Genomic DNA, 72,089 nt, shown 5'->3' on the forward strand with positions numbered 1-72,089 from the left:
CGTAGCACATACAAATAATAGTATTTTATTAATATTAAAGGTCAAGGTTTGCATAAGAGGTGTATTAAATGAAATTTTAGTTATTTGATACTTTTCAGTTTTTCAGTTTTTTAAAAGTAGTTTCATTTTAATTTTTTACGTTTTAGTGTCAGTTAAAAATAATATATAATCAAACTGAATGATAACTCCAAAAAAAGCCGTACACAGAAAACAATTATGTCATCCAGGTAGACAAAAATTTTCATATAAATGTTCATAAAGTGAAAACTACTGGGCTATGTAAATTTTTTATGGGACCAAATGGCATCTATTTCGCATCGAACAAAAGAAGAATGACGTAAGTCAGAGTAATCGGTGTACATACATAAAAATAAAATACCGATCGAATTGATAACCTCCTACTTTTTGAAGTCGGTTAAAAATAAATCTGGGTAATCATGAATAAATTTGGCAGTTGGGAGACGTTGGGTTAGGTTAGGTTAGGTTAGATTAGGTAATCGGTGTACATACATAAAAAAAAATACCGATCGAATTGATAACCTCCTACTTTTTGAAGTCGGTTAAAAATAAATCTGGGTAATCATGAATAAATTTGGCAGTTGGGAGACGTTGGGTTAGGTTAGGTTAGGTTAGATTAGGTAATCGGTGTACATACATAAAAAAAAATACCGATCGAATTGATAACCTCCTACTTTTTGAAGTCGGTTAAAAATAAATCTGGGTAATCATGAATAAATTTGGCAGTTGGGAGACGTTGGGCGTTTTGATTGGTATATTATTTTTCATGCGGCCATTTTCTGGCCAATGAAAAAGACTATTATACACTATACTGTCCCAGTGACATTACAATGTCGCTAAAATCAGTCCGTTTAATTGTAGGAAATGTCACTAGTGAAATTGTAATATCACGGCTTTGACAATATACCTGCGACATAAATAATAAATTGAACTCTGAATTATTTTAACAGGTTAAAAAGTCAAAAAATTAAAAATAATACTATTATTGTAAGCAGTAATATAAATCAGAAATTATCGAAACTTCATTTTAACTTTAAATCTAATACATAAAATTCTCGTGTCACGGTGTACGTAATTGAACTCCTCCGAAACAGCTCGACCGATTTTCGTGAATCTTAGTGTGCATATCGGCTAGGGTGGAGAATCGGACAACGTTTTTGACGTAATTTTATTTTTATTATGATACAGCATAAAATGTACATACAAACCTTAATTTTCACCCGTCTACGATCAACACCTATGTTTGTATCGAGAATTTTATATTATTTTATTCTATCCACAGATACGTAATAGAGTTGCAAGATGGCAATCGAATGAAACGAAAGAAGAAGTTCTGAGAATCGGTCGTCATCCATTTTTATATCCCAAAATTTTTTTTACTACTTTATATGGCAATACAACGTTTGTTGGGTCAGCTAGTCTAAAACTGTATGAAGACAGCTGTTTAAATAACTTTGACTGTTCCCTCCCGAAATACATTTTTATAATATTATTTCTTGTACAACATCAGTAACCACAATAAAACAATAATGTTAATTGTAACTGTATCAAGTTATAAAACGACGTCATTTGAGAGGCTTTCATCTATTGTCTCCCTTTGGTTACAAGTTGTGTAATAAATACTTGAAGCGTGGTTGGCGGGGGCTAAAGGTACGAGTCACTTCGATATTTCCTCTTGCACGTCATTATAACTTGCCCTATTGTGTCGTGACTTCTGAGGGGATGTGGCCGCGGCGAAGATAATGTTGTTTCTGAAGTGAGCCACGGTAACGTGATAATGTAGGTACCTGATTCCGCGTAGTTAGAAATTATACTAAGAAAGTAATTTCTTGTGTAGTATTTATAGTATTAATCTATCACTATTCATTTAATTTTGAGAGTGGCCATGGGTGTGTTGTTTGTATGATATTTTCATAAAATTCTTTTTTTACAAAATATAATAAAGCAGGATGTAATTGAAACGCCATGTCCATTACAATGCAGTGCCGCTCTACTGAGTTTTTCAATAATCTTGAGCAGCATTGCATTGTAATGGGCAGGGCGTATCAATCACCATCAGCTGAACGTCCTGCTTGTGTCGTCCCTTATTTTGATAAAAAATAAAATAATGAATAATGATGGAACCAACAAAATATAATTTATGAATGTTAAGAAATTACACAAATAAAATTTGAAAAACAAAATTTTATGAACGATGCGGGTTCGAACCCACGACCTCCGGCGTTCCGTGCGGGTGCTCTAAACAACTGAGCTAACCGTTCGAGTACCGCCGCGTTATAAAATTCTGTTTGCTTTGTTCAACTCTCAGGTTGTGGCTTCATCTACAGGATCTACTTTACAGTTGATAACCTGCATGTGCAAGTGTATTAATCCTAGAAGTGAGGGTTATCACTTTAAAAACATAACATATTGTTAAGAAATTATCAATGTGAATGTTACATCGAGGTAGGGTGTTGGTTTGTGAGGAGACAGTTGAGATATATTCCGTATCATAGTAAGTTTGGAAGTCAAGTCCCCGCGTTACCGGCCCGGTGGTAACTTATACAATAAACGGGAGATTAGCGTACTCGGCCGCACCCGGATGTGTGTGAGGCTTTACTAGTTCAACCTCTGTTTTAAACTGTTTAATTATAATCCTGAACTCACGGACTAGTAAAAAATAAAGGACTCCGTGTCTTACATAACAATGTAGCACCAAAACAAGCCGATTAACGTGTACATACATAGCCCCACGCACACACTTACGTAGTACGTATGTATGTACACGCCGATAGGTGGCCATTATGAGAATTGTCATCGTCTGTGACAGATCAGTTTGTGTCTCAATAAAATATTTTAAAAATGCCGTCGTGCTTTGTGATAAAGTGTAAAAACAATAATATAAAAGTATTTGTGGATATATGATTATTTAAGGGAGAAAAAATTGTGTAATGGTATACCCCGTAACCGCACCCACACTAGCATAAAGGTGCTTCACTTGCTAATATCACGGTGCGAGTCCTTCTTTTTTTACTAGTCAGTGCCTGAACTATAATCGGTTATTTATTCCTTTACATTTTAAATGATAAAACATATTTTAGAAAAATCCATATTTACACTATAACAGTTTTCACACTTTTTACAACTTTACAATTCTCTGATTTGGTTCTAACTTAAACATATATTGAATTAAATACATTATTTACAATAAATAATATATATTTAATGCAGATAATGTATCTAAACGAACATTAAATGCATTGTGCTATAAAACAATAAAAACATCTACTACTAAACTACCTAATTGGTAGTTTCAACAGCGACAGTTTTTCCAATTATTTTGAAAACTACTTTCCTGGAAATAAATTGGGATAAAGTGAATAAATAATTGTTTTAATTTTAATGACTTTTCTGATATCAATTAACAGTAAAAACATATTTTTATTAAAGTAATACATCAAAACATATACATAAAATACGATAAAAATTTACAGCTATTCATTATAAAGAATGAGTAAAAATAACATTTTCAAAGATTTCCAGAAGATAAATAAATACTTAAATGGATTTGTTGGCTGTGGATGGCTTTTAAGGTTGAACATGTAACAGAAGGTAAGCACGACAAACAACACTACAAACTGATATGAATTGAATATTAAGACGCAGCCTCCTACCGCGGACACATCACTACTCCCCCCTTCCCCCACCACCCTCCACCCTCCACCTCCCCAAACTTACCTACTTCTGCCTAACTTATGATTTAGTGCTTACCTTCGGGGAACATACACACTTGTTTACCAAATTATATCACTGAGTTCTGTGTCCCGTGGTTATTTACTGTCATTCTAATTAAAATGTCGAAAGTCCGCGACCCTCATATTCAAATACAAATATTTTTATTCAAAGTCACTTATTGAACGTCAAAAACTACCACCCATTCATAACATTTTAGTATTAGGAGCTATTGTATGTGTAAGTTTGTTCTTCAAGTGTTCCACTACACTTATTTCTGCCCGTGTCTTCAGTGGCGGATTATGCTTATTGTCGCCCTAGGCCCTGTCTGCCTTTTTTGCCTGCCTTTATGCCGCCCTTCTTGATCAACAAAATTCTATATATTTTGGTTCACAATTGTTATTAAAATATAGCTCTTTATTTTTTACACGACTCATATTGCGAAGCATTAGAGAGTGCTCTTTATTTTATGTAAATATAATTATTAAATAATACAAAAAAAAAATTATTAGACTCTAGCTAGCATAACAAATACTAATAAGCATTTTCTTTTCAAATTGTTTTGTATTACTCCATTTTTAATTTATTTTGTACACTTTATTATGTATCGCTCTTTTGTTTCTGTAATGATTTTGTCCTAGCAAAAGCTTCAACTAAGTCATCGTAATCAATTTTTTGAACTAGTTGAGCTTCAATAGAGAGTAACGCTAAAGCATTAAGTCTATCTTGGCCCATACTTGCGCGTAAATAAAATTAAAGCCTTTTCATGTTGGAAAAAGATCTTTCTCCTGAATAATGTTAGCGGGAATAGTAGATAAAAAAAAATACGCAGAGCAATGTCTACATTCGGATAGACATCTCAAAGATTTCGTGAATGCAATACATTGTATATTTCTTGTGCGGAGCGTACGTTATATGGTTTGGTTATGGATTAACTAATTTATTCGCAAGATTTTTCAATTCAATCGTATCTATGTCAGAAAATTATCAAAAAAATAAAAATTTCGTAAAGTTTCTGATAAGCACTTTTACGTCGGGCCAATTGTACGCTTAAAGTATCTATAATTCGGTAATAGGTGAAAAAAATTTTCGTGACCAGACGAAGGTATTGTTTCATTCACCCGTGACTCATCTGCCTGTTTTTTTTTTCTTGTAACCTGTATCATAACAATAATTAACTTGAACTCCAGACAGTGCTTTTGCTTTTTCTTCATATTCAGAGTATTGTTTGACCCCCATTAATATCTTGAATAATACTAAAGAACCATACCATAAATTCGCATGAGATTATTGAAGCTTGCAGCATTAAAACGATCTAAAATAACATTGCAAACTATGACCAAAATTGCCGTTTCTATTAAAATCTGGAAACCGGTTGACCCTGTAGGTTATCCCTTCAGCTTCCCGCTATTTTCGAGCTCAAAGCTCTCAAAAAATATCCCTCAAAGTTATCGGGCTCTTCAACCTAAAACCAACAACATAATTTTTTCTGTTTTCTGAGCTCCTGGAGCTCAAAATATTTATTTATATAGTATAATTGTAAATTTTAAGCTCTTCCGAGTCGAGGGTATCAGTCGGTTGATTTGTTCATGAGATATCGTACGATAAAAATTTTGTTTTCACACACACTTGGCACGTCATGCTGAAACAACTCAGAATAGGACTCAAAACGTGAAGATCCGATGAGAACAAGATTTTTGAAAATCGATGTGAAAACTATAACTTCCCATTTGCGTTTTGAAATTCTTGGATTTTCAAAGAAAAAGCGGGAAATTAAAAACCAATAAGTTATTTCAAATGCTTTCATTTCATTTCATATATATGTAAGAGTAATCTCATCAAAGATACAAAAGTGTAAAGTTATTTACCCACACCCTTTTCTGCACCCTCAAATTGAAAAGATAATAAAAAAATTAATTATATTATAGTCCATAATTTTTTTTTATAAATTCCATAAAAACAGTGGCAATATAAAAATACATTTTTGGTATATTTATTCGGCTCTTAAATTTTAACGTTCTGAATATTTTGCCGCCCCCCAAATCGTGCCGCCCTAGGCCCGGGCCTCACGGGCCTATGCGTTAATTCATCACTGGTTGTGTTCTGGTTTGGTTGGAGGTCTATAAGACATTTATGACGGGTACAGTTGGTACGTAGATAAATCATATCGTCAATGTTATGGCATTGCTTAACATATACTTATTCCCTAATTTTTTTATATAAGAGGGGGCAAACGGGCAAGAGGCTCACGGGATGGGGAGAGGTGAGGCAACCGCCCATGGACATCCGGCATGTCCGGCATGCCGACATGCGTTGCGGGCCTTTAAGGTGGGAGTATGATTTTTTCTTGAAGTTCCCTAAGTCGTATCTGTTCAGGAAAACCACAGCCGGTAATTGATTCCAGAAAATGGCTGTGCGAGGCAAGTAATTACTAGCTAAACGCGTGGTTGTGGAATGCCAGACGTCAACGTGATGTGGGAATTCGGCCGCTGGAATCAACCCGAACAGCTCCTCTGAGCACTCCCCGTGATAAATCTGGTAGGAGATGCAGAGAGAACCCACATCTCTACGCAATGCCAAAGAATCAAGCCACTTCAAAATTCACGAATCGTCAGGGCTCCAGTAGGTATCCTATAAATGGCTAAATCAATTAGGGTGATGTTGAATATTGCCTCATTGTATGAGTATGTATCATAATTTGTTATCACAGTGACATCTGGAGAGCTGCTAGACATTATTTTTGTTCCTGAATTACTCTATTGCACCAGAAGCAACAAGCTTAAATACCGTAACTCTTCCTCATCTTCTGAATGAGTAGCGTGCCTGTGCACTGTCTTTAAGGAATTTTCTTCCACATACAACCAAGCTACGGAACGATCTTCCAAATGCAGAGTTTTCAGTAAAAAAGTAACATGATTTAAGTTTGCGTGTGTTTAATTTAATGATAACAGATGACAGCTTATTTAGATGTATACAGGGTGGTTTTTTATATGGTAGAAGAGCGGTGAGCGGTGAGAGATGGGCAAGTCGGAGACTACGAGTCTTAGAGAAAATAAATCGACCCGAACGATTAATTAATTACATATCTTTCCAAAGATTGATCCTTATCAGCAACAGAGTCCATTGGTTCAATAATACAGGATGTAGTTTTTTTTGAAAAATAGTTCGGGTCAATCAATCAACTGCTCAGTTAGTTAGAGCACCGGCACGGAACGCCGGAGGTCGTGGTTTCGAGTCCTGCATCGTTCATAAAATTTTGTTTTTCAACTTTTATTTGTGTATTAATCCTAGAAGTAAGGGTTATCACTTTAAAAACATAACATCCTGTATAACTAATGTTCCATGTAGGAGCATAAATTTTATATTTAATTAATTATATGTGTAAAATAATTATAAGACTGTTGTTAAGAGTAGCGGAGGCGGACGTTACCGGCGCGTCATTGAGGTTCGAATATTTTTTGTTTACTGTTTGTTTCTTGTTTGTGGCGAATTATTCATCCCTAAGCCTTTGCTTATCCGACGGATTAACACAATGAGGGAGGTGTTTTCTCTGGCATTTTTCAAGAAACGATATCAGTAACAAAGACTAGGGTAACCATGTGTTCTTAGAGTAATTAAATTTCTTTGTATTTAGATTTAATTTTATGTAAAGATAAAATGCATATTTTTGCCATAAATATTATAACGAAAATAAATTACAATAGAATCTTGTCACTGGACTCTCAAGCACTTAAAGAAGTGAGTCTGAGTGAACAGACTTCTAATGTAGAAAAACTATAATTATTTGTACTAAAATAGAAAAAACAACACAACGTCAAATATTATGAGCTAAAAATACGAGCAAACCTTAAAATAATACAAGTATATTTTGAGTTACTCCAGTATTAAATGACGATAACTTATTATAGTTTTGAAAGTTATGAAGTATTAATTTTAGGCTAATATTTCAATGCCGGATAAGTTGGTATAATCTAAATCTGCACGGCCGTACCATCCTTTTCTCGAAGCATTTCAGGCCATTTTCAACATCCTTTAACTTCGTTGTGGATAAAACTAGAAGCCTAAATTTTCATAATTAAATTTGAATCAGTAGTTTTAAAATTATAATTAGTCAAGTTTTCTTAATTTTGTCACTCATTCACTGACTGACTGACTGACCGATCAGCATAAGTTTAAGGCACTTCTAGAAGACATAGAAACATAAAATTTAGAATACAATAAGTACAAATTGTACAAATAAAGGGAAAACTAAAATATTTTACAATTTCAGTCCAACTGTGATGGCCAGGGTAATCTAATTATTTAAAGGCATGAAAAAGTTTGCGAGTTGGACACAAAATCCAGACACATGGTCACCCTATCCGACTACAAAGTATAAGCAATATTTCAGGCGAGCACAATAAAAGAAGAAGCAATTAGTAATGTTTTGTTTACGAGTTAGGAGTTAGGAGAGCAGCGAGTGACAATATCTCACTGCTAATCGGCGAGACTAATCACCGCAATTGTCGCCGCCATCTAAAGTTTTTGATAAAAACTCTTCAAAAGGCGTTTCATTGTTTTGCTTGACGACAATTTATTGCGAACTCATCGGTATGAATTATTGTTTTTTTTTCTCGTAATCATTAAAATTTTCTTCGTCATTGAATTTAATTCAACTACAATCAAAATATAGACAATAGCGAATCATGTTATATTGAGCTGGAATGGTGTACGTTATAATAATAATATATCTTTATGCCATGGACTAGTAAAAAAGAAGGACTCCGCGCTGTGATATTAGCAAGTGAAGCACCTTTATGCTAGTGTGTGAGCAGTTACAGATACCAGTTACACAATTTTTTCTCCCTTAAATAATCATATATCCACAAATACTTTTATAGTATTGTTTTTACACTTTTTCACAACGCACGATGGCATTATATAATATTTTATTGCGACGCAAACTGATCTGTCACAGACGATGGCAAATCTCATAATGGCGGCCGATCGGCTTGTATTAGTGTAAGTGTGTGCGTGGGGCTATGTCTTTACACATTTACTGGCTTGTTTTGATGCTTCACTGTTATGTAAGGTGACATGGAGTCCTTTTTTTTTACTCGTCCGTGCTTTGTGCTAGTATATATTTAATTATTTTATGATGATACAAAGTGAACATTATCTCTTATGATAGAATACTAGTTCTAATAGTGTTCGGAAATATAACAATTTTAAAATTTATGACGTATCCTTTCGGTCTCACTTGTAACCATAGTATATACTTAATTCAATTCTATAAAAAAGATTTTATTTGTGTATTAATCCTAGAACTGAGTATATCACTTTAAAAACATAACAAATTGTTTAGCAAATACTGGGGTTGACCTGAACCTGTAGCGCTACAACCTGAGAGTTAAACAAAGCATACAAGATTTTATGACGATACGTCACTCGTACGGTTAGCTCAGAGCCCTCGCACGGAACGCGAAAGGTCGTGGGTTCGAGTCCCGCATTGTTTAACAATTATTAGCAAAGTTTAACAGAACATTTAGCACCTCAACGGCACACATTGTTCGAGAATGGCTCGAGTACGCCCACTTGGGTGTACTATTAGTTGCCGCTCTTTGCGACTACTATCTAAATGGAGCGCAGCCGAGACCAATTCTTAATCTAAGATGTAGGTACAAACAGTTCCAAAGTAAATAATAACAACATTTACTAAAAGTTGAGTATCGGCTCGAGACCCGTGCATCACCAGATATAAAGCCATAAATACACGTGGCAGTGAGCCGTCAGGGCGCGCTGCGACAACGATAAATCCATTGCGAATACTTTCAGCTGAAAATATCAAATGTAATGTAAATTTAACTACCTAATATGAGGCGGTGCGACGCTGCGCTCTAAAGCGCTGTTTATTTCCAATTTCAGTGTTGTTTTTATGTTTGTGTCATTGTAGAGAAATAAAAACGTCTGCTAGTGCCGAATTATGAATGGCCTATGAATTTTGATGGCAAAGACTGTGATACGTAGATAGGACACATTAATTTGGAAGTTATTTGTATTAAATACAGGTATCAGTATAAAAAAATTACTTCAAGTGCATTGTTTATTCAAATATATAGAAACTCTCTGCAATTGAGAAAATTATAAACCTGAATGTAAGTTTGTTTGCTACGCTTTCACGCCTAAACCACTGAACGGATTTTGACGAAATTTAGTACAGAGATAGACAAAAGCTTGGGAAAGGACTATCGCGAATAAAATACTTGGCGGCGTTAAAATAGAGGTTGGAAGTTGGTATAAATGTTCGTTACTATCGAAAATGGCACCATGAAACTTTAAAATATTTGTTCTAGCGTTTTTAAAATTTAGACCTGTGTGGGGTGAAAATGGGGGATGAAAGTTCTATTGTTAGTAGCTTATAATAATGTATTTACTACAGCAGTTTGTTGTGCACAATTTGCAAAGTGAGTATATTAAAAAAAATCTGCCCAAAGTAACTATTGGACGCGCACGAAGACGCGGGTAAAAGCTAGCTAAAAATAAATAAATATGTTACGGAGAGTTACATTATTATTTATAAGTACTTTTTGGATGTTAGAAATTTAGGAACACAGGTTACTGCTACGTCTTCAAGAGTAGCTTAAAGCTAGAAGTTTGTAAGTAGGTATTTATTAGCTAATCTTTTTTTATAATAGCTTTCATAATATTGGTGTTGTTCTACATTCCCTGACTGTTTCTCACTATCATCAGTGATTATAATTTCCATAAAATACGTGAGAATAAAAAAAAAATATAAAGTTTACTGCATGATTGAATTTTACTTTGCATATTGTGTCAAATTTAAAATTTTTGTTATCAATTTATAATGGCTCTGCTATTTACGTATTGGCGTTCGTCCACACATATATACCATTATTTTATTATACCTTGATTACAATAATTTATGTTACTTAGTTACACATTCTTGCTTTGAAATAATAACTTTATGTAATACTAACATTTCTCCTCTACGAAGTATTACAGTGTTTATGTGTTTGACTTTCATTATTATTAGGATTATTAGAATCTTGGAATGTGCAAAATTATATTCCAGTTACTATAAAATCACCTCATAGTCACTTTAGAGGCAGAATTGGGCAGGCCACATATCAAGGGCTAATAACGAGAGATGGAGCAGTATAGTAATAAACTGGTATCCATTAGAAGCCAAGAGAAGAAGAGGTAGGCCTGGTACTAGATAGAGAGACGACCTAGTAAATTACGAAGGAGTGCTATGGTCCCACACAGCAAACAATGAGAATGAATGGAAGAAGAAGGGGGAGGCTTTTGCCCAGCAGTGGGATAATATATAAAATGTTGTAAATTAGTTAGTAATAGTTTTTTACCAGTGGGAGGCTTCTTTGCACAGGACGCCGGCTAGAGCACCACAACGGTGCCTATTTCTGCCGTGAAGCAGCAATGTGTAAGCATTATTGTGTTTCGGTCTGAAGGGCGCCGTAACTAGTGAAATTACTGGGCAAATGGGACTTAACATCTTATGTCTCAAGATGAAGAGCGCAATTGTAATGCCCCTCATAATTTTTTGGTTTTTTCAATAATCCTGAGCGTATCAATTAACATCAATACAACGTCCTGCTCGTCTCGTCCCTTATTTTATAAAAATAAAAGTTTTATTATTGTAATAGGCTTCAATAAATAAATATATAAACAGTTATAAGTGTATACAATCAGTGAGGCACCAAACAAAGTAGTTGTTGCACTTCTGCGTGAGTGCTCTATGACCATTGTCTGTTAGGTGGCGGACTGGCGGTGCATAGCAGGCAGTTTGCTTGATATAATGCACGTCGCAGCCGTTATTGCTCCAACCTACTTACTTATAATTGTTACTGCCTCCACTCGGCTTGACCCGCCACCCCGCTACCACCCCCCCCCCCCCTTCTCCCCTTATGTCTTCTAGCATCTTAAGCTTAAAGATACGTTTAACTTTTTATACTTGAAGGTGAACTGTAATAATATTGATACACATTTATAATTTGTAACACGGATCTAAAATTCACCAATAGGATTTGGTTAACAATTCGTGTGTGTTGTAATGTGGAACCTCAGGACTAGTTTCTGAACCTATTAGACAGGTTGTCCAGCTTTAGGAGGAGCACTAGCATGCAATTGATAGAGTTCTGTTTCAGGTTGGCACCATTTGAAAAAAATTGGTCTGATTATGAAAACCTATGATGAATTTACACAACTAGTTGAAATTCACAAATAAAATATGAAACAAAAATTATGAACGACGCGATGTACCAGAGGCTCCTTTGCACAGGATGCCGGCTAGATTATGGGTACCACAACGGCGCCTATTTCTGCCGTGAAGCAGTAATGTGTAAGCATTACTGTATTTCGGTTTGAAGGGTGCCTAGTAAAATTACTGGGCAAATGAGACTTAACATCTTATGTTTCGAGGTGTCGAGCGCAATTCTGGTGCCGCTCAGAATTTTTGGGTTTTTCAAGAATCCTGAGCGGAACTGCATTGTAATGGGCAGGGCGTGTCAGTTACCATCAGCTGAACGTCCTGCTCGTCTCGTTCCTTATTTTCATAAAAAAAAACGCGGGACTCGAACCCGCGAACTCTCGCATTCCATTCGAGCTCTTCCAACTGAGCGAAACATTCGAGTGACGTATCGTTGATAAATCTTCTGTGCCTTGTTCAAGTCTCAGGTTGTAGCTTCATTGAGTCCCGTATCATTCATAAATTTAGTTTGCAAATTTTATTTTTGTAATTAATCTCAGAAGTGAGGATTATCATTTTGGTCACTTGGCTCAGTGGAAGAGCGCTCGCATGGAACGCGAGAGGTGGCGGGTTCGTACCCCCATCGTTCATAAATTATGTTTTCAAATTTAATTTGCACAATATTAAAGTAAATTAGGGATTATTAAGTAAATGTATTTAAGTGAGTAAGTATGTAAGTAAGCTGTATGGTATCAAAGGTTCATAATAATGTCCCGCATCCAGTTTGCACATAACAATGAGTAGTTGGTACTTCAGGACGTTGGTGCAATAATGTGTATTCAGCAAACTCACTGAAAGAAAACTTTATAACCCGTGGAATACTGCGAGTATCTAAGACTATGAATATGATATACTTACTTATAGGTATATGAATATTATATATACATCACATTACATATTATATTGTAAATTGAATGATTTGTAAAACGATGAAAAAGTAAATCTTGATTTAAAGAGTGGCATTGAGTTTCTTGCTATTTCTTCCTATTAGCTCAACCCTTTACGAAGTAGCGGTAGATTGAATTAGATTTTTTTTTATTTTAATTATATTATATATTATAGTATATTATACTTTATATTACACTTTCAACTAAGTATTACTAAACAATATTTAATAATACAATTAATATTTAGTGTATCAATTAAGGAAAAACAAAAATATTTTGCAATTTAGGTTCTGTTATCTAGATATATCAACTGCATAAATAACTTTGTAATCCGCTATAAGATATATAGGATTACAAAGTTATTTATGCAGTTAGTGTTTGTGTGGCAAGCTTACGTGGTACTTTGTAGAGTTACAAGTCTGGGCGGCTTACATCTAATTAATGTCGACTTTGGAAGTAGAAGAAGCACAAGAATTTTAAATTTGTAAATATAACAGACTAAGAAGCCGAATTGTAACATCAAAACCTCCGAGAAAAACCCATAGAGACAGGCAGTGGGGCTTTGAGAAAAACTAAAATATGTTGCTGTTGCTCAAATAATAGTACCGGAAAAATAAAATCTACAAAAAGGAATGAGATGCCATCAAAAACATAACTTGTAAAAAAAACCAAGTGTCGCAACTCAGTTCTTCAATCGTATAAAGTTGTGAGATCCTTGTAATACCAAGTCGGTTAATTTACTTAATCCCAACTTTAGGGTTCTTTAGTCTTAAGTTATTACGAATTAGCTAACCTAGCAACATCTTATAGTGACCATATCAATATCAAATATATTTTATGTTTTAAATAGATTGACTTTTCAATTTCATTTAATATATTAATAATTAATATGTATTACTAATTGTGAGGTGCACTGTGTTTTAATAAAAAAAATATATATTTTGTGTATGTTCTTATGAGTTTTTTTCCTATACAATTACAATTATTATTAACTAAAACTTATAAATAAGCATAATCTGCGTTAATTTTTATGTATACAGTTTAAAGGCTAAATGGTATATTTGATATAAAAAAAGCTTAATTAAATTTGCCATTCTAATCGTCACTGTTCACTCAATATCGGAAGCACATGAACAATCATCAAAATCTGATGATCTGTAAGTCAATATTTATGTTTAAACTTCATGTACCTTTATTGTGTCTTAAAGTCACAGAGAAATCATAATTTTGGCTGAGAGTGTACATATTTTATGAGCTCGTAATTTACTCATCGAATCACGGACTTATAAAAAAATAAGGACTCCGTGTCACCTTACGTATAAAAGTGTAGCACCAAAACAAGCCGATTAACGTGTAAATACATAGCCCCACGCACACACTTACACTACTACAGGCCGATAGGCGGCCATTATGATAATTGTTATCGTCTGCGATAGATCAGTTTGCGTCTCAATAAAATATTTTAAAAATGACGTCGTGCGTTGTGAATAAGTGTAAAAACGTTACTATATATGATTATTTAAGCGAGAAAAAATTGTGTAACTAGTAACCGTCCCCCGTAACCGCACACACACTAGCATAACGGTGCTTCACTTGCTAATATCACAGCGCGGAGTCCTTCTTTTTTTACTCATCCGTGCATCGAATTATAATTCATAGCAGACAAAATCGCAATACGAAATTAAATTTTATAATTTCTATACAAACCTATTTATACATTGCACAAAATTTAGCCCGAGCTTAATTTGATTGCTTCAGCTAATTCTATCAAAGAACCTTTCCTTTAATAGCACACAACAATATAAGTCCCTTAAAAACTAATGTACAGGCTTAAGTCCGCCACAAATACCTCTTTGTGACTCCGAGCAATACAGCGCTTGCTTCAAAACCTGCCCGTATAACAATTTCTTATTTCTTACATCATTCAAACAACTGTGAACCGTATCGCTTGTAGCTAAGGTGTGGTTTACAATGCAATTGCATTTTCTCGAGAAGAAGTAAGACACTGAAGAGATTAAAAAGTTTAGAGTCGGTCGCGCAATGTCATTGTAAGTAGAAAATGAGTAAAATAAGGCAATACATTTTAATTAGGGAAGGGATCTGCCCTTTATTCCTTTAGCGATAACACTCTGCTTCTATTAATTGAATTTCATGTTTAATTAAGTTAAAGCATCCACCGCCACAGATAATCCACGTCTTCGATCTCAATTGTGGCTCCATTTAAATTTACCAGTTTTTGTCTCGGAAATGTTTGATCAGGCAACCCGTGCTTTGCGAATTATGATTGGACTTAGTTAATGTTTATCTTTATTGTATTTTGTATTTATCAAGAATTTGGAAGTTGCTTAGACCAATGGGAGGCTCCTTTGCACAGGATGCCGGCTAGACTATGACTACCGCAATGGCGCCTATTTCTGCCGTGACGCAGTAATGTGTAAGCATTACTGTGTTTCGGTCTGAATGAAAGAAATTACTGGGCAAATGAGACTTAACATCTTAATTTTTGGGTTTTTCAAGAATCCTGAGCGGCACTGCATTGTAATGGGCGGGCGTATCAATTACCATAAGCTGAACGTCCTGCTCGTCTTGTCCCTTATTTTCATTAAAAAAAAAAGACATCTAACACAACAGCATGCTTATTGCTGCTTTTTCTGTGACCTCTGTTATATCCACAGATATTATTAGGTCCGGTTCCGTGCCGGTTCTCTAACCAACTGAGCTAACCGTTCGAGTGAGGTATCGTCATAAAATCTTGTATGCTTTGTTCAACTAGTTGTGGTTTCATCTACAGGATCTACTTTACAGTTGATAACCCCAATATTTATATATTATTATAAAATTTTATTTGTGTATTAATTCTAGAAGTGGGTGTTATCACTTTAAAAACATAACAAATTGTCTTTGGATAATTTAACTGTATACATTAAGCATACTAGCTTATAATATCTGCAACAACGACTTAGTGCTTATTCTATAAGTGTTACATGTAAAATATATTACTGAATATGGAGCAAGGTAAATATAATTACTACTTATACCTAATTACTGTTACCTACTATATAAAATAGATGTGCTTGAGATAAAGTAAAACTTTAATTAAATTTAATAAATGCTTTTCTTAATCCTTGTCTCAACTCAGAGCAGCTCGAATTGTCGGTGATCCAGGGCTCTGTGAACGTCTGGATCAATTGGCGTTGTGTGTAGACGTCGCTTCTCTATGTGACGTGTAAAGCTGTGGAATGAACTAGGAACGACATGGATACCTTCAAGAAAAGCGTTCGCGTACACCTTCCTTAAAGGCCGGCAGCGCTCCTGTGATTCCTCTGGTGTTGCAAGATTATCTTGCAACGGTGGCATTTGTGATCACCTAACACCAGGTGAACTTGGTTTGTCCTTCTTATCCATTAAAAAAAAAGATTCAATAGATTATGATAGATATCATCTCGACCATCTGGGTGTATGGTGGTAAAGCTGTGGAATGAACTAGGAACGACATGGGTACCCACCTTCAAAAAAAGCGATCGCGTACACCTTCCTTTAGAAGCCGGCAGCGCTCCTGTGATTGCTCTGGTGTTGCAAGATTATCTTGCAGCGGTGGTGGTGGTGATCACCTAACACCAGTTGAACTTGGTTTGTCCTTCTTATCCATTAAAAAATTAGAAACAATAGATTATGATATATATATCGGAAATGCGTTCCAAATGAAAGCATTGGAACCCAAATGGCGCGCCAAATAAAATCTCAAGTCGTAATACAAACGGTAAGTAATAATTAGGTTAAATGTGTTGAGATGATCCGCTCTTAAGTGCCTCTCGAGCTCCCGCTATTTAAAACTCCACCTTCTTTAACCGTCGCTTCCACACCGATTTCTACGATCTCGGATTATTTACTTAAAACGGCCCTGCTTTTGATCGTTTTATTTCTTTATTATTATTAAATTAGTTAGTAACTTTTCGAGATACAAAATAATTTGTGTAACCAATCATTTATATACCAACTTAACTATTTAAATGATTGGTTTATTTTTATAATATCTCGAGTTTATACAAGATGTTTGGTGTTTTTTTTTATTTATATATATGGGCATCTAACAAATTACACTCTTTACATGCTTAAACTTAAAATATAATAATAATATGGATAAGAGTTTATTCACTTATAAGCTACCACAGCATTCATAATTTTTACTACGCTTATAGGACAGTAATTTTAACAATTTATAAACTAAAATCTAAAAATATTGTAATATATAACTTAAAATAAAAATGAAAATATGAAAACAAAGTTTCTAACTCACATGTGTAATGAATAAATCAATGTTCTGCGATTTGGCCAGTGAGTTGTATGACCTAGAGAGCCTAGAAAAAGTTGCGTTTTGACCCAGACTAGTTCGAGATTGTGGTACTGCAAACAACGAATTGGCATTTTTTCTTATTAATTTTGGAGGAACGTTTATTTTGAATTTGGATAACAAGTATGGAAAATATATTTTACCGCTATAAATAATGTGTAAAAACAAAAGATCTAACACTATCCTTCTATCCGCCAGTGGGATCACACCGTAATGTTTTAGCCTTTTTTGGTAGCTTGAGTGCTTTTTCGCTAAGAAGTCATTATAAGATACATAAAGAGTCTTTGCACACTCTCAATACGCTTAATAAATATATCATACTGTGGACTCCAAACTACGCTGCACTATTCTAAGATGGACCGTACAAAAGAGTTAAATAGAGTTTGTGTTTCCCTACAGAGCGGTTTTCTAGAATATTGTGCCACGTACAACCAACCAATGGAATTGAATTCTTTACGTGTTTCTAGGACGATACGACATTGGTTCCTTCAAAAAAATCACGTACACCTATTTAAAAGGCCGACAACGGTCCTGTGAATCCTCTGGTATTGAAGATAATGTGGGCGGAGGTGTTCATTTAACATAAAGTGACCCGTAGGCTAGTTTGTCCTCCTTTTCCATAAAAAAATATAAATTTATGTATGTGAGTTCATATTGAAAAAAAAATACAGTTAAACTTATCAAGAAAACATTCTCAAAGAATTTATACAGAGTTGTAAAATATACAGAGACCTTTCTTGTTGACAGTTTGTTTACATTATCATCAAGACAATCCTTGATAGTGAAGACGAAGCATCGACTCAACACAAGTGCAGTGGCATTTAACGAGCGATTGAGGAAGTCATTAAAAATGCAGTTAAAATTTAATTTCAAATGTTATAAATCAGCGCGGGGCTATCAATTGTCAGAAGTGGGACGTGAGCCAGCTGGTGTGTGCGTAGGCACTACGTAGTGCGAGTGACAAATCCTCAAACTTAGATTAAGGATTGGTCTTCACTTCGCTCCAACTAGATACTGCACTACCTAAGAATAATAGCTTTTTTATTGACGACCCATATAGCCGAATGGTTACTAACCCTGACTACTAAGCTCGAGGTCCCGGGTTCGAATCCCGGTAGGTTTAACAGTCAATAACATATTTAAAATTTTGCTATCCTTAATGTAATTACACAAACATAGACTTAGGTATTTTGTATGACGTTATACCATCAATTACAGTAAAACTTACAACGTCAATATAGTCATTGTCATTGTTGATTTCTAGTGTTATAATAATGAAAATCACTATTAAGAGCAAAAAGGCGACGATTTTTGTGAACGTATATTCTAAATCTGGGTATAGAATCCAAGCTATGCAGATGACTTGTGTTGTTGAGTCCCACGGCCGGACTGATCAGAGAGTTGCTTCAATCATGTGAGAAGTACACTGCTAGACATGGGTTAGTGTATAACGTGTCGAAATGTGAATACCTGATCTTTAAGCCTCCTCGTAAGGAAATGCTAAATGAGCCTAGTAGCGCACTCAATGGGACTTTACTCAAACGAATCATCCAATTCATATATCTAGGTTACTTTATCACGGAGGATCATACCAAGTGAATATAGAACGAGAACGAAGAGCCTTAGCTGTAAGGTGTAATGGAAATTGCAGTTTATATAACGTCTTTCACAGCACATCACCGTCTGTCAAAATTGAAAAGGAATACACATAACAGTTTTATTTATTTATTTTAAATTCACATATCAGCAATGTATCCTCGATATACGAGCAAAATTGAATTTTAAACGATTCATGCCAAAGTCTCTTTTTGTATGTATGTCATTTTATTAGGGTTTTATTGTGCCGTTAAGTTAGAAAGTAATGCGCAGTTGATGAGTTACGGATTGTGGGTGGCTGTCTCTACATAACGATCACTTGGCTGTCGTGCATATTTCGTTACAACTATTAACATTTTTATTAATACAAAAACGGGCATGTGTCAATTGCTTGTTTATACAAGTGTGTTTTGATTTATTTTATGTGCGATTCTGGAATGTTCCAGACGCAACGTACGACATCAATATTGTAGAGCTTTAGAATTATCTAAAGCTCTAAATAATAAAGGTATAACTGACATTTATGTAAGCTATTAAGCTTACAACAAATTTGACTTATTATACCAAGAAAAAATGAAAATAAAATGTGTGTAAAAATCATTAAAATTATCTATTCCTCGTGCTATTCTACGTTTTTAGAAAGAACAAATAAAAATGTTGCAAAGGTTCCTTTGAAAATTAATTATTAAATGATGAATACGGCTGTACGGGCTTGAACCCTTTGCCTCTCCTAATAATGCACGAAGAAACCAAAAAAAAAACGGATTTCGCAACCGTCAGAAAATTTTAGGAACCAACTTCAACCCTGTTACTTTTGTGTTACAGTGATGCGCGCATTTTAAAATTTCATTCTCATTATTTTTTCGTAACGTGCCTAAAGAAGTATAACTTCAAAAATATATTGCGGCACTACAATTGCGCTCGACACCTTGAGACATAAGATATTAAGTCTCATTTTCCCAGTAATTTCACTAGCTACGGCGTAGTATTTTTAATATAATCAAAATATATCTCTATATATACATATATATCTCTAACTCAAGAAAAAGAATCAATGAGAAGACTACATAAATACACGGACTAGTAAAAAAAGAAGGACTCCGCGCGTGATATAAGCATGCATATAGCACCGTTGTGCTAGTGTGTGTGCGGTTACGAGGTATACTAGTTACACAATTTTTTCTTCCTTAAATAATTATATGTATATCCACAAATACGTTTATGCTCTTGTTTTTACACTTTTTCACATCGCACGACGGCTGTTTTAAAATATTTTATTGCGACGCAAACTGATCTGTCACAGACTATGACAATTCTCATAATGGCCGCCTATCGGCCTGTAGTAGTGTAAGTGTGTGCGTGGGGCTATGTATTTACACGTTAAAATGGCTTGTTTTGGTGCTACACTGTTATGTAAGTTTTAAGTATTTTTTACTAGTCCGTGCATAAATAGTGAGAAACAGAAAAAATAGTAGGTAGAATATTACATTGAAAATTCAAATACGAATTGTACACAACAAACTTACATTACCCTTAGTAGAAAATATGTATCAGGCTATAGTGTCTGGATCCATAGTTGAGTTACTGGTTTAATATCGGTAACGAGGCTCCGCAAACACAAAGTAACATGTAAATGATCTACAACTATTAAACATACATGGGAGGTAATTGCTACCTCTTGTGTCAATAAACTTCTATTAATGGGATGGAAACAATGAGATATAACTCCAAGCGAAACTGGGGCTTATTACGAAGCGTTAGATACAATAGTTTCATTGATGAGCGACTCATAGGAGTATATAAATTTGAATGTATTGTTTACCTCTCAAACAGCGAGGCTAGCCGAGGCGGCCCCTCAGGTGAAACTAATAACTTTAACCACATGCTACGCAGTATAGCTTCGTTGATTACGAAGAGGGTCTCAGAAATATGTATATATCGCAGGGATATGATAAAAACTGTGATTTGACCAAATCTCGGAAGATTTTAAAATAACAACACGGTTTTATCATTTCTCGAAACAGATCTAGTGATTTGACCAAATGCGAGAGTTAGTTCCGTGAAATAACAAAAAGTATTTTCTTTGGTATTTATAAGGCTTATTTGGTATATCTTAGACAATTTGGTAAGAATTTAGTATCGTGTCACAGGTGGAGGGGGGTGAGAGGGGAAGTGGGAGGGAGGGAAATATCCTCTGTTCCCTGGCTCACTCCCCCATTCCCATGAAAAGGTAACGCACCAGTCTCTTGAAAATCAAATTAATGTAACCTAATCTCAAAACAGATAAAAGTTTCTCTATAGGCCAAGTAGAAGCCCCGAAGAAGTATTTCATACGAATCAATTTTCAGCTTAAATAATATTTAAAATAGTAATAAAACTACTTAACTAATTACAATGTATTTGGATTGTAGCAATTCTACCATCAGCAACATGTATTTTATTACTCTGATTCTACTAGAATGTTCGAGTTATAAATCAGAATTTAATTATTCGTTTAGGTTAAACAATACTGCGAAATGTCAAAATTCGGTGTCAGCCAAGATAGCTTGGTGCGTTTTGTATTATGTAGGTATATTATATATTCTATATATCATCAGAGCAGACTAATTGAGTGCTTATTTATATTTAAATTAACTTGATTGTAATATTTTTAATATTAATTATCGATGGGCTTTTAGAAAGATTATTATTATTGAAAGTTATATGGTTATTTTTGGGTATTTCATGCACAAAATAAATTATAAAAAAAAAACATTTTCGATTACCCACAATGTGACTGGTACTGACTATAAGCAAAACAGTAAGACAACTGAGGCTTTCATCTTATATATAAAATTCTCGTGTCATGGTGTTAAACTTTGAACTCCTCCGAAACGGCTTGACCGATTCTCATGAAATTTTGAGTGCATATTGGGTAGGTCTGAGAATCGGACAACATATATTTTTCATCCCCCTAAATGTTAAGGGTGGTCCACACGAAATTAATTTTTTAAAATTTTTAGGACATTTTTTTTTAAATTTGTTTGATTATGAGTCAACATTAAAAAATACATACTACTTCACATTTTCACCCATCTACGATCAACAGTTACTTTTGTATCGCGATTTTAATATCGGCAATACAACGTTTGCTGGGTCAGCTAGTTATATTATATTATTTTACATTCCTACTGAACTCTGTCTCGTTTTTATCTCTGTTTTGATGTGACGTAGGTTAATCTGCATGAGCAATGATGCATGTAGTTGCAAGATGTTGATCTAGTCACTCGTAGAACAACCCTGAAAGCAGAGAGATATGTTATTTCACAGCCAAATAAATGTTTTCTAATATGAATATTCGCAGTACAACATTGCATCAAATATATAAATCCCAAATAACATTCATTGCATTTACTGCAACAAATTATTTACTGCAAAACCTTGTTAATGTTATCTAAAGGCTTTAAATGTGTATGTGTGTGTAAACTGTTAATTGAAGCATATAAGTAAGCAGTATCAATTGACTAAACTGCCGTCCAACCAACCTTAGGGTTACTTACAATATTCGGAGGTAAAATTAATATTTAGTACATTGACCATTACCTACCCTGCATGAGTTAGCATCTCGCTGACCAAGTTCTGAAATCCTAACAGACGACTGACCGCGTACGCCTTGATTGATAGAAAGACGGCACACAGATTTGTTTTAATGGAAAAGGAGGATACCCGTAAGTGATCACCGCAACCCGCATTCTCTTGCAGCACCAGAGAAATGACAGGAGCGTTGTCGACTTTTAAAGAAGGTGTATGCGGCTTTTTTGAAGGTACCCATATCGTATTGTCCCGGAAACACTGCACAAGGAAGCTCATGCCACAGCGGTATCAGGAAAACAGTTGAAAATCGCACTGTGGAGGAACGCCACTCATCCAGATGGTGGGGATAATATGTAGGTAGATATCTTTTTAAATACAGTAGTTTTTCTATATGGTGACCAAGAATTGTAGCTATATTATTGTACTATTAATTTACAATATAACATAATGTCGTATGGTCTGCTTGTAACATTAATCTACTTTGACGTGTCTCATGATGCTTTGGTACAATATATTTGGCCTTATATCAACAAAAACAATTACACATGGCACAGCCGTTGTTGGAACATTTACAGCCTGTGAGTCAATAATAATATCATAAGACGTCCGCGTCGCGTCGGCATTCATGCCTTGTATTTGTATTAGACAATTACATAAGTTAGTAGTGCCCCCCTGCTCCGCTCGTACGCATAATGTTACTGTTATTGTGCGTGTTACACGTGAATGAGTCGTAGTACACATTGACAAGCGGCAGCGGTATAATGATTTTATTTATTTAATAGGAAGCCCACGTTGTATACAATGGTTTATTTACTCATTAATTACTTAATTAAATTACAAGTGCTTAAAACATTATTAACATATGAAAATGTCCTCGTTTACTTACTATCTAAATTACTTTATAAATTAGTTACCTACCCAAAAATATAAAAAACTTTAAACTCTAAACAATAAAGTTTAAAGTAAATTATATATAAACTAAATTTAAAATACAGCAACTTTTATTAAATATGAAAAAAAACGAATGATATTATTTAATAAAATGATTTTTAATTTTGCGCTTGAAAATCGATACAGAGTTCAAAAATATGTCCAATACTGCTATTTTAAATATGTTGTTATAGGACATTACAATTCTGTTAATAGGAGCGGTCCTACCTAGGTTACTCTTTGTAATTATTGGCATAAAAGTAATTTTATTTTGAAAATGTGACCGTGCATTTTGTCTGTGAACTGCTAACCTTATTCTGTTTAGTGAGTTCGGGCTATCAATAGCTCCATTTACAATTTTATGCAAAAAACAGAGATCTATTGAGTTTCTACGATTGCATAGTGATATGGTTTTATAAAGTTTTAAGAGATCGTTGGCATTATTAATTTATTTAAATATATTAATATAACGTCTCATAATACAAGTGCTGGTATTCGACATTGTTATTAATCTTTATAATAACTTCCAAACCCAATTTAAAATATCCTACTATAGACTGTTAATGAACGTTATGAAGTTATAACAAAAATACTTGGAAATTAATGAGTGTTGGCCACGTAAATTGTTGTTCGATTATAAATGGAAATTAAAAACCTAAAACCTATTTAAATATTTATTATAAGGATCAAAGGATTTGACCATCAAGCTGAATAGAAGTGAAATTTGTTCAAAATAAGAGAGAACAGATTCTGATTTTTCGAATCAAATCAAAATCACTTTATTGATGTAGGTCAAGGTAAAAACTGTGAATGGTCAAACTTATGAATATCAACAGTTCCCTTTTTCTTTTTACATTAACCACCACTTCGGAAATGGTTGAGCTTTAATGAGAAGAAGTGGCAAGATACTCAATGCCTGTGTCTTGTGTACTGTTGTTAAGATAAAATTTTGTAAAACGTATTTTGTTATAACGATAGATGAACTAATACTGTCGTACATACAATCAGATAACTTCATTCTTTTACGTTCCTGGTCTCGCTTGACTCTGTCATAAATTGTATTAGAGATACCATAAGATTGCAAGTGAGGCGCTGTTTTTTATCTATATTTTGCTTTAGCTATTAAACGATAGTATATACATAGTATTATTTTTTTAACTATAGCACCCTATATTTGCTCTAAACGATGGCATGCTACTAGTTTTTATACGTAATAGGTAGGTTTTGATGAGAGCTAGCTTTCTTCTTTAATTAAAAAGATATTTTAAACGGAAATTATATGAAGAAGTACAATACTTCAAAATGCCATTTTTTTTCATTCTTTAAGTATAGAGTGGTATAACTGTATTGTAGATGTGGATTGTATACCTAAAGCTAGAACAATATACTAAAGCGATATTATGTTTATTTTAAGAAGCACCTGTCAAAAAGCTGCTCAAAATAAAAAAATAAAACCGGTTGCACGCCGGGAGTGCCAGCAAAAGTGAAAAGTTGAACATTAAGTACAAGTATTCAGACGATCCAGCCATCAGCACTCAGTATCTGTGGATGCGTGAGAGAGGCGATATTACTTCCTCTCCTACGCCGTGCCCGCGGTCTACTGTCCCTCCATCTTACGAATTTTCGATCAGGTCACGTGTCACTATTTTTACATTATACCCATGTCAGGAAAAGTGATTAAAGGCGCTAAAGATGTTTTCACTTCAAAAAACTTATAGGCATAAAACGCTAAAACTTATCCAATGTGTCCAAACCCTCCCGCTACGAGTGTTGTGTGTTAGTCGGAACACAAGTACGAGCGATTGCTCGTTGAGTGTTGACACACGAACGTCGCGCCGCGTCCTATCCCACACCGTACTCTATATTTTTGTTATGAGACGCAGAACATAAATGCAAACAAACGATGTTGTTCTAGACAGGGTACACAAATAGGTTTTAGGCTTAGGTATTCCATATTTCTAAGTTACGTCTTCCAAATACCTCACCGTTGTACAAACGGAACGGTATATAAATGTATGAGTGTTTATATGTGCGCATATATCCTATAGTAATTTAATTTATTGCCTAATCAAGTTATTATAAATAAAATGCCCTACCCCTTAGGATACCGGGAAGAGATTGCTAATTTGCGATAAGGTCAATTAATTTTTCATATATAACACTGTAGTAATTGCAATATTATTTTTTAGTGATATTATAACAAACTGACGTAGTCAACAACATTCGTTTCCGAATTTTGATAATGATGTTGTTACGAGGCTCAGTCATTTTCTCAAGAATCTGGATAAACCTTTGCCCAATATATGGTACCTTTTAAACAAAATATATGGCTCACTCTTTAGTAACTACTACTAATGTATTAAGCTAAACCATTACGTAGTATATTACCCACGTCATACAGTGCTATTGATTGAAAAGCTTACATAGAGCCTTGAGCATAAATTCGGTCATTTTTACTTGCTAAAATGCATACATTATCGGTTAAATAATGACAAGAACGTCTCTTATAACCTCCAAGGCCTTTTTTTAAATACGCGACATGTTTCTAGCTACTACGAGTAACCTATATTCGTACATTACTGTTAATATTTGAATTCTTTTAACTTCAATGGTTCGTATACGAAAGTTTCCAGACTGGCCATGTGCAATTTTATAATAATCTTTGATTTTATATTGTGACATCGTTTTGTAAATTTTGTGGTAGTACTGTAGTGAATTACTCTCGAGAATTCGATTATTGATGTGGCTTAAAAGACAACACTACCAGAGGCTTCAAGTGGAACTTGTTGATGAAGCTCCATCTCGTAGCTCCGTGTATTACTGGTTTAGTAATATGATACGTGGACGTTTCAAGTATTCTGAGCAGCAATTCAATAGTGCTCGTCACCTTGAGACACAAGATGTTAAGTCTCATTTGCCCAGTAATTTTACTAGCTACGGCGCCCTTCAGACCGAAACATATACATATACATATCTCTGTTTCACGGCAGAAATAGGCGCCGTTGTGATACCAATAATCGAGCCAGCATCCTGTATAAAGGAGCCTGCCAATCCCAGTGTCAAACACAGTCACGGCTAGTGTAACAGCGTGTCACACTGTAGTTATAATACAACCTGAGTAGTTTCCGTCCCCGTCGCCAGCCATATCATCAATAATTCACAATCTCATCACCGCCGCGCCGCTGTGATTGATTTTCATATGAAACCTCAAGACATATTGTTATTGTTTCAGATTTTTCCCACAACTCACGCCGCGGTTAACTCACGGGAAGGGTTCGTACCCTTCAACTTCATATATTTATAATTACATATATCTTTTTGGGGTTCCGTAGCCAAATAGCCGTAGCAAAAAACGGTACCCTTATAGAATCGTCATGTCTGTCTGTCCGTCCGTCCATGTATCACATTTTTCCGAAACTATTCTGAGAACCGCATTAAGATTTTCACACAGATATAAAAAAAAAATTTGGGTGTTCATCCATACGTTTTAAAAATGATATTCAGGCTTTTAAGATATTTTTTTCTAAACTGAATAGTTTGCGCGAGAGACACTTCCAAAGTGGTAAAATGTGTCCCCCTGTAACTTCGAAAATAAGAGAATCATAAAACAAAAAACAAATATATGTATGAAACCAAAAAAAATATATATAATACATAGGAATATATATAAAATTGGATCTCATTTAGATCTAGTAAGAAGTTCTTTTTTAAGTACACTATTATTAAAACATCGAATTAAGTTACAACAACCTACAAGAACTTTTATTTTATTTTACTTGCTGCTACGGAAACCTTAATGGCCGCTTTTTTATTTAATATTGCAATGATCAGCTAGTTGTTAACAAAGGTATTATATTAAAATGTTAATTATTAACCCGCAACTTTAACGGCGTACTCACATGACTGAGTACGTAGTGTTATAAAAAATCGTTGTAAATTGAAACATTAATAACTTTTCCATTATATAAATAAAGATATAGCAATATTTTTTAGATAAGGGCCAAGTATATAAGAAATAAAACTTAGAAAACCTAATTGAAATCTATCCAGTAGTTTTCCGTGATGCGCTCACAAATGAAAACATCTATCATTTTATTTAAATAGATTTAATGGCTGTTCAAGTATTCGTCTATTAAATGTTTTTTTACTTAAAAATTCTCACATAATCCAGTTATTCTTATAAAATCACATCCTGATCTTGACTCGTTAAGGAAAAAAAGGACATGGATGGAAACTTAGAATACTGGGAGATTTTTGCACCATTTCTTCTCTCTCCGAACGCCATTTGATTCCTAAGCAATAGTAGTGGATTAGGCCATTGCTTGAATATTAAATAATTAAAAGCGAATTATTAAAATTAATTATAATACCAGATCTACACCTCTTAGATATATACCATACCTACTTAATACTTATATAGCGAGGAAGCAATAACATACATACAATTATGTCATTTAAGGTGAACGCACACTTAGACGAAGTGTGCGAGGATTCATTAACAGAATTCTAAAATTCGTTTCGTTCGACTAGTTCGGCTCGTATCAATGTGCGTTCACCTTTAAGGTTAAACGAGGTGTGGTTTAGGTAGGATTACGTATTTAATCGCATTTGTGCGAGAGGTGTTGATGACGAGATCGACAAAAAGTAAAAGCCAAAATACATTAAAGGCATCTTTACATTTACCTTGATCAGTAATATCGTTGAGTTAGTAACGTGAAGACAAAGGCGTTGCTAATATTATTTAATATTCACTTGTGCTGCATTTGAACCACGACAAGAGACGATAGATACAATGATATGAACTATATATACGTGTACAATGGCAGTTGATTAATTAAGCCAAGGCTAACTTGTATGGATTCGATCATGAATTTAATAGCGCCTCGTATAGTAACGTTCTAAATAGTAAAGAGAAAAACGAAAGCTTTATCAGGAAAAACTTCATAATTGAATATAAAAGACAGGTTCTGATATTAGTAGAATATTTTAAACTTGCTGCTTATAACAAAGTTAGTTCAATTAATTCTTATGAAAAAGGAGGACAAACGAGCGAACGGGTCATCTGGTGTGAAGTGATCACCGCCGCCCACTTTCTCTTGAAACATCAGAGGGATCACAGGAGTGTTGCTGGCCTTTAGTTGAAAGCGGAATTGGAACGTTTTCACGCTTTTTGAACGTATCCATGTCGTGTCATTCCGGAAGCACCGTACAATGAAGCTCATTCCATAAGTCAGGGACTACGCCTTTTGAATAAGAGTGCCGGAATAAACGCGTCAGCACAGGCGTCAACTCAGGGGCACAAGTTCTAAGCACGATTGGAGAAATGCCATCCGCCCCGCTCGACTTCCTGACGTCCAACGAAAACAGAGCTCGCAGAACAGTTTTCTGTCTGAACTGTACTTCAGACATTGAGCTTTGACACCGTGGGATGGTCGGCGGTGTTTTTCCGTTGTCGTCAAGAGTCGAGTTGGAGGCGAGAAGAGGGCACAGTAGATCGGCTGTCTCTTTTGCCGTATGGGCCATGGTGTCATTCCTCATGTGCAACAGCGGCAGGAACGGCTAGTTGAAGTTACCAAGAGCAGCTTTCGACAACGACCAGAACTTGCGTATTCCAGTCAGGTAACTGGAAAGCTGCCCGCCGATTTTGACAACGTGCTTCGATTTCGCACGGGCGATGTGCCGCTTAAAGAATCTGGAGGCACGGTTATATTTCCTCTTTAGAACTTTGCAGTTCGGATCTTTTGATCCCAGCGCCGCAACCCAAGTTTGATAAGCCTGTTTTTTGCAGTCAGATGCTGCTTTGGCTGACGCATCGAACCAGGACTGTGATCTGCCACCGATCGGTACAACAGAGCTTGGTATAAAAATATCCGTGCCCTGCAGTATCACATCGACTACTGGCGCAGGCACTGGGATCATCCGAAGGGAAACAAAACTTGCCCCAAGGGTAGGATGCAAAAAAGCATATTCATAGTTCATCTTACAGTTTGGTTTTTTCGCTTATAATTTCGCTTTTAATTTATTGTATTTTCTTTTAGCTTTAGAATCCTTTTTATTGTTGTTTGTGTTGTTTTTCTTTTGTTTTGATCTGTAATTTCCTTTAAGAATTTAATTTTTGCCGAAAATACCTCTTTTTTTATGGAATAGAAGGACAAACGAGCGTCGGGGTCACCTGGAGTTAAGTGATCACCGCCGCCTGCAACACAGAGGAATCACATGAGCGTTGCCGGCCTTTAAGGAAGGTGTACGCGCTTTTTTTGAAGGTACCCATGTCGTATTGTCCCGGAAACACCGCAAAAGGAAGCTCATTCCACAGCGTTGTAGTACGCGGAAGAAAGCTCCTTGAAAACCGCACTGTGGAGGACTGCCACATATCCAGATGATGGGGAATCGGAAGCGACGTCTCTACGCAACGCCAAGTGATGCAGCCGTTCGTCTTCGTTGCTGTATATGCTGTAACTTGTTTACCGAGACACACATATTAATTTACGTACTCTGTTTGTTCTCTGTCTTCATATATTGGTATTCTGTGCATGTTAGTCAAGGCTTTTCTTTTAATCGTGTTCATATCCAAGGCACCTTTCTTGCTCTCTCTATTTAATGTTTGAAACGTTCTCTCCAATTTGGTTGCTATTTTTGAAAAAAGCACGTTATCTACCGCAAACTCAAATATTGGTTGGTTATTTCGACATCTTTATTTTCCAATAACTTTTTTCTTCTATAAAAGGTGATGAAGCCTTACTAGATCAAATTCAGGTAATGCTTAAATTATTAATAATAATAAGAACAATATTATAAAGGAATAAACGTGAATTACAAATTCCTCTATAAATAACATTGTGTACTAGCCTAGACTTATCTGGCACATGGTAACTCTAAAACAAACAAATAGGTGATTTTATTTCCTCGAATCTCAGTAAAACTACATTTTTCGTGCCCTGAGACAGTTACAATTACTATTATTGTCGCAGATTCGTTCAATTTTAATCTAAACTTAGCTACAATTGCCTTCTGCCTCTATACGGCCGCGGAATGGAGAGCTCATGCCAACTGCCAAGAGTAAAATAAGTCGGGCCAACTTCATATTAAATCTTAAGACGTATTCTATGTCAAGGATTCTTTCCGTGCGCAATTAAACATATAGTTATGGTGTTTCTACATTATACTGAAAAAATAATACCAGCAGGCCTATAAAGTAACGATTAAGTATTTACTTTGATTAACGCGAGTGTTACACATTCAAATAAAACACTTTTAAAGGATGAAAACGTGTGCAATTGTAACTGTGTTTTTACATTAGATTTCCCCCGGAACACGAGATCTGGAAAGATCTTGAAACGTCGGGTTAGTTAAAATAATAATAAAAATGTAACTTTTACGCAAAAATGTAATGTAAAAACATAGTTACAATTACACGCGTTTTAATCCTCTAAAAGTGTTTTATAAATGTAAGTTTAAGTTTATTTAGATATAAAAAAAAGTGAGATCTCTAGTAGAGTCATACCGAGCTGGGTTAGTTGTGGTGAGCGTCTCAATCGACCAGGCACGTCCAAATTATAAAGTGCAGATTCAAGTGCTGCTGACAGTAGCACGTTTATGACAATGAAATAACTCAACCTATGTCGGATTCCTCTGGTGTGTCATCAGGTGACCCTTATAGTTTGCTCTCTTCCATAAAAAGTGACGAAAAGGTCAAGCCATTCGTGATACGAGGGGTTGAAGGGGTAAACTATATGTTTTTAATTTTCTGTTGCTTAAGAATTAGAAGTTGTGGTAGAATTTTTCATCGTAAACAATTGTATGCAACTCTCTATCTCAGTGTTTCAGGAGTTGAGTCAGGATATCAGCACATTCTGTACAAATATGCACCTGTTTATTAGAAGTTTGGATAAGGGAAAATTTATAGACCCGTTGTTGATATTTTTATCCTAATTTCCAGCCTCATAGTACTTCTGGGCCTGTCAAAAACATTCACATGATCATCAACTTTAGTCAAGGTATATATACAAATATGGAGATCTCAAAGCTGGATGACTGATAATTAGTTTATTTTATAAGACTGCTAAATACATCTTATCCTAATATGTTTTTTGTTTGTCGACTATCTGATAACTGACATTTATGGTTAAAATTTCATAAAATTATAGCATAAAGATCCAACTGATTTTTGTTACCTACAGCTCTTATGGAATACGGAATACTTAAGGATTCATACTGAGTTAAGTGAATATCACCTCCCCTCTCCTCAAACACCAGGGAGATTACAAGGTTGTTGTCGGCTATTTTTTTAATTCCAAATAACCTAGTAACCTACTGTCTGTGTGTACGAAGTTTATAAAGTCCTAGCAGTTACAACTTCGTACCTACATATATAGATTTACCAAACTTAAGTATGTAGACTTCTTCTTAATATTTGTGCCTAATGGTTATGATGTATGTATAATGTTGTGTAGTAGGTATTATGAGTATGAAATAACTTGTACATGTTTTTTTTTTAATAATACATTCTCTTTTGAGATAATAATCTTTCAGGATAGACGCAGACACTATCTTAGTCAAAATTCTCTAAAATCTCTTAATGATTCTTGCTAAATCATAATAAAATATGAATCGATGGGCAAACATGAAGTGGCGCGGCGCCCTAAGCCATTGAGATATTCTGGCGCGAGACGGGTTACCTCTACGATCTCGCTACACTTGGCACTCGCGACCAACGCATCAACAATGAAAAGGTTTTATGATGCTTTAAGTTTAAACAGCTTTTTATTTCACAATTGCTAATGGCTTTTTGTTGTGTTCCTGCTTTATTTACTTTGAATTTTAATTGGGATTTCGGATTACTTTAGGGGCTTATGTAAATTGCGTAACTTTTTGTTATGGTCGCTGAATCATTACTTAGTGTCTTGTAACAAATATTATCCCTTGTTCTTTTGTCATAGCTGACACTACATTTGGTAATTATAAAATGGATATCTTGGGCGTAGTATTAGTTCTAGTACTTAACCAGTGGGAGGCTCCTTTGCACCGGATGTCGGCTAGATTATGAGTACCACAACGGCGTCTATTTCTGCCGTGAAGCAGTAATGTGTAAGCATTACTGTGTTTCGGTCTGAAGGGCGCCGTAGCTAGTGAAATTACTGGGAAGATGAGACTTGACATCTTATGTCTCAAGTTGACGAGCGCAGTTGTAGTGCCGCTCAGAATTTTTGGGCTTTTCAATAATCTTGAGCGGCACATTGTAATGAACAGGGCGTATCAATTTCGATCAGATGAATGTCATGCTCATTTCGTCCCTTTCATCTCGCTCATTTCATAAAAAAAAGAACGTGAGTCTTTTTTGTTTGTCACTCTTTGATGTCACAAATACTCAAACTACATCATGAAATTTTCGATATACGTTATCAGGGGCACAGAAATGGATATAAGGAAATGTTTAATGATTCGAATTTATTGCAGAAGCGAGCAGTATTATATCATTGCTGTAATCATAATAAGAGTATGACGTATGCATTGTATTTCACGTCCATGACCCTATTATACCCGTAACGTAGACTAAAACAGATACATCCAGTGCGTCTTTACAATTTAAGAAAAGAAATCAGTTTTCACCCTTGAAGAACCATCATCATCACCAGCCTGAAGACGTCCACTGTTGGATAAAGGCCTCCGCCAAAGATCTTCACGACGATCGGTCCTGAGCTGCCCTCATCCAACGTATTACGGCGACCTTGACCAGATCGTCGGTCCATCCTGTGGAATGGGGGGGGGGCGAGTACAAAGAGTTGTTGAACCAAAACTAGAATAATATCGAATTTGAAATTTAAAAAATTAGAATATCGAAACAAAATTGCTATCGTCTAAAAAAATACCCAAAATTTAATTATTTACACTCACAAATTTACACTTTTTGGACCTACTGCGAAAGTCCACCTAGACGAAGTTGCAGACTGCAACTAGTTATGAATATGTTAATGATTGCGTGTGTCCTTTATGCGTTCCTAAACAGTCCAGTTATAAAATTTTGCAGATAAGAATAATATTGTTAATGATTTAATGCACTTTGTCATAATTAAACCCCACAAGGAGCTGTCACTTTAACTTTAATAAACTTCAACTGAACTACGTCAAATCTGGCACATCTATAAAATAACACGGATTTTTTTTAATGTAAGCATGCCACAAGATTTCGCTGCGAAATGTCAACTTATTAAATTTGAATATATTACATAAATTACGTGTCACGTTATTTCTCCGCGATGGACTCCTAAACTAATAAACGGATTTTAATGGGGATTTCTTCATGGAGTGCAGTTTAATCCAGCTTGAGAGATAGGATAGTTTTTATTTCGATTTGGGACCCATAATTAATTGTGAGAGAATTTAGTGACGCACGGTTTGACAGTTCCACTGTGAAACAATGTCATTATAACAACAGGGAGAATTTTTTACGAAATAATTCTTGATCTTTTGAAATATTATTGGCAAATTCCCCTAAATTAGTTTTTTCTTACTATCTACAGAACAACGTCTGTCGGGTCAGCTAGTATAAATATATAATGAAAATGGTCTTTGTTTGAGGCTCTGTCACGCTTAAACCACTGATCGTGTCGACATGAAATTATCACCATTCGATGCGAAATTTATCCTTTTTTTTTATTGTATACTTTATTTCCTTTTAAAATTCGCCCAGTGAAGCGGGCTGGAACGGCTAGTATCGTATAAGAATGAGATCGGGTGAGGAATAGCCGAATTAGCTTGTCCATAACATTAATATATTTAATTAAATTATTCTAATTAATTGGTGGGAATACTTAATAACAATTATGGATAGTAGTATGCTACTATCAAGTGATTCCTGTCGGTCACCACTATCACAGTTCGCAGTTAATACCAATAAAGGTTAATGTGGGAGAGAGGGCTCAACTAAATATCTGTGCGTAACATTACACAGCCCTTAGGGGCCTGCGAATACCTTGATACAAGTTTATGTGGAAACTGTTGTGGGGCCACGAGAATCACACGACCTGGTCGACTTTATTATGTTTTAGATTTTTAATAAGTGTAACATTTTTTTTATGGACGAGGAAGACAAATGAAAATTCGGGTCACCTGATGTTAATAGATCACCTCCGCCCACATTGTCTTGCAACACCAGAGGAATCACAGGAGCTTTCGTCGGCCTTTTAGATACGTGCTTTTTTTTTGAAGGTATATCTCTTGTTGTCCTGAAAGTAAGCCTCTCGCTATAATTCTAGTTAGCTCAAGAAGAAGTAGTAGAAGGTACAGAAATGGTAATATTATATATATATATATATATATATATATATTTATTCATTGGAATACCAACTACGGTTAAACTTGATATTTGCTTAGTGATTATTATGATTCTTTATAATCTAGAATATTGATTAATTAAAGGAGCTCACAGCATTTCACAACTGGTATTTTCAATGGGCAAATTTAGAAACAACATAAATGGAAGTAAAAGTAGTAGGGATTCGCCGGTTCTGGCTCACAGCAGTAGTGGGGATGAGCCTGTTCTGCCTCCCCGGTTCTGGCTCACTTGTTCGTGATGCCTACTAAAAAAAAAAAAAAAAGAAGTTTGGTGTCAAACTGGGGGTTTTGATGTATTTCCGAGCGATTGCGCTGATCCGTTTTTCGATATCTCTTATAGTTTCAAAGTTAGCTTTTTAAGTTAAACAGATCCATACTCATTACTAATCAGTGGTAATTAACCTAATGATTGGTGAGCGCCTCAATGTTAATTCTATGAATGTGATAGATGTAATTAGTAAATTACCTCTCACATTCGTTACTAAGATTAAAACGACAGTTTTGTGCTGTGTGTCTTATTTATGTTAAAAGATTATAAAAATAAAGTATATAATAAAAAATCGTTGCAGATTGTATCATTTTCAAAATATTTTATGAAATCATTCAAAATCTTCTTATTAAACTCAAAGTATAGATACATTAAACAGTACTCGCTAAATATACTGCGTCAAATAAATTCTTTACTCTTGTAGTATTGTAGAAATACATTCTGCAATTGCTTTGTAAAAACCTCGGCTGGAATCCCTAAGCTGGACGATCATATGAATCGAAGTATTGTCCCATATCATGTTCATCAATGTGTATTGTAACAACCCAGTGAGAGCCTGGCTTATTTTCACTATCTATATCAAGTCAAGTGAAAAAAATCTTTATTCACTGTAAAACATTATAAGTTATTTAGTGCAAGTCAGGTTGAAGTACAAAAGTTACAATGGCATACAACAATATTCATTAACAAAATTTAGCAAATTAATTCCAACTATCTTTATCATTCAAATAATCTTTCACATTATAATAGGCGTTGGATGTTAATTTATTTTTTACGATACATTTAATTTTTTAATAGGTAGGATTTTACTATCATTTGGGAGTTCATTATAAAATATAACACAATCCACATTAAAATATTAAGATATTTAATTTTACGGAGCCTAGTAGATGGAATTGCGAGTTTATGTTTGTCTCGAGTATTGACATTATGTACATCACTGTTCTTTTTAAATTGGCTAATATGTTCATGAGCGTATAGGAGGTTCTCGTATATGTACTGGCAGTGTAATGTCATAATATTAATTTAACTAAACTTTTCTCTCAATGAACCCCTTGAACGCATTTTATATATTGCTGACAATATAACAGGGCGTAACAACGTATATCGACTATCGGTTTGCTGCGTAAATATTATTTTGAATACTGAGATCAATTTTCTTCAATTAATTCTGTATCTCGATTGTATTCAAATTAGTTTAGAATAAGCTCTTGTCAGTTGAGGGATTGAATATTTATGCGGTTCATGTATTTTATTCATGTATTTAAAAGTTATTGTGTTACAACTTACAATAAAACAAAACATCATTTTATGTACTTATATTAATTCAAAATTATAAGGCAATATAGTAGTAAGTTTAACCAAAAATAATACACAGCCTTACAAACGATCAAACATAAGCATAACTGCGGTAATCTATGGAAATATTGTGATTTTTATCAATTTTATTGTATAAGAGCTTATTCAAAACGAACTTTGGTTTTTGAAATATGTAACTTGAGTTAAATGATATAGCTCTTTGTCATTATCTTGATGTAACAAATTTTGAGATATATAAAATAAACTTTGGTTTCTGTGATTACTTCCTTTCGTGAATATATCAACAATCCGACAATCAGACTTCCTCATCAGGTCATCAATTATTATTAGGATTAGTTTAAGATTTCCGTCTAACATATTATAGAGATCAGGCAGTTATATCTTGAAAGTAATTAACATGGTTGAGATTTTATAAAGGTTGCTATATATCATCAAAGCATCAAGTGATTTAGATAAAATTTGTGTCACTGACATCATTCAAAAATTTTATAAAATTATTTGCGAAAACTGATTATCCACATCCACACACAATGCAACTTCTACTACAAAAAAGGTTTCAAATAATATAATGAGACGATTTATTGTTAAACAACCATTTATTGATTATATTTCAATATAATAATTTATAAGTAAACCAAAATACAGTACCTACATCGTAACTTACTCCACAAGTTATGTATCTAATCCTATTCTTTTCAAAAAAATTAATTCAACCTTAAAACTTATATAATATTTTTTTATTTTATGATGACTCCAAGCTAATGTATCAATATAATTTGCTTAGATATACCGTTTGGTATGGCAAACTAGATTTATTTATTCGTTGAGTGAAAATATTATGCTTAATGACTTAAATCTATGCATTGAACAATATTCATTCTTATTTTCAAATAGGCATATCTTTTAATTTTCCATTTTCATATACTTACTTAGTTACACTTTTATTAAATTTGAATGTGAATTGTCCAACATCATCTAATGCATGCGTTTACATCTAAGTACTAGGAATTCATTAAATATGTTAACTTTGTTTTCATCTTTATAATTATGGTACCGCACTCTATTAATTGACTTTTGGATAGCAAACAATTTTTTCTGTAATCAGAGGCTTAGAAACGCAAATGTAAATCAAGTTTTATATCCGTGTAAAATTTTTATATATCAGTGTACAATAATTTTAATTTATTTCGAAACTTATTTAACTAGTGAAAGTCATTGCATTAGAGTTTTAGAAATATTCAATATATAAAATCCCAAATTAATAGGTTTATTGAAGAACAATTTATTTTTCGTAATTGAACTGCAACCAAATTCTCATTTTAAAATAGATAAACTGTGGAATTCTATCTTGGCAATTAAATCTTGTACAATTTTACATTTACTCTTTTTTCAATCTTTTCCATTGTTCTTTATACACTGATTTATTCATTAATTTATAAAAATATTTTCGAAATCAGCTGTAGGTAGCTTGTTTATGCATGTTCCTATTTAAATCTATGTAATATTGTAACTATGAGCTTTGTTTGAATTTTAAATTTCTATCTATATTTTGTAATTTCTGTGTGTGCGCGTGTGAAGGGCACACCTAAAGTTCTTTACCCGAAATTGTTCTTCCTAACTATTTGTAATCCGAATGATCATTCTTCCTAAAAATTTTCATCCTAAAGTTTTCATTCATACTATTTGTAGTGCTACCGGCGATGCTCATATCACTGATGTTTCCAAAAATTGTAATTAATAACATCATTAATGTAAATATATTTAAACTCCTACTGTTTTTTATCATAACGCTTTTATCCCTAAACATACTCACCATAATATTTTCACTCATACTCAGAATGAAACATTTACCAAGTGTAATAAAAAATATATGTGGGTAGAAGATTATATTTATAGTTTCAATGATTATTATTTTAGCTTGGTATACCTATAATCTTTTATCTTATTTAGATTTTGTTTTCTGAAATATTACTATAAATAATGGGTGTTGCCCGGCCTGCGGCCGGGCTCATATGTATTTATGTTCTAACTTAACCTAACCTACCTTTAGTTTCTAGAAAAGGATATGGTTATAAGATCTAGATTCTGTTTTCTGAAATATAACTATTAATACTAGAGTGAAAAGAAAATACATCGACAAAAATGATAGAATTAAAAATATATTGATTATTTGAAAGCTATAGCCGCTAATATTAAACTTATTTAATGGAAATGTATATATGAAAACATGTATTTAACTACTTGTACCATGGTACTATTATTCTTATATGTTATACCTACATGTTATGTGAAAACAAAGTTACGCAAAATTTGTGTATATTGATTATTATGAATAAAAAGAAAGCTAAAAATCATTATTATTTGGAAAATTTAGTCTTAAAGTTTGAAATTGTTCTTCCTTCAAATATTTGACAAGTTTGTCTAAACTGAATGAAAAAAAATTAATCGAGTCAACATATTGTCAGTTGAATTTTACGATTATTTAATTTTATAGTTTTTGTGAATGACTTGTATTTTTCTTACGTTTGTGGAATAATATCAATTACTTTTTCAATAGAATTTAATGCATGAACAACGGAAAAGATATTATTCAAATCATCTTACAAGTAACATCTGTAAAAATAACGTAATGCAATTATATAGTACTTTAAAAATCGTCACAGTTAATGAATCAGCTTTTTGTAGTAGAATAATTTCATATTAAATTAAGAGTAAGTAAATCTTACCAATTACAAACATTAGAATAACCAGAAATGTTTTTGAACTCTATCAAAAATGATTTGATATCTTTATTATTATTATATCCGTTTGTTACATAGGTACGCTTTTGAAGTTTTCCTCCATCCAATTCGGACATGATTTAACCATTCATCAAAACCATGCTTACACACAATTTTTTTTAATTTCCATAAAAATACTTGTGTCGTTATACGTAAACTTTGACTCCAATGATACTGAAAAGATTTTGCAAACTTAGTTATTGAGTACTTATTGTAAGATGAAACTCAGTATTTAAGAAATCAAAGTAATTTTAAAAAAGAAAAAAAAAAATCCTCACCGTACATTATAGTGCAACTACATTTTTGAAATTAAGATTCATTAGGAATATTTTTATTTCTTGAAAAAAATCAGTGTGCAGAATAAAATTAACATAAAAATTTGTGAGCAATCGAAGAGATTCCTCAAATTGATATCATACCATTTTTGATAGAGATATTTCAGAACTTAAGAAACTTAAAATTAACTTAATATTTAAGAAATTAAGAGTAAGTAAATCTTTTTCAGAAAACAGAATCTAGATTAACCTAACCTAACCTACCTTTAGTTTCTAGAAAAGGATTTGGTTCTGAAATATCTCTATCAAAAATGGTATGATATCAATTTGAGGAATCTCTTCGATTGCTCACAAATTTTTATGTTAATTTTATTCTGCACACTGATTTTTTTCAAGAAATAAAAATATTCCTAATGAATCTTAATTTCAAAAATGTAGTTGCACTATAATGTACGGTGAGGATTTTTTTTTTCTTTTTAAAAATTACTTTTGATTTCTTAAATACTGAGTTTCATCTTACAATAAGTACTCAATAACTAAGTTTGCAAAATCTTTTCAGTATCATTGGAGTCAAAGTTTACGTATAACGACACAAGTATTTTTATGGAAATTAAAAAAAATTGTGTGTAAGCATGGTTTTGATGAATGGTTAAATCATGTCCGAATTGGATGGAGGAAAACTTCAAAAGCGTACCTATGTAACAAACGGATATAATAATAATAAAGATATCAAATCATTTTTGATAGAGTTCAAAAACATTTCTGGTTATTCTAATGTTTGTAATTGGTAAGATTTACTTACTCTTAATTTAATATGAAATTATTCTACTACAAAAAGCTGATTCATTAACTGTGACGATTTTTAAAGTACTATATAATTGCATTACGTTATTTTTACAGATGTTACTTGTAAGATGATTTGAATAATATCTTTTCCGTTGTTCATGCATTAAATTCTATTGAAAAAGTAATTGATATTATTCCACAAACGTAAGAAAAATACAAGTCATTCACAAAAACTATAAAATTAAATAATCGTAAAATTCAACTGACAATATGTTGACTCGATTAATTTTTTTTCATTCAGTTTAGACAAACTTGTCAAATATTTGAAGGAAGAACAATTTCAAACTTTAAGACTAAATTTTCCAAATAATAATGATTTTTAGCTTTCTTTTTATTCATAATAATCAATATACACAAATTTTGCGTAACTTTGTTTTCACATAACATGTAGGTATAACATATAAGAATAATAGTACCATGGTACAAGTAGTTAAATACATGTTTTCATATATACATTTCCATTAAATAAGTTTAATATTAGCGGCTATAGCTTTCAAATAATCAATATATTTTTAATTCTATCATTTTTGTCGATGTATTTTCTTTTCACTCTAGTATTAATAGTTATATTTCAGAAAACAGAATCTAGATCTTATAACCATATCCTTTTCTAGAAACTAAAGGTAGGTTAGGTTAAGTTAGAACATAAATACATATGAGCCCGGCCGCAGGCCGGGCAACACCCATTATTTATAGTAATATTTCAGAAAACAAAATCTAAATAAGATAAAAGATTATAGGTATACCAAGCTAAAATAATAATCATTGAAACTATAAATATAATCTTCTACCCACATATATTTTTTATTACACTTGGTAAATGTTTCATTCTGAGTATGAGTGAAAATATTATGGTGAGTATGTTTAGGGATAAAAGCGTTATGATAAAAAACAGTAGGAGTTTAAATATATTTACATTAATGATGTTATTAATTACAATTTTTGGAAACATCAGTGATATGAGCATCGCCGGTAGCACTACAAATAGTATGAATGAAAACTTTAGGATGAAAATTTTTAGGAAGAATGATCATTCGGATTACAAATAGTTAGGAAGAACAATTTCGGGTAAAGAACTTTAGGTGTGCCCTTCACACGCGCACACACAGAAATTACAAAATATAGATAGAAATTTAAAATTCAAACAAAGCTCATAGTTACAATATTACATAGATTTAAATAGGAACATGCATAAACAAGCTACCTACAGCTGATTTCGAAAATATTTTTATAAATTAATGAATAAATCAGTGTATAAAGAACAATGGAAAAGATTGAAAAAAGAGTAAATGTAAAATTGTACAAGATTTAATTGCCAAGATAGAATTCCACAGTTTATCTATTTTAAAATGAGAATTTGGTTGCAGTTCAATTACGAAAAATAAATTGTTCTTCAATAAACCTATTAATTTGGGATTTTATATATTGAATATTTCTAAAACTCTAATGCAATGACTTTCACTAGTTAAATAAGTTTCGAAATAAATTAAAATTATTGTACACTGATATATAAAAATTTTACACGGATATAAAACTTGATTTACATTTGCGTTTCTAAGCCTCTGATTACAGAAAAAATTGTTTGCTATCCAAAAGTCAATTAATAGAGTGCGGTACCATAATTATAAAGATGAAAACAAAGTTAACATATTTAATGAATTCCTAGTACTTAGATGTAAACGCATGCATTAGATGATGTTGGACAATTCACATTCAAATTTAATAAAAGTGTAACTAAGTAAGTATATGAAAATGGAAAATTAAAAGATATGCCTATTTGAAAATAAGAATGAATATTGTTCAATGCATAGATTTAAGTCATTAAGCATAATATTTTCACTCAACGAATAAATAAATCTAGTTTGCCATACCAAACGGTATATCTAAGCAAATTATATTGATACATTAGCTTGGAGTCATCATAAAATAAAAAAATATTATATAAGTTTTAAGGTTGAATTAATTTTTTTGAAAAGAATAGGATTAGATACATAACTTGTGGAGTAAGTTACGATGTAGGTACTGTATTTTGGTTTACTTATAAATTATTATATTGAAATATAATCAATAAATGGTTGTTTAACAATAAATCGTCTCATTATATTATTTGAAACCTTTTTTGTAGTAGAAGTTGCATTGTGTGTGGATGTGGATAATCAGTTTTCGCAAATAATTTTATAAAATTTTTGAATGATGTCAGTGACACAAATTTTATCTAAATCACTTGATGCTTTGATGATATATAGCAACCTTTATAAAATCTCAACCATGTTAATTACTTTCAAGATATAACTGCCTGATCTCTATAATATGTTAGACGGAAATCTTAAACTAATCCTAATAATAATTGATGACCTGATGAGGAAGTCTGATTGTCGGATTGTTGATATATTCACGAAAGGAAGTAATCACAGAAACCAAAGTTTATTTTATATATCTCAAAATTTGTTACATCAAGATAATGACAAAGAGCTATATCATTTAACTCAAGTTACATATTTCAAAAACCAAAGTTCGTTTTGAATAAGCTCTTATACAATAAAATTGATAAAAATCACAATATTTCCATAGATTACCGCAGTTATGCTTATGTTTGATCGTTTGTAAGGCTGTGTATTATTTTTGGTTAAACTTACTACTATATTGCCTTATAATTTTGAATTAATATAAGTACATAAAATGATGTTTTGTTTTATTGTAAGTTGTAACACAATAACTTTTAAATACATGAATAAAATACATGAACCGCATAAATATTCAATCCCTCAACTGACAAGAGCTTATTCTAAACTAATTTGAATACAATCGAGATACAGAATTAATTGAAGAAAATTGATCTCAGTATTCAAAATAATATTTACGCAGCAAACCGATAGTCGATATACGTTGTTACGCCCTGTTATATTGTCAGCAATATATAAAATGCGTTCAAGGGGTTCATTGAGAGAAAAGTTTAGTTAAATTAATATTATGACATTACACTGCCAGTACATATACGAGAACCTCCTATACGCTCATGAACATATTAGCCAATTTAAAAAGAACAGTGATGTACATAATGTCAATACTCGAGACAAACATAAACTCGCAATTCCATCTACTAGGCTCCGTAAAATTAAATATCTTAATATTTTAATGTGGATTGTGTTATATTTTATAATGAACTCCCAAATGATAGTAAAATCCTACCTATTAAAAAATTAAATGTATCGTAAAAAATAAATTAACATCCAACGCCTATTATAATGTGAAAGATTATTTGAATGATAAAGATAGTTGGAATTAATTTGCTAAATTTTGTTAATGAATATTGTTGTATGCCATTGTAACTTTTGTACTTCAACCTGACTTGCACTAAATAACTTATAATGTTTTACAGTGAATAAAGATTTTTTTCACTTGACTTGATATAGATAGTGAAAATAAGCCAGGCTCTCACTGGGTTGTTACAATACACATTGATGAACATGATATGGGACAATACTTCGATTCATATGATCGTCCAGCTTAGGGATTCCAGCCGAGGTTTTTACAAAGCAATTGCAGAATGTATTTCTACAATACTACAAGAGTAAAGAATTTATTTGACGCAGTATATTTAGCGAGTACTGTTTAATGTATCTATACTTTGAGTTTAATAAGAAGATTTTGAATGATTTCATAAAATATTTTGAAAATGATACAATCTGCAACGATTTTTTATTATATACTTTATTTTTATAATCTTTTAACATAAATAAGACACACAGCACAAAACTGTCGTTTTAATCTTAGTAACGAATGTGAGAGGTAATTTACTAATTACATCTATCACATTCATAGAATTAACATTGAGGCGCTCACCAATCATTAGGTTAATTACCACTGATTAGTAATGAGTATGGATCTGTTTAACTTAAAAAGCTAACTTTGAAACTATAAGAGATATCGAAAAACGGATCAGCGCAATCGCTCGGAAATACATCAAAACCCCCAGTTTGACACCAAACTTCTTTTTTTTTTTTTTTTAGTAGGCATCACGAACAAGTGAGCCAGAACCGGGGAGGCAGAACAGGCTCATCCCCACTACTGCTGTGAGCCAGAACCGGCGAATCCCTACTACTAGTAAATGAGAGCACGAGCAGATGATCCACCTGATGTGGAGCGCGAAAGATACAGTGTAATTCGATGCAACCTTGATCAGGTCACACTGCACCCGTCACTTTAAGAGCTATGATGAGGAACAAAATAGTATCAGCAGTTATTAGTCACATTCTTGTTCGACCACCAATTTTTTTTCCTTGTTCATTTTCAATAATGTCTTGAGACAATAAGCAGAGACTGAGTATAATAGACAGGTAGTGCGGATTTTCATCTTTTAACACTTTATTGATATTTTAATATATATTTATATAATTTTGCTGCCAAACTGCGCATTTCTTTATTTACAGTTTTTATTTGTACGATCTCAGGTCAAAGGTTTACTGAATTTTTTTAAGTTAAATCCTACCCACAATCGCCAGTCAATCCACCGACATGATACTTGTTACTGCGCCGAAGCACTCTCATAATTATTAAGAATATATTCATGGACGCATTGTGATATTTCAATGGGAATCAATGCCCATTTTAACCGACTTCAAAAAAGCACGAGGTTCTCAATTCGTCGATATGTTTTTTTTTTGTATGTTTGTTACCTCAAAATTTTCGACAGGTGAACCGATGTTTTGGAGTCGGTGTCATCGAAGATTGTTTGTAGTTAACATACATAGCTATAGGTGAGATGTGCTTGAATCGTGAGGAGGCGAGAGGTGACAGAGGGTCGCGGCAGAAGGACACCGATTCCAAAAATAGCAATAATCGTAACTAGAATTAGAATAATTAATTAGATTGTATAAAAATATGCAATTATTTTCATACTTTTTAGTGCATATTATATCTATTGTTTTTGAAGTCGGTTGTTTTTTTTGTTAATTTTTTTTAAATAATTAAGTAACTAATATTTAAGGGGATCTGTGTATGATGTAGCGATTGTCATCCCGCCGGTTTCGTAGCCCCGTGTCTCAAGGGGCTCGAGCATAGTTGTGAAGTCCAACTGGAAATGTTTAATTGCTTGACCTTCAGCGCGGAAACTTGTACCATTCGCGACCTGCTTGCTACATTCTTAATATACCCTCCTTTGTCCCTCATATTTAATTAATCTTACGTTCTATAAAACTTGGATCAACTATTTGCTGGGTTAAAACTTTGTTTATTATTTTGTATTGTAGTTAGCGTTTGTTTAAGCCCGATCCAGATTATCAAATCGCGATATATAGTTACTTTCTATATAAGTTATTATCATATTAACAAAGCAGTTAGGAACATAATGGTACGGCAGTGCAAGGAAAAATCTGTTACTTAAAAGGTAAGTGCTAATATTAAAAATAAATATTAATTATTCTCAAAAGAATTTTAATGGAAAGTAATAACAAGATTTCAAACCAATTTATCTTATTTTAAATTTTTTAACTTTCGAAGATAAACGATTTTGAAAAAGCTTACTTAGTTCAAATATTTAATAAAACCTTTATGAATAATCGTCTACATTTAAAAGTGAGGAACTTGGCAATTACATATACCAGGATAACATAAATCAGAAGACGTTGAGTTGATCCTTCGCTACACATCTCATTAAAATTTGCTAGAACAGTTTCCTGCTTTAAGCAGTCTGCGGTTTCAGTCTTCAGATGACATCTTGAAGTAACAAAAGTTCTCAAATCATACAGCATGCAATAGTTTATACAATACCTTGGTAATGTATGTTATTAAATACATTGGCGTCCTAATGTATAGAATAACTGAAATTTTCATATTTATTTCGTGTAATTAATAGAAACTAATAGAATTTTACACTTAATAATATGTCTTAACCACACGGTACAGTTTCAGGATTGTTTTGTCGACCCTACTGTGTTAATTTTTTTTATAGCACTGATGGACTTGTTTAAATTAGTTGAAAATCATTCACATATTGAAATGTAGATTGAATTCAGTTGAATTCAGATATATAAATTATAATTTGAATCTTAAACAGGAGATTTGATACTAAGGTCGGTTGTAAGTATACAATCAAATTCATGAAGCGAGCGACTGACTGACTCAGTGACTGAAAGGCTGACTGACGGTGTGACTCGCAGTTTGCAACAATAAACACGTCACTGCCATCGTTAATCAAAGACAAAACACCTTATAAGGACCGGTTGCACTAATCGGTTAATCGGTGGTTTATTTCAGTTAACTACATCACATTATATTTATATGATACTAGCTGATACCCGCGACTTGGTCTGCGTACACACATGACTAAGCACGTAGTACTTATAAAAATCTTTATTTCTTGAAACTTTATTAACTTTATATTAAATGAAGGTGTCGCCATATTTTATCAATTAAAATAAAAATAATCTGATAGATAGTTAACAATTGTAAATAATCTACCAACTATAGTTAGCTAAAATTAAGTTTCTGTTTTACCTCCTGAGAAAGTTAAAGATATAAAAATTTCAAATTAGTTATTCATTTAAAACTATTATTTCAATTTGATTTCTGCACGATGGGGGTCACATCAAAGGAAAAATGAAATTTTAGTTTTTATTTAATTCCGAGCATTTTCATATTTATTCACCTTTTAAACCTTCTCTGGACTTCCACAAATAATTCAAGACCAAAATTGGCCAAATCGATCCAGCCGTTCTCGAGTTTTAGCGAGACTAATGAACAGCAATTCATTTTCATATATATAGATAACAACTGTTTAATGTTATTATGTATTATGTACAATGATCATATTATCTTTACCTATGTAAAAAGACATTCTACTTGAAATACTCAAACACATTCTGGTCTGATAATTAAGTTATTAGATAATGTTATTTTATTAAAATTATGTAGAGCATTAAAAATAATAATATATTTTTATGACTTTCACGATTTTGCACAAAAGTGAGATTTTATAAAGAAAGCCTTTTTAAAATCATTGGTATCTAACCATACCAAGTGCGAATGTATATATTTATAATATGTCTATATATAATATAATACATATATACTCGTGATTAATCCGAATTTAATGACCAATTAAACTTGAGTTTAGTTGAGCTATGTGGAACAATACGCTACCTTGACATGACACAAGGTGCAGGGATCCCCTCCTCAGAGGGGTGATAATTAATTACTGTCGAGAGTGGCAGGTGCACAATGAGTGGAGGCTGAGAGTGACCAAGCAGGTTTTTTATCACGTTGAAGTTAGGGTTCGCTATTTGTTGTGTCGACAGTACAAGAATCTGACATTATGGTTTCAGCAAACTGTTGGTGTTTATGTAATTATTGTAAAGAGAGGCGAGCCTCACTTGATCATTGGTGATTGGCGTGCCTTTGAATGGTGACGGTGAACCATTATAGCGAATACAATGATATAAAGTAAGTGAAATTATTTAGTTTTTAGTTATGAGTGGCTAAGAAGTATCAATGATTGGATGTTTGATGAAAAATTATATTTCACCGATCGATGTATTTTTGGAGTTCACCACCACGGCTTCTCAGTAAAGAGACGCGAGTCATCTTACAGATTTAACAAAGAGGCAAATTTCACCAGCTACTTGGGCTACCAGCTACTACCTGGAATATTATAGGAAATAAGTTAAAAGTCTAATTAACTAAATTAAGTTTTGCTTTTATCTCTTTTTAAAGTTCACTGTAGTAGTTTACTAACACTGACGGCCTTAAAATAGATTCTAGACATCTGATCAGATGCTGGGTCGTGTAAACGTAGATTAACGACACTATGTGGATGTTCTACTCCACCCAAGAGTATATAAACTGTACTCATTTACCCATCTACTGCTCCATCTTTTACCTTTTCTTCTTTTATATAGAATCAAACTAATTATGTCAAAATTCTAATGAAACGTCTATACAAAACCTTGATGAAATCATAGACGATGCTCAGCAAGCGATCAGCGATTCTGTGGCGCGTAGCTCACAATCCGCATTAATTCCCGCCCGAACGTATCCGCTATCCACTAACAATACCAGAGATACGATCGCAGACCTGAACTCAAACAGTCCTATCAACAAACAAAAATAAACTCTAAGCCGTTTCGTTTAAAACCAAAATCGTTTTGAGAATATTAAATAATGGAAAAGCAATGATAAATGTCCGTGCAAAGTTTTAATTCAATTTAAACTATATTACAAGCACTTTAAGATTAAACTTGAATAACGTAGTCCAACTTGTAAATACTGACCGTGAGATCATTGTTTTGTAAATGGAATATAATTCAAATTGTCACCTGAATCAGACTGATCTTTGTATATATACCTTAACGGATTGCATTAAGGTTTAATTTGAGTTTCAAAGCGTGATTTCAGTAGGATTTGAAGTCCAGTTGTTTGTTAGACAAATGTGTACTTTGCCGGATTCTAATAGGGTCGTTAATGGCACAAGGTGTGGTGAGGATGGTAATGAGAGGATTGCAGGTGCAGCGGTGCGGAAGGGCCGACAACGTCCGATTTCGTGCATATGGCGACTTTCCGTTTCCTGAACCGATTACGTGCTTGTCACGTATATGTGGCTGTTTTCAGTGATTACTGGATTTGGGGGTTTTAATTCAGGCATCTGCGTGGGAAACTAATTTGTTTGATAAAACTATATTTTGTACAGCTTCTGTGTTTGGTGAACGGTTGATTCTTACTTTCTCTAACTAATTTTTCACAATTACATTCAACTATTTGTTATTTTTTTTTTAAAGTGATAACCCGCATAACTTCTGGGATTAATTACACAAATAAAAAACCCGCGACCTCTCGCGTTACGTGCGAGCGCTCTTCCAACTGAGCCAACCGTTCGGTTGACGTGTGAGAGAACCTTAGAGTTGAACAAGACATATACATTCACTCGAATGTCTGGCTTAGTTGGATCAGCGCTCGCACGGAACGCGAGAGGTCGCGGGTTGAGGCCCGCATCGTTCATAAATTTTGTTTACAAGTAATTTCATGTGTTTTTTTTAAATTTTGTCTTATGCCGCCAATAACCCTGAATTTCTATATTTCGATTGTTATCTAATTCGGATTATAAAATCAGTATCAGCTTATGAATTTTGACCTGATTACTTACACTCAACATATTGCATTAAATTTTACCAATGTGTGAAATGGGATTGTTTAAGTGGATACATAATAATAATAATATTGACATAATAATAATATTGACACACTTTTCACACTAATTATCTTGCCCCAAGTTAAGCATATATAGCCTGTGTTATGGGTTACAAGACAATGATATATTTAATACAATATACTTACTTAAACATACATATATTCATATAAACATACATAAATACATTTAAACATCCATGACTCGGAAACAAACATCTATATTCATCATATAAATGCTTGCAACTACCGGGATTCGAACCCTCTACGGTACGGTACTACGGTACCTCTAGCTTAGTAGGTAGGATCGCTAACCACTCGGCTATACAGGTTGTCGACAATGTCTATAAATTATTGCAAACGGTAATATACAAAGACAGGAAACCACTACCAAAGTTTTATTTAATAATAATATAAATATTGACACATTCTAAGACAAATTATCCTATCCCAAACTAGGCATAGCCTGTTTTATGGGCACAAGACAAAGATATATTTAATACTATATATATATACTTAAACATACATAAATACAAATAAACATCCATGACTTGGAAACAAACATTCAAATACATCATATAAATGTTTGCACCTACCGGGATTCGAAACCGGGGCCTCTAGCTCAGTAGGCAGGGTCACTAACCACTGGGCTACAGGGGTCGTCTTATTACTTATCTGTCATTAGTTCGCAACAACAAATTCTAAGTCTAAGAAATATAATATATACTCTAGTGTTGATATCTACGCTGACTGATAGATCGGAGTACCAAAAGATCTCTTAAACTACTCAAACCCTAGTTGTTATACATTAGATAAGCCTCCAAGGAAATAAAAAAGCATGAATATCTCAGCTAATATTTGATAACAACATTGGGTGCCATTCCAAAAAACATAACATATCTTAACCGCATTTGGCAAACAACAAGCAATTTTGTCCTCGAGGCCGTAATACTCAATTATAAAGGACAATCCCTACATACATACTTACATATTACATCATAGTACATCACACAATAATAGTTGATAAGAAAATTAATGTGACAGGGAGCGGAACAGAAAAATTGTCATCATGTCTACTTAGATTAGGCATTGGTATTCACTGCGCACATTCACAATTCACAAGTACGGCATTGATACTACGCCCTAGTGGGCGTACCTGTCTCGAACAACATATGACAACTTTGCTAATAATTGAAACTAAAATGACGGGTTGCGTAGTAAAACTATGAAAAAATAATACTACAAGACATTAGAAAGACACTGGGATCATATATCATCAGTAATTTATATTTTATTAATGTCAATGTAAAATAAGAAGTGATGTTAAGTCTCATTTGCCCAGTAATTTCAGTAGCTACGACGCCCGAAACACAATAATGCTTACACATTACTGCTTCACGGCAGAAATAGGCGCCGTTGTCGTACCAATAGTCTAGCCGGCGTTCTGTGCAAAGCAGCGTCCCACTGGTAAAAAATTTCACCACTGGTTAGAAATGTCATATAATCCAAAAAATTTATAAGCCGGAATACGGTAAGTCGCTAACGGCCGATCCCAATATTCAGCTTGAGATAAAAATCGTAACTCTCGTTGACTTTTCTGTCCCAATAAACTTATCGACGGTAACTCACCTTATCCGTTTCTGAGATATAACGATTCAAAAAGTTATAAAAAACGCACTAAGCACACTACCTCATAGGTATCGTGGAAACGTGCATAATATTATGACGATAACAACTTTTATAACTTTTTGAATCGTTATATCTCAGAAACAATGGCTCGTAAGAAAAAAAGTATTGATACATTTTTTATAGATAATTTTATGATCTACAATTTTTGTCTGAGGTACTTTCATGATAAAACTTACCGTTTTGCTGAAAATCGCGGAAAACTCATTTTTTGACCTTTGATCTTGAATAAAAAATTTTTCATACACGGGAATGATGGGGAACTATTAAACATTGTTTATAATTATGTTTTGAATACTTTATGTAACTTCGAATGTCTAAATTGACCGGACTAATAGTTTGTTAAAGTAATGTATGATCCCGGGTCTAGTGTAGACAAAACATAGCAATGACTTTACATCCACAAAATTATTGTGTAAACTGTAAAACTCCACTTGCCTGCTATTGTTATTCATTCGTTGATTACTCATTAATACATGAATTAAAATTAAAATTGCAATCTATGCGTAGAGATGTAGAGTTCCACTTACATACGTACTAACACATCATCAAGGTCAATACTCAAAAATAATGTTAGCCAAAGAGGATGTAAATACTACATAATAAGAGGAATACCTAAGTAAAAATTGAAATTAAGTTTAGTATGAAAAGTGCAGTGATTAGAGATAAGTTTGAAATAGTAGTAATTACAGTATGGCGATTGGCGACGAAGTATAATCCGGCTAAGTTTGAATGCGAACAGTTGCTTAAAACGTACTGGATTTCGGCTGTTTTCCTTTTTTTTTTCCAAGATTATGGCCGTCATCTGTTAATCTATCAATGACTGCACGTTTCATACAATCGAGTGAGTTGCTTTTTTCTTACAGAGCTTCGCTACACTGATGTTAGCTATAGATAAATATCACTTGAGTATGACACAACCATATTATACTTACAATATATAAAATTCTCGTGTCATGGTGTTAAACTTTGAACTCCTCCGAAACGGCTTGACCGATTCTCATGAAATTGAGTGCATATTAGGTCTGAGAATCGGACAACATCTATTTTTCATCCCCCCAAATGTTAAGGGTTGTCGTCACGATTTCTTTTTTAATTTTTTGACACTTTTTTTTAAATTTGTTTGATTATTGTGTGTATTTAGTGAGCATTAAAAATACATACAACTTCAAATTTTCACCCATCTACGATCAACACTTTTGTATTTTAATATCGGCAATACAACGTTTGCTGGGTCAGCTAGTATATTCTATATATATAGAGAGAAATTATCTCTAACGGTATCTGCGTCAGCAAGATTAAAAAGGAAATCTAATCAATTGTGACCCTACCTGATTTTGATTGAGAAGTCATAAGCCTTAGATAATTTATACGTGTAGATAGAGTCTCTTGCTGTTAGACAACCGATAAAAACAGGCCGGAATAATACTTCAGTGTGCGTGACAAGCTACGTCTTACACTCTACTACGTGATTTTTATGACACTATGTGTCAGTGTGCGTGAATTGCTCAAAATAGGGGCTAGTTATAAACTCAATTTTTTTGGACGTTTTCACATCTGATATAGTCTTTCTAGACGTAAAAATGATCGAAGTCATATACATAGTAAATTATTTGACAAGCGCGAGAGTGTGTGTAGGTAGGTTTTACAAAAATACTTTTCAAAGTGAATACGAACAATGTACACATAAATATAATACTACTAAAAAATAATGTAACATTTACGCAATAACGCAATGTCAAAATACAGTTACAATAACACACGTTTTAATCCTTTAAAAAGTCGTAAATAGTCAACCACGTAAGACATTCGCTGCTTAGTCTTTTAAATACTAAACCACTCGCTAATGCACACAATATTGATAAATATTATATGAAAAATTTATTGAAGTAGGCGTTACTTTGCGGAAATCCATAACCTGGCACGAGACTGATTTTGGCGAGTCTCGTTCCAGATTTTGGCGAGACAACACGTCCTGAGGATGCCTCGTGTAGAGGCGAAACACGTGTCGAATTGTTTAAAGACAAATATTGGCGGAATTAACACTCACTAAGAAAACTCAAATCATTTATATAAATATAATATGTCTTAAGATCAATTATCGGTCTGTCAGTTCATCTATACGATACTATAATACACAACTCGGCATTTTATGTTTCAATTATTAGCAAATTTTAACAGAACATATGGCACTTCAACGTCACACATTGTTCGAGTACTGGAGCGTAGTACTTTGCGACTACGCCAGCGGTATCTAGTTGGTGCGCAGCGGAGACCGATCCTCAATCTAAGACGTACAATTTAGCTGAGTGTATAATTAGCATCATCTTTGGTTTCGTTTTTATAGTCATTTGACAGCTGGAATTATGCTGAGTTTTAGCTTAAGCCCAATACAAAAGTCAAGTTCGCGTTTTATCATACACAGCTAAGTATTTCGTAAGTAAACTCTAAGCACAGTCTAAGTACGCACTATAGATTTCAGCACAAGTCTATGGACGCAAGTGTTCAATAATATAATATACTTACTAGCTGACCCAGCAAACGTTGTATTGCCGATACTATCGATTAAAATCGCGATACAAAAGTAACTGTTGATCGTAGATGGGTGAAAATTTTAAGTTGTATGTATTTTTTAATGCTAATCATAATGAAACAAATTTAAAAAAAATGTTAAAAAAATAAAAATAAAAAGTTTGCGTGGACCACCCTTAACATTTAGGGGGATGAAAAATGTTGATGTCCAATTCTCAGACCTACCTAATATGCACTCGAAATTTCATGAGAATCGGTCAAGCCGTTTCGAAGGAGCTTAACTACAAACACCACGACATGAGAATTTTATATATTAGATTGTCTTTATGACACTAATTGTATGACGAATTCCAGATGACTTCATCGCGAAAACAAACGTGGCTGTCACAGAAGCGGGGGTCAATGCCGGAGGGTGTGTCGCGGGGTTGGACGCCGTGCGAGCAGGAGTCAGGAGCCAGGATTGTAACACTCACTGCACACATCATCACCGAGACATGCACACGACAGGGACGGTTGGTATTTATATTATTAGATTACAGCGGGGAAATATTATACTGTTTATGTCACTAAGTGTGACTTGATTCGATGTTATAACCGATGATGCTAAGTAATAATAATTCCAGAAAAACTTTCCAAACCACAATCATGCCGAAATAGAGTTAAGAACACAAAACCGGTCACGTGATTCCTATTAACGGACTGACAAATCAAGGGACATAGCGGTTCGTTGGGAAATGATGCCGCGGATGAGCTTGTAAGGCGGGCATCGGCAAATATAGTGACTGGTCCATTGCCACTTCTGCCACTGCCCTTCAGCCAAATGCGCTCATGGATACGATGTCTCACCGACGACCTACACAACACCCGATGGATGAATGTCTCAAGCTGTAGACAGTCGAAGGAGGCGATACCTGCACTGTCGCCCAAACTGACACGTAGACTTATCAGCCTCAACAGACATGACATCCGTATAATGGTGGGCACCCTAACGTGTCACACATCACAACGGACAGTCCTAAGTGTAGAGGCTGTCTGGCCGAAGACGAAACGGTCGCTCACGTAATCCGGGAATGTGCGGGGGTGGCCAACCAACGGGCAAAAACCTTAACCAAGACGAGGTCGCTTCAGGAAGTCTGCGAACACCCCAGGAATGTTCTGAACTTCTGGAGCTGGGCTGGTTGGAGTAACTGACCATTACTGCACGCAAAATGCACCCATGCTAGTGGTTTCATTGCGGAAACAGAAGCCCCTATACCATATACTATACCATATGCCTAAAAATGCTCTTTAAATGACATCATGACTTACGGCCGTTCCCAATATTCAGTCTATCTCCGGTTGTGGCCTACTTGAGATAAAAATCGTAACTATCGTTGACTTTTCTGTCTCTATAAACTTATCGACGGTAACTTACCTCATCCGTACACGCTGTCTGTCAATGGCAGGACGTACAGCTTACCAGCGATAGAAGTTTGTATGGAATTTGCGATTCGCGCGTCCCAATATAAGGCGATAAGAATGACTTATCGTGTATATTGCGACAGCTAATCACTGACAGTAAAAAGTAGTAATTTATCTCAATCTGAAGATAGTATATTGAGAATAATATAACGGCCGTTAGTAGCCCAACGCACGTGTATGGAATATAGTACTTAAAATTTATGAAACTTTGAACACGAATTCCTTGAAATGTGCTGTTTATGGCTTGGAACGCTTTTCAGGAACTACGTCCAATTATGATGACGATATTATAAATAATGACATAATATTTTGCCTTGAGGTAAAAAGTGGCGTTTCACGACTCTTCTATACAATTTCATTTTATTCATTGCCTTTATAGTGTACCCATAAGTACCTATCGGATTATTGGGTCTTGAAACCTCAAGCAATTGCTGATGGGGAACCCCCAAAATTTATTATCTTTTTTTCTATTTTTGTGTGAAAATCTCAATGCTGTTTATCGAATACATTATATATATACATACAATATAGTTCTTATAGTTTCGGAAAAAAGTGGCTGTGAAATACGAACGGACAGAGAAACAAACATCAGAATCTTTTGTTGCCATTTGGCTACAGTAACCTAAAAATTAAACAGATATTGTTTTAGCAGATCATCATGTCATTGTTCGTTTAATACCGAAAACCAAAGTATTCGACTGGTAGTGTGTATAACATTTTACACGAACTCTTAGAGATAAAAAAAAATTACCGCCTGCTGTAACTCAGTACTACTAGCTACTGCCCGAATGGCCATCTATTTTTCATAGTATTATTTAGTGAAGTGGAACTGATGAAGAAGACCACAAGTAACTAAAATAAACAAATCAATTTAGGTTAAAAAAGTAATAGGAATCCAAATATAACATTTACATAGTTGAATGCAAATGAGTGTGACGGTAAAGTACACAAGTTCGGTGTGGTGTCGTGCTCTGTCGCTGACACAGCAAGTTCCGTCGGACGCCGCTTCCAGTTGAGAGATCAGCACTCACCGCTCACTGCCCTCTGTTTCTGACACGAGGCACATCCGGTCAAACTAACTAATGTTATCTGTGTTCTAATAACTCATCATGTACCATGGGACGAGATTCACTTGTCCATTCAGTTTAGTGTAAAAATTACTTTACATGAACACAAAATGTCCATTACAGATTGACCATTATCTATTTACTATAAATTTCAATCAATCTTATCAGATACGAAATGAAAATCATTTGATACAATACAATTATTATGAGTGGGAGGCTTCTTTGCACAGGATGCCGGTTAGACTATGGGTACCACAACGGCGCCTATATCTGCCGTGAAGCTGTTTTAGCATTATTGTGTTTTGGTCTGAAGGGCGCCGTAGCTACTGAAATTACTGGTCAAATGAGACTTAATATCTTAAGGTGGTGACGAGCGCAACTGTAGTGCCGCTCAGAATATTTGGGTTTTTAAAAGAATCCTGAGCGGTACTGCATTGCAATGGGCAGCTGATTGTCCTACTCGTCTCGGATTAAGGAGGGGTTATTGTCATTAAAAAAATAATTTAATAATTGCATTTTATTTAAGGTTCTTAATATGAACTCGTTAGGTATGAGCTTAATTTACGAGTAGATACAAAATTGGGAATGATTGTAAGACCTCGTGGTGACCAGTAACCACCGTCGTTCTTGACCTGTCGAACATAAATAATGAGCTGGTATTCCTTATGGAACTTTATTTTTATCTTTTTCTTATATAAAAGGTTCTTCATCTAGGGTTCTATCTATCTTCTGCTGTTAAATTTAAAGCTACATTTTCTTCAATTATTGAAAATGCTAATCAAATGTTCGTTTATTTATCTAACGTCTCATATTATAATATATTAAAATTTCATTTTATAAATATTATTGATATCATTGTGAAATCCGACATGTTTCGGTATAACAGTACGAGTAGTGTTTAGACAATTTTGTAACATATTTTGCATGTCAATTGACGAAACATATTGGATTATCCATTATATTGTTAACATCTTAAGTACAATGTTTCCTGCAAATAAAATTTCATTCATTCATACATAACAGTCTGTGTGATTGAAGATAAATAATCTATCTCTTTTTTGTTAATTTTTTTTCGTCACTTTATTATTTTTAAATCTTTATAAAATGATGATGCTGTAAGCTTAAAGCTTAACTACATATTTCAAGATGTTGGTGAATGGTAAAAAGAAAATGTGTGTCATTTTTAATTATAATTTTTTGACCTGCGTGTATTTCTTGAAGTTCTTCTGTACTTTGACTATCACATTTCCAAGACTTATGTTAATAATTTTTAACTTGTAGGTAAATTCGTTACTTTGAAAACATTGCTGTCCCATTTCTTTATAAGTCAACATCGAAGCAATAACAATAACGTGAGATTGTGATATTGTCTTTATATTGAGTACCTTCGTTGGAACGCAATCAACAGAGATCTCTCTTATTACATCTACCGCAGATCCGAAAGCTTTCGGACTCAAACATCTATATGCAAATGGTGACAAACAGCAGCCTACGTTTACAAACGCACAATATATTTTTATGGTTCAGGAAAAGCCGAATCATAACAGAAATCAAGTAGATGCGATACAAACGAATGTCAACCTTATGGCATGGGGTGAGGGTAGTTGTGAAAAGTTTGTTAAATTTGTAAGAATGTTGCTTGGAAGATATTGTTTCACGTGTTTTATGAGGTGGGTCGAGATTTCACGGGGTTTTGTCGAGGGCATTTTTGAGTGTTTCCTGCGTATTATAATATTTGTGAGGGCTGCAAGTCGGTTATGTTCGATTGAGTGTAATTCATGCCCGATGGGAATATATTATATTTATGTGAATCGGTGATACCTCTCTTTAGAAGCTTATCTGTGGGGTCCTCTTATTTTCGTGAAGTTGTACAATTAAGTATTTGGCTGTGATTATAAAGATATGATATTGAATTATATCAGATGAGCATATACACATGATTATAAAGCTCATTATCCAGTGAAAATTTATTTTTTATATTTATTCTGTAAAAACTAATCTTATTTGCACTACGTTTTAATCTTTTTATAAATAACTGCTTGTAGAGGCGACGTGGGGCGGGTAGTTCGCTTCCGTAAAATATGGTCGAGCGAGGCGATGGCTCGTCCATGCGTCTTGCTCGTGAACGGGCGCTATTTCCGGTGGTTGGATGATCTTGTTACTGGGAGGTCTGCTTAACATTTTTTTTTCTTTTCTTTAATTATTTTAAAATTAAAGTTGTTTTATATTTAATTTAATAAAAGGTTCGCTTTTATTTATTTACGGTATGTGTGGATTGATACATCGACTGTACTCAATAACTCTTGTGTTTTATTATTAATTTACTTTTACTTACTCGTGTAAGCTATTTAGTTTTTGACATTTAAGTAATTTTGTTGCGTCACTTTGCATATATTGTTATTCGAATGAATTGTAAATTGTATTAAAAATAAGAACTTGCAACATCTAATCTGTTTTGAAAAGAGCAACCTTCGAGTTTCTTTCTCATTGATCTCTTAGGAAATCTGACATATTTCAAGTATAATGCAATTTACCTACGAAATAAAACATTTTTGATTTGATTGGTGAAATTAACATTAATATAAACATATCACAAAAAATGAACTACAAGTTGACAGAAAATAAATATCTTATTTACAATTAGCGCAAAATTGTATGAAAAATAATTAAAAAAAAATACAATCTCTTGACACTATCCCTCTATATTAAAAATATTAATATTTGTAAGTATAAATTTGAATAGGCTCAGATATCGAAGTTAGAATAAACTCAAGCGATGAACGCGATGGGCGTCTTCTCTTACGGCCGTTCCCAATATTCAGTCTATCTCTTACTTGAGATAAAAATCGTAACTATCGCTGACTTTTCTGCCCCAATAAACTTATCGACGGTAACTCACCTTATCCGTGCATGCTGTCTGTCAATGGGACGACGTATCGCTTACCAGCGATATAAAGTTTGTATGAAATTCACGCATCCCAATATAAGGCGATAAGAATGACTAATCGAGTATATTGGGACAGCTTCAGACAGTAGAAACTAGTAATTTGTCTCTATCTGAAGATAGTATATTAGGAACGGCCGTTAATCGTTATGTCTACATATCTGTGTATTTATTATATGATTAACAAGTCATTATTACTAAGATAGCTTTAAGTAAGTATGTAAGTTCATATTTAACGACGAAAACTGGGGAAAACCTGGCTAAGGTTTTCCCCAGTTTTCCTAGACTCCTTCCCCTAAGACCACAATATTGTATTAGCTTATAAGTTTAATAAATTCTGATCCCTCAACTCGTAGATAGGGTTATAAATATGAGTTTTCTGATACCAACATATAAGGCCTGAATTGTTTATTGCTTTTATAAGTAGAAAGTAAGCTCTTATGTAAATATGTAATTTAATATTTTTTTTAACCACGGTAAAAGCAAATAAAAGTTTCACTTTAATAAATAACAACATTTACATTAAAAACTGACAAAAACAACTGAGTAATAGTCACAATACACACTACACGGTCAGCTGCTGCGAACTGTAGGCGCCGCCCGACCGTCACGCGACATGCAACACACAGACGAAAAAGTTTGAGACGATGTAATAAAATTTTCACTTTAAAACAACTTTACTAAAAAGTATTTGATTCAATATGAACGTTACTCGTACAAACACGTGATGTATACTTGTCCTATCTCAGTAATGGGATGTTATTCGCAAACTTTTTTACCCCATCGGTGATATTCATGGAGAAACATTTAAAAGGTTGTCATATATTATAGTGAGTAAGTAATGTCCGTCTGTTTATATTGACAACAAGTCCGCAGGGCGCCCGGCCCACATTTGCTGAACGTTCTCACATGTTTTTTGATACACAGTGGCTCTCAAACTTGCAGAAGATACAATTAAATATTTATAAATAAAGTGACTGCTTTTTATGAAGAATTTCTTATTTTCATAACGTTAATATGTAATAAATAAAATACTTTTTTTATGAATTATTTCGTAAAATACCTCCCTCCCTGCACGGACGAGTAAAACAAGAAGAACTCCGCACCGTGATATTAACAAGTGAAGCACCTTTATGCTAGTGTGTGTGCGGTTACGGGGGATACAAGTGACACAATTTTTCTCCCTTAAATAATCATATATGGCCACAAATACTTTTATAGTATGATTTTTACACTTTTTCACAACGCACGACGGCATTTTTAACATATTTTATTGCGACGCAAACTGATCTGTCATAGAGGATGGCAAATGTCATAATGACGGCCGATCGGCTTTTATTAGTGTAAGTGTGTGCGTAAGTTGTATTTACACGTTTACCAGCTTGTTTTGGTGCTTCACTGTTATGTAAGGTGACACGGAGTCCTTCTTTTTTTACTCGTCCGTGACTCCCTGTTGTTGTAATGAAATTGTTTCACAGAAGAACTGTCAAACCATGCGTCAATAAATTTTCTCATAGAAAATATTGTGTCCATACAAAACAAATATGAGAAATAAAAATAATTATGGATGGACCCAAATCGATATAAAACTATCCTATCTTTCAAGTTGGACCAAACTACACTCCATGAAGTAATCTCCATTTAAATCCGTTCATTAGTTTAGGAGTTCACTGGAAACGAACATCAGGACACTGGAAATATATACCCAATTCTATCGGATCCGACAGAATTTGTACTACACATAATAAATAAAATACTGTTTACTATGTCAATAATTTTTCATAACATCAAGAAATATTTCGTAACGTATGCTCCTTGTTGTTATAATGAAATTGTTTCACAGCAGAACTGTCAAACTGTGCGTCAGTAAATTCTCTTACAGAAAATATGTCCATATTATAAAACAAATACTGTAAATAAAAATAATTATGGGTCCCAAATCGAAATAAAAAGTATCCTATCTCTCAAGTTGGACCAAACTGCACTCCATGAAGTAATCCCCATTTAAATCCGTTCATTAGTTTAGGAGTCCATCGGGTACAAACAACGTGCCACGTAATTTATTTATTATTATTAAGATTAAGATTTTAGAAATATTATTGAATTAATTTTTAATAACGTTCTCTAGAAACAAACATTAATATACTGGAATTATATATATTAAGATAATATTATTATGTTGATATACTACTCGTTATAAAAAAAGATTCAATCGTTGTAGTAGGAAAACTTTTCAGTAAAAGTATAGTCGTTGTTTGAGAGTCGTTCCGTAAATCTTGAGTAGGTACGTCACAAATTTCTCTGGCAAGGCATAACGCAAGATAAACAAAGCGTTATTGTAGCTTATTTTCATAAGTTGATAGTGGACGAACGGACAGACGATAACACTGGACTCCCTTGCAGTAATATTTTTTATTATTTATGTAAATATTTGTCTCGCAGGAGCTGATTGCTACGAGTGATGGTTCGACGCCAGCACTACATTTCGTTAAGTGCCCCTAAATATCGTGCTTATTGTAATAAAGCAATACTCCGTTTGAATATAAATTGATGTTGTACACTTTACATAAGAGTATATATTTCTACTCACTTTATATCTTATAAATAAAAAGACAGTGAGTTTTCTTGAAAATGGGGACTTTATTTTGAAGGGCTAGCAACAATGATAAAATATCCTTGGCGTTGCGTAGAGACGTCGCTTCATTTTGTGTCTTCTACCGCATCTATCACGGGGAGTGTTCCGAAGAGCTGTTTAACCTGATTCCTGCCGCTGAATTTCACCTTTGCACGACATGCCAAAAATTAGGTTATCATCCCCACCACCTGGATGTGTGGCGGTCCTCCACAGTGCGGTTTTCAAAAAGCTTTATTCCACGTACTACAAAGCTATGGATTGAGCTTACTTGTTCGGTGTTTCAGGGACGTTGCGACATGGGTACCTTAAAAAAATAGCGGGCACACCTTCCTTAAAGACCGGCAACGCTCCTGTGATTCCTCTGGTGTTGCAAGAGAATTTGGGCGGCGATGATAACTTAATGTGTAACATCATGTGACCCGTACGTTTGTTTGGGTATTTCTAGAATAGTGACATCGCAAGTAATTACGTTTCTTTTTTCAATGAATGAAATTGGTATTTTGTATCTAATAGTTGTCAGAGATTTGGGCTAGATTCACCAACAATGTCCTGGTCAAAAGCAACTGATTACCACGAACGTTCTAAAGTATGATAAAGTACCGACATTCAAATATATTTATAAGATGGCCGTGACGCCGTGAAGCCGTATCTGTGAGCGGCAGTCTCTGTAAATGTAATAGAGAGATGGAGTAGGGCATGTCGCGAGTCAGCGGCCACGTATGAATACAAACTGCGAATTATGGCGCGCGGGCCTTGGGGGGGAGGGGGGTAGAGACGGACTCATCTTGTTAGCTCTCAGCGCCACGGGACATTTCATTGTGATATTATTGTTATTATTTTATTTTGTAATAAATATATTCTACACGTCAAAGAGCGTTCGAATCGAATGGTAGAGGCTTTGATAGGACATCTTAAGAACATATAGATACTAAGCCATCTTCAAAACAGTACCTATTTCAAATATATTTTGTATATGGAGACCACACTACGCTTGCCATTGTCTCAGAATCGAAAGAGTTCAGAAGCGTTTTCTTTATCACTTGGCTTTCTCAATTGGGAAATCTAGATCACTCGCAACATACTCTGAAAGATTTACATATTTTAATATACTAACTCTGAAACAACGTAGGGACATATTGGATTTACTTTTCTTATACAAAAGTATTAACAATATTTATGACAACTCCTTTCTTGTGTCTATGTTTAATTTTAGAGTGCCTAGATGCCCACGTAAACCTGTGAACTTATTTGAAAAACCATCTCGCAGAACTATTTTGGGGATCAATTCACCTGTGTCGCGATTATGCAAAATTATAAACGATTATAAATGCTTGGACCCATTCAGTGATTCATTGCCAAGGTTTCGCAAAAATGTAAAAAAATGTATTGTAAATAAATAATTTATAAGTATTCTAGATTTGTTTAATACAAAGTTTATCTTGACTTATTTAGTAGATTTTGTTAATTTCTTAATTTCATTACATTATAGAATGGTTGTTTTATAACTTATATTTATTTTATGTAACTATTTCACACAATATAATTTAGCATGCGGTATTCACCTTAAAAGGTAATGCATTTAGTAATAAGACCCTTGTAAATTAGCATAATAATAATAATTATAAATGTATTATTGTAATTACCACTGGTGAATCTAAATAAATAAAATAAAATAAAATATATAACGTACAATTTATAATCTCACTGAATATAATTATGTTTAATAACACTATATGTATATGGTATATTTCGAAAAAACTTCTACATCAATATGTAAACAATTTTTAATGGCAAGGCCTACTCCAAACGTCACAGGGTGATGAAAACCGTATTGTGCTGAGTCAGCTCGCTTAGCAAGGAACCACGCGCCAAACAGTGGGTTTTCTTTTTTAGAAATATTTTTTTCATTATTCTATTAAATATATAAGATTTTTTACCTTAGATCGCAGGAAAACGAAGCTTACTTACCTTTTCCTGCGATGGTGTCCGTATTTTTGTATGTGTGTGTGTGTGTATGGACGCATGTAAACATCGCGGTTGGCGCCGTTCGAAAGCGCTTGACCAAACTTTTGATTTTGAATACAATTCGGACCGATGCGGACCGATAGATTTTGAGAAATCTGAAAAAAAAAACTACGAAAAAAAGTTCTAAATGTTGGTTCTAAATGGTTGTTATGGAATCGTTTTTAAACGGCTTTACAGATTGACTGAAATGACAAAAGATAAAAGAATGCATAGACATTAGATGAACATAAATATGGTAATGGTGATAGCAATGTCTTTCGTAGCGGCTTAAATCATGTGTCATCCCAGCAACTTGTACCAGGACTTCATATGCAGTTTAGAGGTTCATGCACAATGCAGGTTTCACTTCTGACATGTGTACTTTGTACGCACGCATTTTTTTTTCAGTTTTTATAAAATAGCGCGCCCCTAAACAATAAACTAAAGCAGGTTCAATCTACTCACAATGAATCACTTTTAAAAATTTGTTTATCGGAGATACTTTCATTACGGCCTTTAAGGTGGATGAGAGTAAAGTGGATTTATAAGGATTATGCGGCAAATGGTCTTCAAGAGAGGGCTGGAGTGATGCGGCGGGGGTAAGGGGCCGCGGGACGGGGAATATAGCCTTAATCCCCGGGAACGCGGTGCGACGGAATTGAATTGGTTCTCGTATGTAAATTGTCGCGTGTTAGTAAATAAATACGGATCCCTGATTTAAAAGTGTCGTTTCGTCGGCTATACGCAATACCTTTAAAGAATTGCTTTCTGTGCGTCAACTTGAATATGGGGGTAGGGGCTTAGGTTGTTTATACGTTCATGTGATAGTTAAGGGTATAGTTAACATAAAAAACAATACTATATCTATAAATAACTAATTTGTATATACGAATAGTTGCTATAGAATATAACGCTTATTAAATTTGTCATAAATTCATAAATTGATTCAATGACTCAAGATGATCATACTCAAAATAAGTTTTTAGCAGAGATTTTTTTTGTATTTTATATGTATTGGAAGTTACTGAGGCCATAATCTTGATTTTTAACTAAACGTAGTTCGTGGCTTCAGCTGAACTAGGGTGAAACTGTTCCAACGGTTATTTTCCAATTAGGTACAACGACCGTCTACTAAGACTCTCTACTAAGGTCGTGAAGTCATATATATCTATAAGATATTATGCCATGAAAAACGTAAATTATAAAAAAACCAAGTATTGCAAATCAGATCTTCTACCGTATAAAGTTGTGAAATCCATGTAATACCTATTCGATCAATATTTTTTTTATTATGAAAATAAGGGAAGAGACGAGTAGGACGTTCAGCTGATGGTAATTGATACGCCCAACCCATTAATGCCCTTTCAGGGTTCTTGAAAAACCCAAAAATTCTGAGCGGCCGCGGCGCGGCACTACAATTGCGCTCGTCACCTTGAGAGATAAGGTGTTAAGTCTTATTTGCCCAGTAATTTCACTAGCTCCGGCACCCTTCAGACTGAAACACTGTAATGTTTACACATTACTGCTTCACGGCAGAAATAGGCGCCGTTGTGGTATACATAATCTGGCCGGCTTACTGTGCATAGGAGCAGGATATATCACATATCATCAATATTAGAAATCTTTTATGTTTTAAATAAGTAGATTAACTTGGCCATCGCATGAAAACACAATATATCTTTTTGATTCTTTTTTATTTAAAACACAATGTATCTCACAAATAATACATATTATATTAAATAAGATATTTAAGTGCGACCTAAAACCTTTTGATGATCGGTCAGTGAGTGACAAGTTTCAAACTTTTTTGAGTAGTTGTAAATATTAAACATCTGTTTCACATTGAATGAAATTTTAAATATACCGAGTTTAAGCAATGCCTGCCTGGTTACTGTTTTCAAAATTAAGGCTTTGTTCATTATCCATAACTAAGTTACAGGGGGTCGAAAATGACCTGAACTGCTTCGAGAAAAGGATTACTATTACTATTTAGATATTTGGGGATAATTTTACAACTGTCGATGTATCGGTTCAGTTCGTCGAACCGTTTGATCTACAATATACTCATCTCGTTCAACTCTCTCAACTTCGTTCTCGCAGCGGATGCTCGGTACTTCAAATAGCCTCATGCGTACTAAATGTTCGTAAATTTGAGCTGTTACTTAAAAACATAATTCATGACATACCTCAAGATCGCGCTACAAATCAGTTATAATTCATAAAGTGTACCGTCACCCTCAGTTCGCGCGCTCTTTACGACGGGCGGCCCGCTATCGTGTTTTATCGACAATTATTATTTTACATTTCTTCCTTCATTGCCACACTTTGTTGACACGTATGAATCTATTGACACTTTGCCGCTTTTATTGCCATCGCGAGCTCTCATATGACATTTTGTTTGAATAACGATTTACCTTATTCTAAGTGTTGTCTCTTACGATTTTGTCAAGATGAAAAAAACTCAATTGAAATTAGAAAATGTATGGCTCCAATATAAATTTGGTGGAACCAATTGAAATGATTTGTAAAATTAATTTAAAAATAAGAATCTGCAATATAATTCATTTTTCAAAAGAGTAAGTAACCTTAGAGTTTCTTGCTCGTTCATCTCTAAGGAAATCAGCTTTCCGAACGAGCTGTAAGAAAAAAAAAGACATTTTTCAAGTGTAATGCAATTTACCTACGAAATAATTTTTTTTTTGTTTGTTTGTTTAATAATCAATTTTTACCAGTGGGAGGTTCCTTTGCACAGTATGTCGGCTAGATTATGGGTACCACAACGGCGCCTATTTCTGCCGTGAAGCAGTAAAGTGTAAGCATTATAATGTTTCGGTCTGAAAGGCGTCGTAGCTAGTGACATTATTGGGCAAACGAGATTTAACACCCTGTCAAGGTGACGAACGCAATTGCAGTGCCAAGCAGAATATTTGGGTTTTTGATGAATCCTGAGTTGCAATGCATTGTAATGGGCAGATCGTATCAATTACCATCAGCTGAACTTCCTGCTCGTGTCGTCCCTTAATGTCTGTAGTAAGTCTGTGTAACAGACTTCGATCCATTAAATTTAAGTAATTACGTCATGATTGGAGTCCAGTGAAATATAAAGTATTCCACGGAGTAGTATAATTCCACCCCAGATATAAGTATCCGTAAAAAAGTTATCGACCATAAGAAGATCCATTACCGCGATGAATGTCGGCCTGTTAATCTGTCAGTCCCGGCCGCAGTGCGATTAATGCTAATTGAATATTAAGACGGGGAGATTGTTCATTAAATACTTATTGAGGACTTCAATTGTATTTATGATACATTAATACACTTATTAACTTATCCCTACTATAATATATTTTATAGCTAGGAGGCTTTTTTTGCAATGAATGCTCGTTAGGTGGGTCTACCACAGCGACCCCTTTTTCTGATGTGAAGCAGTAATTTACAAGACGCCGTAGCTAGTTATTGACTGGGTTTATGATACATAACATCTCATGTCTCAAAGTGACGAGCGCAATTGTAGTATTTTGGGTTCAATCAAGAATCCACTTACCATCAGATGAACGTATGTTGTAGGATGACAATTAACAAAATAGAATTAAATTCTACACAGTTTTAATCGCATTATAAAGTATATTATGTTACGTTAATAATACCTTTAAGAACATCTTGAACAAGTTTTTAGAAATTAATTTTTTAAACAAAATTTATGTACGTCCCATGCGAGCGCTCTTCCACTGAGCCAACCGTTCAAGTGACGTAAGGTTCATAAATCTTGATATGTCTTGTTTAACCGTTATAGTTAAGAGTTGAACAAGAAAAAATTTATGAACGTGACGTATCTCGTATGGTTGACTCAATGTAATGGAATAGATCGGGATCCATCCGAGCGCTCTTACCAACTGAGCCAAGCGTTCATCTTGTAAGGCACGGGTTCGAGTCGGGCATCGTTCATAAATTTAGGTTATAAATCTAAGTTGTATTCATTAATCCCAGAATTGAGGATTATCATTTTAAAATAACAAATTGTTTAGATTTTAATCTTAAACACTTAAATATCGTAAATATCTTAATCATAAGTTAGTAACAAGACTTCCTGCTCACGTAATCCATCAGAGAACAGTGAGAGCGGGCCAATGATGACCAAGCTAACTTGATCACAACATCGTCATATCCATAATAACACAACTAACATACTCGACTCAACCTCATTTGCTAATAGAAACATTAAACTACTTAGTTACTGGCATTGGTAAACTTAAAACAGGATTAGGGATCGTATGTACTTTTTTAACGGAAAAAGAGGACAAACGAGTGTACGGGTCACCTGGTGTTAAGTGATCACCCGCGCCCAGATTCTCTAGTAACATCAGAGGAATCACAGAAGCGTTGTCAGCCTTAAAGGAAGGTGTGCGCGCTTTTTTTAAAGGTACCCATGTCGTCTCGTGCCGGAATCACCGCACAAGGAATTTAATCCTACAGCTTTGAAGTACGTGGAAGAAAGCACCTTGAATACCGCACTGTGGAAGACCGCCACACATCCAGATGGTGGGGATGATATCTTAACTTGTGGCGTGTTGTGCGAAGGTGGAATTCGGATGCAGGAATCAGGTGAAACAGCCCTTCGGAACTCTCCCCGTGATAAATGTATTACATGAATGTAATTATAAAACTGAATAGGGCAACGAATTGATAAATGTAAAGTGTTGATTTGTTAATCTTCAAAGAGAATCAAGAGAAAATTTAGAATAATAAACTTTTTTTGATTATGTTATATAATACTCGTATGTACAATGTACATGAGCACATAAGCGAGGCTGTGATAATCAAAATGTCAACAAAAGGAACAAACATAAACTTGTTATGCGCACTACTCGGCTAAGTCGTGTTAGTAAGTCTTTTGTGGGGCGATATATGTGCTCTTACAACATAATCCCAGAAAATGTTCAAAACAATTGTATTACGAAATTTAAAATAATTGTTAAAAGACAGATATGTTTACCAGTGGGAGGCTCCTTTGCAAATACCGGCTAGATTATGGGTACCACAACGACGCCTATTTCTGCGGTGAAGCAGTAATAAAGCTGAGTAAAGCTCTAGTAACATCAGAGGAATCACAGAAGCGTTGTCAGCCTTGAAGGAAGGTGTGCGCGCTTTTTTTAAAGGTACCCATGTCGTCTCGTGCCGGAATCACCGCACAAGGAATTTAATCCTACAGCTTTGTAGTACGTGGAAGAAAGCTGCTTGAGTACCGCACTGTGGAAGACCGCCACACATCCAGATGGTGGGGATGATATCCTAACTTGTGGCGTGTTGTGCGAAGGTGGAATTCGGATGCAGGAATCAGGTAAACAGCCCTTCGGAACTCTCCCCGTGATAAATGTATTTCATGAATGTAATAATAAAACTGAATAGGGCAACGAATTGATAAATGTAAAGTGTTGATTTGTTAATCTTCAAAGAGAATCAAGAGAAAATTTAGAATAATAAACTTTTTTTGATTATGTTATATAATACTCGTATGTACAATGTACATGAGCACATAAGCGAGGCTGTGATAATCAAAATGTCAACAAAAGGAACAAACATAAACTTGTTATGCGCACTACTCGGCTAAGTCGTGTTAGTAAGTCTTTTGTGGGGCGATATATGTGCTCTTACAACATAATCCCAGAAAATGTTCAAAACAATTGTATTACGAAATTTAAAATAATTGTTAAAAGACAGATATGTTTACCAGTGGGAGGCTCCTTTGCAAATACCGGCTAGATTATGGGTACCACAACGACGCCTATTTCTGCGGTGAAGCAGTAATAAAGCTGAGTAAAGCTCTAGTAACATCAGAGGAATCACAGAAGCGTTGTCAGCCTTGAAGGAAGGTGTGCGCGCTTTTTTTAAAGGTACCCATGTCGTCTCGTGCCGGAATCACCGCACAAGGAATTTAATCCTACAGCTTTGTAGTACGTGGAAGAAAGCTGCTTGAGTACCGCACTGTGGAAGACCGCCACACATCCAGATGGTGGGGATGATATCCTAACTTGTGGCGTGTTGTGCGAAGGTGGAATTCGGATGCAGGAATCAGGTAAACAGCCCTTCGGAACTCTCCCCGTGATAAATGTATTTCATGAATGTAATAATAAAACTGAATAGGGCAACGAATTGATAAATGTAAAGTGTTGATTTGTTAATCTTCAAAGAGAATCAAGAGAAAATTTAGAATAATAAACTTTTTTTGATTATGTTATATAATACTCGTATGTACAATGTACATGAGCACATAAGCGAGGCTGTGATAATCAAAATGTCAACAAAAGGAACAAACATAAACTTGTTATGCGCACTACTCGGCTAAGTCGTGTTAGTAAGTCTTTTGTGGGGCGATATATGTGCTCTTACAACATAATCCCAGAAAATGTTCAAAACAATTGTATTACGAAATTTAAAATAATTGTTAAAAGACAGATATGTTTACCAGTGGGAGGCTCCTTTGCAAATACCGGCTAGATTATGGGTACCACAACGACGCCTATTTCTGCGGTGAAGCAGTAATGTGTAAACATTACTGTTTTTCAGTCTAAAGGGCGCCATAGCTAGTGAAATTACATGGCAAATAAGACTTAACATCTTACGACTCAAGATGACGCGCGCAATTGTAGTGCCGCTCAGAATTTTTGGATTTAAGAATATTAATTGAATTAGGCGTTACTTTGCGGAAATCCATTATCCATGTTTTCTTTAGTGTTAATTCCGCCAATATTTGTTTCTAAAACAATTCGACACGTGTTTCGCCTCTACACGAGGCATCCTCAGGACGTGTTGTCGCGCCAAAATCTGGCACGAGACATTTGAGTTTCGTGCCAGACACTTCAAACACGTGTCGAATTGTTTTAAAAACAAATATTGGCCGAATTAACTCTAAAGAAAACTTAAATCATTTGTATAATTTTTGGATTTTTCAAGAATCCTGAGCGGCATTGCATTGTAATGGGGCGTATCAAGTACCATCAGCTGATCGTGCACCTCGTCCCCGTATTTTCATAAAAAAATACATTAATTTTATATAATAAATATACTATAACATGAATGAGTTTCTTAATGATACCACAGATTCGGTACGGAGCGACCGCCCTTAGGCTTTTTAATTATAATTTTTTATAAAAAAAAGAAGAAAAAGCCTTCTTGTGCTCGTTCTTCTTAGGTCTGAGGCATACATTTTCGAAAAGGGGATAGTTATAGACGTAATGAGTGTAAATATTTGAATTTAGTTAGCCATCCATTGATTGCTGAGAATAATTAATTAGACATTGGCATGTAGGTTGTCTATTAGTCACTACTATGATACAACTCGCAACAGACACTTTCTGTAGATATTTGTGAGGATTATATGGACATAAGGGTATCTGTTTACGGTCCACTTTATGAAGGTAATTATCAAAGGTCCGCGCGTTAAATGGAGCCGTTAAGGCAGTCGCCAGCTCGACGCCTCTCCCAGCGACAGACGCACTACAAAGTAATATGTCATTATTTATGGAGGCTGCAAATTAGCCACAACTCATTAGAAAATTATCTCATTTAAATAAAATACTTTTTAAAGTATTAAAACGCATGTCAGCAGGACGTTCAACTGATGGAAATTTATACGCTCTGCCATTACAATGCATTGCCGCTCAGTATTCTTGAAGAACACAAAAAATCTGAACGGCACTACGATTGCGCTCGTCACCTTGAGAGGTAAGTTGTGAAGTCTCATTTGCCTAGTAGTTTCACTAGCTACGGCACCCTTCAGACCGAATACGAAGACCGAATAATGTTTACACATCACTGCTTCACGGTAGAAATACTCGCTGTTGTGGTGCCCATAATCTAGCCGGCATAAAGGAGCCACTGGTAAAATCTCTGATGTCTAAGTGAACAGTTTTTGAGATAGTCTGTAATCAATACCTCCATAATTTCTCCACATTAATATTATGAGTCCATTAATAGACGAACCGTTAGCGAAGCGTTTAATAACAAAAACGATAACGTTAGAGATCGTAAAGTGCAACGAGTAGTTACTTGTTTATCTGTAGAGGTGTGCCAAGTCTTCAAGTCAAGTCTTCAAGCCATGAAGCAGTAATTTATTTATTTATTAAAGATACAATGTAACATTACAGATAAAATCTAAAGCGTTACAAAGATATAATACTAAAGAAAAAACAACAATGAAAAGTATAAACTAGTTATCTTATTTTAAAGAGCTTACAGGCATCATACTCTCAAATCTTTTCTTAGATTCTTTGACCAAACATTCCTTCGAGCTGGCAAATAGATCACACTGTGGTGCTACCTCAAGTACAGAGTTTAGAAGACAGATGGCTCGTATTACAGGCGTGTGCCTGTGTGTAATGTGTGAGCATTACAGTATTTCGGTCTGAAGGGCGCCGCAGCTAGTGAAATT

The sequence above is a fragment of the Leptidea sinapis genome, chromosome 42 (assembly GCF_905404315.1).
Source record: "Leptidea sinapis chromosome 42, ilLepSina1.1, whole genome shotgun sequence".
Classification (NCBI taxonomy): domain Eukaryota; kingdom Metazoa; phylum Arthropoda; class Insecta; order Lepidoptera; family Pieridae; genus Leptidea; species Leptidea sinapis.